Source organism: Macrotis lagotis, chromosome X, assembly GCF_037893015.1.
Source record: "Macrotis lagotis isolate mMagLag1 chromosome X, bilby.v1.9.chrom.fasta, whole genome shotgun sequence".
NCBI classification, from domain to species: domain Eukaryota; kingdom Metazoa; phylum Chordata; class Mammalia; order Peramelemorphia; family Peramelidae; genus Macrotis; species Macrotis lagotis.
The window spans coordinates 165,140,871-165,212,959 of record NC_133666.1 but is presented as its reverse complement, the minus strand read 5'-3'; the positions used below and the strand labels follow the sequence as shown (position 1 = coordinate 165,212,959).

Sequence of the window (72,089 nt, the reverse complement as noted above, 5' to 3'; positions counted from 1 at the left end):
AGGATTAAAGGAAAGAGATATGTAAGAGATAATTTTTTATATATGTTCTTCAGATTCTGAAGGGTTATTTTTTGTTTTGTTTTGTTTTTCTTCCTCTGGATGGGTATGACATTGTTCATAGTTGCTCTAATATGGTTCTCTTAGCTCTCTGCGCTGCTGAGAGAAGCTGCTTCCAGCAAGGTTGCTCCTCTCACAATGTTGTTGTTAACGTGTACATTATTCTGTTGGTTCTGCTCCCTTCTCTCCGCATCAGATCCTGTAAGTCATTCTATACTTCTCTAGAGTCCTATCATTTATAGTTTCTTATAGGAGAATAATATTCCACAGTATTCATGTACCATAACTTGTTTAGCCATTCCCCAATTGATGGGCATCCCCTCAGTTTCCTATTCTTTGCCACAACAAAAATTGCTGCTAGGAATATTTTGGAACAGGTAGGACCCCATTTTCCCCTAATCTCTTCTGGATATAGAACTAGAATTAGAATTGCTGGGTCAAAAGGTATGAACAATTTTATTGCTCTTTGGGCATAGTTCCATATTGCTGTCCAGAATGGTTGGATCCATTCACAACTCCACCAGCAATGCATCAATGTTCCAATCCTCCATTCCTCCCACAACCTCTCCAACACTGATCATTTTCTCATTTTACTGACTAAACTAATTCATTCTGAAATTGGAGTATGTTTAAGACCTTGTCCCATGGCACTAGATGATTATGGTCAAGAGAGGAAAAATGTATTGTACCTTCTTCTACCCTTCTAAATTATGTTTGCAACTTCTCCCTCAAAATATTCTGTTGGTCATCGGTCCTATCCACAATCTTTGCTGTCTTTTCTAGTTTATTGTCAGGGCTATCTTAAATGTCACAGGCATTATCAATGAATCTAGAACCTGAAACACTTTCCACCCTTCCATATGCTACTATTTATGGAAAGTGTTATACCATGGTAGACCTTTCCTTTTAAGGCAATAACACAGAAACATATATCCTATAAACATACAGGATTATTGGCAAAATGTATATCTCCAACTGACCCTACATTTCCTAAAGTACAGAATCTGATTTAATGTGAGAGCCAGCCATAGACCCTGAGAAAGGTTGATCCATGATAGAGAAGATGGACCTCCAGGGCAAGAAACCAGGTTTAAAAATTAGTCTCCTCTCTTCAAGGCAATGTCAGATTGAACCCAGTGTCAGATGCACTTTATCTACTCCCATGATGTTCTACTGGACTCTGCTGTATATTCTTTCATGCATAAAATATGTCACAATACTTTAAGTAGGCAGGAAGATTTCTGTAACTTCATCTATACTGGAAACTGTTGAATGAATAAAGAGATTGCTTGATAAATCCTCTTTTGCTTTATTGTTCTGTGCTACAGATACCTATTGAGTTTCCCTAGAAACTTTGAATCTCCAATGTAACACAACTAATTTGACTATCAAAGCACTCAGTTAGATCTATGATCCCATTAAGGTGGTCCTTCCCTCCAGTAAGGCATCCCTCCTTCCTTTTCCATTATATGTGACTCCTATCTATGTTGTCACATCACCTCAACATAAATCACCCACTGAATATGCTATAGACTTCCCTTATTTCTTCAACATCTTGAGGAAATGATTGAAGGACACAAATCATCTCTTGCCTTTCCTTCACTCTTTCGACATGCCTCTTCCACTTAAAAAAAAAATCATATTTTTCATGGTGTCTTTTACTCCAGGTCTTTTTCATTGCTCCTTATTTGTTTTCTGTTATAACCTGCTCACTGTGACAATGAACTCTTAGTTCGTGATTCTTTTAGTGATATTCAGTCTTAATTTTTCAAAGACTTTATTGTTCTGATGCGTGACTCATGGAATGTAATAAAACCAGTAGAATATTTCAAGGAGAAGTTGGGGTAATTAAAAATGCTCTAAAAATATCCATTGGCAAATCCAACATAGCCTTCTCTCCTTGTTTAATTTTGGATCTTACTGGTTCATTTGCAGGGTGTGTTTAACATTGTATATATATATACATATATACATAAGCACATATGTACATATGCATATATTTCCTTAAATGTTTCAAGTTGTTCAGTGTTTGTTCAAGACATATAAGTATATATATAATCCATATATGTGTCTGCTTATACATAGGAATATATGGATCTACATATATTCACACATATTTGTGAAGTCTTCCAGATGATGCTGTTTGAGATAATGTTGTACTGGTTGTGCAAAATCTTGGCATATTGAAGATCCTCCTAAGTAAAGACTTAAAGACTCAAAAGGTTTATCTTAACCATCCACAAAGAAAATCCAATTAGAAAAAGGATGCTTATTATTCAGATTACACCCTGCAGAAATATGAAATATTGAGCTTGCTATTCCTATGTGACCAGGAGAATCAAGTTTTTTGTTATTAAAAGTATATCAAGTCTTCTAGGTCATGTGACCAAAAGATGGAGGAATAGATAATTTCCATGATCCTTATGACCTTTCTCCAACTCCTCCAAAACAAGAAATATTCAGGAGAGATGAGACAATTTTGGTTGTTTCCATGGTCCAAGATGCCAAAAGCCCTACCAAAGTTATGACTAATAAATTAATGACAGAGAAGACTGATCTCAAATTCCTAAAGTTCTTATTAAGTATTCCCTTCCTCATCAGGTCCCAAGTGCTAGAGGAATAGACCAACCTAATATAAGGAACTTGCTCTTTGAATTCTGCTAAAAAATTCTCTCACTGCTACAAAAGCATCTGTCAGCTAATTCTCATCCCTTCACTTACCAGTCCTCACTCTACTATTCTCAGGTGAAATAAACAAAACTCAATTCTGCCTCTCCCTTCCCTCTCCACCATCCCCATTATGATATAGATAGAGGTATATAGGAAAGCAGAAATGTATTCTGTCTAGGGTAGCAGTATTTTTCCTGTACAACAACACTCATCTAAAAAAGTTAGGAATAGAGGGAACTGGGACAATATATCTATATGTGAAGGGGGTTCCACCAAGCCTGAAGGAAAGGGGATTGAAATCCAGCTAAAAATCAATCCTATCTCTCCAAAATTTAGTTGAAGGAAAGAAATTAAAGCTAGCAAGAAACAAATTTCTTAGTTGGGAAGGAAACTGAGACAGTTTTGAGGTCCTGTCCTTGTGAATTAAAGGAGGATGTAAGATAAAAATACTGAAATTATTAAAAAATTTGAAAAGGAAGAAATTTTCTCCTGTGACTCTTGTCCATGTCCCCACATCAATTCAACACTGTATCCACTGAACATGCATTGGTGCTTTCCTTATTTCCTCTACTTTGTGAAGAAACTATTGATGTTTCAACAGTTAAGAACCTTGAACATAAACAGGTAATAGATAATCTGTGAAGGAGAATAATAATAATAACAGGATCCCTCCTAATCATTTAAATGAATCCAAGCATCTCTAAATAAATATTTCAAAATAAAGGAAAATGAATTAATACCTAATGGTATTGTCTATTGTATTCTATTACTGCCTGTGAAGAATCCAGGGAATGCAGGTGTGGAAAGAAAATAGAGATTTATTTAAAAAAAAGTTTCAACACAAAAGAAAGTGATAGGAAAGTTAAGTAGAGATTAAGGAGAAGGCCACTGGATTGCTAATTGGTCTTGGCAGAGGCACTTTGGAGGCTGTACAGTTGTCTGGGAAGGTAAAAGAGAGCCAGCCCCTTCCCCAAATCTCCTTTAATTCTCCCTCAGGGCCCATGGGAGGAGTGGTGATTTGGGAGTGACCCAAACCCTACATTAGAGATTTTGCCTTTTGAGGAGGGTTCTCTTGTGGGTGGTCTTAGATATGTTTCCTGCACACCCTGTCTGCCCTGACCAAAACAGAATGCAATCCAGATCAGATTGAAGGTGAGGCCTCAGGCCATGTCCTAAATTAGATGATAAAAGAAGAAGGAAGATTCCCTTCACAATGCAAACAAAATACTTACAAAATTTGTCTCCAACTGAACCAAACATTTCCTTTGCCCTTGGTTCCCTGCATCTGTGAGACAGAGAACCCTGTGGATTCCCAAAAGAGCATGGAAAAATAGTGGGATGTTTTGAATGGTTCAAAGAGAAATAAGAATTGGGAAAGCAAAACCAAGAAGACAGTATGTGTGAGTAGGTATGTGGTTATGTATTTTTGAGAAGTTGATGTTTCAGTGGTTAGACATGATTAAGAAGATGGCCATGATAGAAGGTACTATAGTCAAGTGTTCTAGGGTTAGCTAGATGTGTTAGTTTTTGCTCAGTGACTCACAATGCAAGATAACTCAATTCTTGAGTGGTAGTTACAAAGTTGAAGGCAAGAAGTTCTACAAAATGGGTTTTCTAGAAGTCTGGTGGTTCAGATACAGTAAATGGTAAAAATTGGAAATTTTAGGGTGAGTTACATTTAGTGGGGTTGTTATTGATCCATTAATTCATTAACCATGACCTCTAAGCAGAATAAGTACTCTTGGACATGATCTCTGGATATCCAGTCAATTCAATACTAACTGAAATCTTCTGGATTCCAAATTCAGATTTCTATCCACCATACTACTTAGTTTTCTCTCAGAGAAAGGAGGAATATCACTTGTTCTTCTTGACTCCAAGGAGAGTTAATGGCTGAAAATATTAAGGAAGAAGGCAAGACTTGCTCAGAATAAAAGATGACTGAATTCTGGAAGGACCAGTCATCTAGTCCAAAAGATGTGCAACAAATTTTTGCCTCTATTTAAAGATTTTCAATGAAAAGGGACTCCCTCTGTCTAGAAGTAGTCTATTCTACTTTGAAACTCTTATTGTTCCTAAACATAAATCTAAAATTTCCTTTTTGCAATTTTTATCCTTAAAAATGTGTGGTTACAGACCTGGACAATGTCTATGTGACACCTGTTCCCCTTGAAAATCACTTCAACTTTGTGATGAGTTATTATTCCTCTCATTATTCATTTACTGTCATTACATTCCTTTTAGCTTTAGATAAAAAGTTTTCTTAAGAAAATTGAGGTTAAATGAGGGATTTATTTGCAAATCTTAATTTTGTTGCAAGTCAGAAGGTAAGTGACAGAAACTGGGCATGAGAGATGAATACAAAAGAAAACAGAAGTATTCCAGAAGGGAAAAAAAAGAATGAGTGGGGAAAAAATAGGATGAATTTTTCCAAGAAGCTTGTGAAATAAGGTACTTTTTTTATAATTTGAATAAAATTTGAGATTGATGCTAGTATGGCTTTGGTTAAAAGGAGTGTGATACGATAATAGAGAGGTCTGGACAAGGAAATCAAAAGACTTAAATTCTATTCTGGCGATATTAACTAATTTTGCAACACGGACAAGAAATAGTTTCTCTGAACTTAAGTTTCCTTGTTTGTAAAATGGGACTAAGAGTTCCTTGTCTTGCTTTTATATTACTTACTCTGCTCACAATCCTAGCTCTTATTTTTCCTGGAAGAAGACAGTGATTGAGTACTTACTACTTGTGGAAGTATTATAAAGGTAATCATCAGAAGATGGGAATTCCAGTACTACTGCTCACTAGACTTCACCTGACAGGCTTTTTATTATCAATCAACTAGCATTTCTTTTGGGTTTTAGAAAAGATTTACTGAACTGGTTTAACAAGACTAAAACTCATACAATTCCCACCATAATAAAGCATATTCTTCCTTTGCACACACAAAATCCTTGAGGAGAGAAGGCTGACATTTAAAACATGATTGTAGCAAGGGACATATTTTGATACTGTGTATGGTCAAAAGGTTCTTCACTATTCCTATCTCTGGAAGTATATATATATATTTTTTGTTTATTTTCTCTTTGTAGAATCTTCATGAGTTTCCCTTAAGTATAGTCCTTTGTTGGGCATAGAGGGTCGGTGTTATTCAGAAGTCCATAGCAGTTTTCTCTCTGTTGCTAGGAGCCACAATTTCTATAACTGCCATCATCTTTGGAGGACTTCCTTTCCATCTGGAGACTCTTCCTCTGAAGTTGGGCATTATTTCTTTAGGGTACTTTACTAGTGATTCCAGTTGCTAATGGGAACTGATGGATCTGAGAGTCCTTCTGCCCTTCCCCTTTGGCAGCTCATAGCAGTTTTTGCTTCACTCACTATCAGTAAGGAAAAGAAGCAAAAAAGGCCAATAGAGGAATAGAAAAGTTTTTTTGTATTCACATTTAGTTTCATCTCAGTAACTCGTGAATTATTTAGCTTTTCAGTTCCTTAACCAACCAAAAAGTATCAGCCTTTAGCCCCTCATTCCTGGACAGAGACTTGCCAAATCTCCATATAAAGGCTGGAACAAAGAAAAGAATTTTTGCAGATGCTTTATAAAACCCTGCAAGAAGGGAAAATATGAATGTGTTCTAAGTACTGGACCCTCATTGGTTAATTTCCCTTTATACTTTCTTTCACAATTTTTGAGGAATAAATATGATAATATATATGAAATTATTTTATAAGCTGTAAAAGCATAAACAAACATATTTAGTATTTCATTTGGTGGATTTGATGCTCTATAAGGTCTTTACTTTCACTTGTGTGAGTAATCCTTTTGAGGTTCACATTGCAACTCCTCCATGCCTTTCTCCATGTATGATTCTTATCCTTGCCTCTTGGAAATACAAAATAGTAGATGGAGTCTATCGATCTATATTTTCAGAACCAACTGGATAGGGAAGAATGAATTATGATGATACAAAAATAAACAATTGGAAGGGTGACCCATTGAGTTATTCCATCAGTATATATATATATTGTGGACAGGTGCTGAAGTTGGAAAAAGAACTGTACCTAAATTTGAATAAGAGGAAGTGAATAGGCTTGATTGCAATTGGAAACCTGTATGGGAATTTGAATGATTCCAAGTTGCTGCTTGATATGAAAGTCCATATTTTTCACACCAGTATATTCATGGTCATGCTACATGATAGTAAATCATGGTAAACAAAATTTTCCAAAGAATAAAAATTGCAGGTGTAACCTATGTTTGAAGAAGCTTGGGTTCTCTCCCTTAAAATTTTCTGACATTTTAGTGCTTGAGAAAAATAGGAATTCAGGAAGTTGAGATTGAATTGCTTGTTGTTTATTTTTTACATTTCATCATGAGAATTGTGTTAATGAATGAGCAAAAAGCATTTATGAAGCACTATGCAAATTGCAGAGACATAAAAAATAAAATAATTAAAGCAAAATAATCTACAATTGGAAGAGAGGAATTGTGGCAAGAAAAGGCATTTTGATTTTAGAAATCACAGGGATGGTAAATAGAAACATAGAGAATTTATGAACACATTTTTCCCATAAGAAAAGTCATTTTATTCATTTGTTAATGGTTCCCAAAATAAGAAACATTGGAATGAGGATTACCCCCAAACTATGGGAGAAGATTATTTCCCTTCTGTATGAATTTGTTATTGGGAAGGATATTTGATAATCTTTCTCTGTGAATAGCCTCTGGTCTCATCTGTTATCTTGGTAGGACTGAAGTTAAGAGCATTGCTCTTGACAGGAGCAGCTGCAACCAAGGGGAATGGGGTTTATAGACCTTTACCAGAATAGCTGAACTTCAGTTCATGGGGTTTGATTGTAGTTTTTATTTTTGGTTTCATTCAGTAAATGCATTCTAATCTATAATGAGGAACATGTCACAAAAAAAGTTGAGGAAATTTTTTCCCAAAATAACATGAATATTTACTCTGCAAAAGGGAAAATCACATTCCTAATTTAAATATGTAGTAGTAATAATCAGATTAATAACAAATAAGAATGGCACAATATTCATGTTTCATTCTTTGGATACTTGCTGGAATTTGGTTGCATGTCAATAGTATGGATGATCTTAGTAATCATACATTATTTTTCTATTGAATCATTTCTTTATTATGCCTTGTCTATTGCATAATTTTAAAATATTGTTTTCAATTAACAAACATCTACCCTGTCTCATGTCTCATTCCCATCTTCCCCCTTCTCTGAGGGGGGAGGTGAATGGGTAAGAAGTAACAACAAATTCTCTAAAACAAATATGCATAGTCAAGGAAAACACATTTCTACAATGGCCACATCCAAAATATGTGTGTCTAACTAAAGGCCTCTCTGACATGGAGTGGGAAACATGCTAAATCATTAATCCTTTGGAATTGTGACTGAGTAGAGTTTTTAATTTTTTCATAATTATTTGTTTTAAAAATACTTGTTGACATACTAGAAATTCTCTGAATTCTATTTGCTTTGTCCTGCATGCATCATTATTGCGTTAGTTCAAAATGAGATCCAGAGATGCCAGCTTCTCTTTGTCCTTCCTCATGTGTATAAACTTTTACTTCATTATCATCATTTTTGAGTTGTGTCCCTCTCCACCTTCTTCCTTATTTCTTCTTAGTGCATTCTTTAAGCCCTTCATTTTGCTTTTTTTATTTTAAGACCATAAAAAATAACAAAATTCACTTCTAGAACCTCTATCTTAACCTGACAGTTTTTAATATTTCATTCCCCCTCCCTATTAGAATGCAAACTCCTCATTATGATAATTTCCCCCAATTATTTCCTTGTATTTTACCTTTTTTTTTGTTTTTCTTTATTCTTGTGTTTATATTTCAAAGTTTTTACTCAGCTCTCTTATTTTCTTCAGTAATGTCTGAAAGCCCTAGATCTCATTAAAGATTCTTCATCCTTCTATAGGAGTATAAAAGTTTTCCTTGGTTATAAGTATATCTTTTGCATTTTGGAATTATTTCTACTCCATTAAATCCTATGTAACTCTATATTTCCTTGGTACTTGAATTCTTTCTTTCTGGCTCTTTGCAGTATTTTTTCTTTGAGCTGAAAGTTCTGTATTATGACTATGATGCTCTTGCGGGTTTTCATTTTTTTTTAATTTTTCAAGGCAATGGGGTTATGTGGCTTGCCCAAGGCCACACAGCTGAGTAATTATTAAGTGTCTGAGGTCGGATTTGAACCCAGGTGCTCCTGACTCCAAGGCCAGTGCTCTATTCACTGCGCCACCTAGATGCCCCCATTTTTGAAGTCTTTAAGGAGGTATTATCTTTTCTATTTTCATTTGCCCTCTGATTCTAAGAGCTTTACATAATTTTCTTTTGTAATTATGTGATATGTGATATCTAAACTCTTTTTTTCTGTTTTCTTTTTTTAGTAGTGGTTTCCAGGTAGATCTATGATTTTTTCTTGAGCTATATCCTAAGTTAGTATTTTCTGTTTTTCAATCTTTTTGACTTTTTAAAAATATTTTTTGCCTCATGGAGTCATTGACTTCTGCTTAGTATTTTCTAATTTTCAATGAGTCTATTATTTGGGTAAAATTAGCACCTTTTGTGCTAATCTCTTGAATTTTATTTTTTTTATCTCCTTCATAACTCTCTTTCTGTTCTTTCCTCTATTCTTATTTTATTTACTATGCTAGGGGCTGCTTTTCCCCCCATCATATTGGTCTGGGTATTTACTCACTATATAGAGATAGTTTTTTATTCATACTTTGAACTCCCTTAATTATTAGAGAAAGGAATCTATTTGGATATGAAGAACATTATTTTGTCTATTGACCAAATAGCAAATTCATTATGTGACTGATCAGACAAAGTTACTTTACTTTTAGTCAATCTCTAAGCCCTGATGGGAAGAATGGAGGAGGAGAAAGTCATACCAATAGACCTGCTCCAAGGGAGAGACAGGAATGGTTTGGGAGCATTAATCCTTCCTCTTTTTATTTGGAAAGAGGAAAAAATCCTCTTCAGCTGCCCTCTGCCCTCCACAGTAACATTATCCAGTTACATCTATAAAATAAGGGAATTGGACTAAGAAGTTGCTAAAGTCCCTTATAACTCTAAATCTTCTACAAGTATAAATGGAGCAAAAGTAGAAACTATGGTTAGATTTGCTATCTTGTATGAGTATGGGAAATTAAAATTTTAAATTGAAAAAGTCAGATTCAGGTTAAGGTTGTACTAGATAGAATCTGTGGCCAAACTATAATTTATATATCTACTTAGTGCTTTTAATTCAAAATTTGTTATGGTGAAATGGCTTTCATATTGCTTAGGAGATCTGTGACAGGAATGTATAGAGAGTTTTGAATTCTATAAAGTACTTCATATAGGTGACAAATGGATTAAGCATAGGGCTTGAAGTCAGGAGACCTGAGTTCAGATCTATTTATAGATACTAGCTCTCAGTGACCCTGGGCAAGTCATTTTGTTTGTCTCAGTTTCTTTATCTGTAAAATGAAGATAATAGTACCTATTTCCTCAATTTGATGGGAGGATCAAATGAAATAATCGTTGTAAAACTCAACACTAAAAAATGAATTAGTAATTCTTAGCTATTATATACATTAACTTAACAGAGAAGCAGGTACTACAAATATTTGTTTCCCTAATTTTTTTTTTTAGGTTTTTGCAAGGCAAATAGGGTTAAGTGGCTTGCCCAAGTCCATACAGCTAGGTAATTATTAAGTGTCTGAGACCGGATTTGAACTCAGGTACTCCTGACTCCAGGGCTGGTGCTTTATCCACTGCACCACCTAGCCGCCCCTATTTCCCTAATTTTAAAGAAGATCAAGGCCAAGAGCCTCAGAAAGGGATGTAAACTTGGACCCTCCTCATTCCAAATAGAATTCTCTGTTCATTGTCCAGCAGCTAGGTGGTGCAGTGGGTAGAGAGCACTGACCTTGGAGTCAGAAGGACAGGGATTTGAATACAGCTTAGACACTTGACACTTACTAGTTGACCTTGGGCAAGTCACTTAACCTTCATTTCCTCATATCTAGGGCCATCTCCAGTCATCCTAATTCATATCTGGTCAATGGATACAGATGGCTCTGAAGGAGAAAGTGAGACTGGACACTTAGCACAGCACCTCCTCACTCAAATACAATTCATGTGATTGTCATGGCATCACTTCCCTGATGTCATAGTCTTCTTTGAGAAAGAAGGAAAAACATCAATCAGTTTGTTTATTATATAAAAGTATTTCTGATCCTTTACCATATAGCATGAATATGGGAAAGTTAAAAGGAAGACTAGTCTCAAGTACAGAATTTAAAGAACCTCAGTTTCTTGGGTGTTTGTAGAATTTACCAAAAGTTAACATGGAATATCTTTAGTCTGAAGTTATCCTGGACACTTTGGTCATGAGTTACAAGTAAGTCAGTTCTCATTATTGTGTAAAATAAAACATCTGCTTGGAACAAAATGACTTCATATAGAGATGATATGGCAAGGATTAGCTCACCAATAAAGTCCCATATTACTTTGAGCACATCAGCACCTAACACAATACTTCACACATAATAAGCACTTAATTTTGTTAAGTTGTTTTCAGTTGTGCCCCATCTGAGGCTTTTTTGGCAAAGATAATGGAGTGGTTTGCCATTTTCTTTTCCAACTCCTTTTACAGATGAAGAAACTAAGGTAAATAGGATTAAGTGACTTGCCTGTAGTTACACAGCTAAACAGGGTTTGAGGTCAGATTTAAACTCAGGAAGATGAGTCTTATTTCCTGATCCCAGGATCAGCACTCAGATGTGTCACTTAGCTTCCCCAAGCATTTAATAATAAATATTTATTGAATTAATCCAATAACTGCTAGTGAAATTATTTCCTACATCATAGAATGGGAGTTCAACTGTTCAGGGAAGTGTCTTTTGAGGTCCATATATGTATAGACCTGGGGTAACAATGCTGCCTTTATCCCAAAAGCAAGTTAAAGCAATTCCCATGATGCTAAGTCAACTTAAAAAAAATAAACGAATATGATAGAAGTGATAGAAGTGATAGAAGTTGATCTTTCCTCTACTTAAAAAAAAAAAGCTACTACAAGGCAGCTTAGTCCACAGATTTGAGTTCAAATTATCTTTTGGTCCCTAAACTAGAAACAACCTCAGATTCTATCAAGCTGACTTCGTTCAACCTTAGATGAACTTTGAGCTCCATGATTTGTTTCTTTAATAACAAAACCCTTACTAGCTTAAAATTTGCATGTATTCATTTTTATTGGCAGCTAGGTCATAAAATGGACCTGGTGTCAGGAGGACCTGTGTTCAAATCAAGTCTCAGCTACTAGTTATGTGACTTTGGGCAAAACAATTACACCTTTGTCTGCCTCAGTTTCTTCAATTGTAAAATGTGTACGTTAATAGCACCTATCTCACATAAGTGGTTGTGAAGATCGAATGAGGTAATATTTGTAAAATACTTTGTAAAACTTAAAGTGATTTATTAGTGATAACCTTTATTATTATCATTATAATTATTTTTATTTATATTATTATCAATTGGTTTGTTGGTTCTTGTCCTTCATTATTGAGGAAGACCAAAATGACAACACTATAGAGACAAATTATAGTATTTCCAACTGTGACTAATCAGACTAATATGAACTCAGAATACTCTACTACAGGTCAAGTCTAAATAGTCCATGTGAACATTTGGGGTGTTTACTCTAAACTTACATATCTCACATTTTTTTGAACTGCTTCAATTCTGCCTTCCTCATAGAGTACAGCATCCTCTCTGATGAAGGCATACCATGCTGGCAGTCTGTGCCAGTGTTTCCCATGCTGCATAATCAATATTAAAGTTCTTAAGAGAGAACTTCAGGGTGTCCTGGTATCCCTTTTTCTGACTCCCTTGTGAATTCTTGCCCTATGTGAGTTCTCCATAAAATAGTCTTTTTGGAAAACTTATGTTTGGTATTCTAACAATGTTGTGCAATCATAGGTGTACTCTCTCTAGAAACATTTGAATGCTTGACAGTTTAGTTCGAGAAAGGACCTCAGTGTCTGGTATCTTTTCCTGCCAGGTGATCTTCAGAATCTTTCTAAGAGAATTTAAATGGAAGCAATTCAGTTTCCTGACATGTCCTAGTAGACTGTGTTGTTTCACAGGCATATAGCAATGAGGTCCACACAGTGGCTCTGTAGACCTTCGGTTTCAAGGTCTTCTCTTTTTTCTCATATTTTTTTTTGAAACCTCCCAAATACTGAGCTAGTTCAGGCAATTCGTGTGTTGACATCATTATCAATGTGTACCTCTCTGGAAAGGACACTACCTAGGTAAGTGAACTTATTCACAGTATTCAAAACTCCTCCATTTGCTGTAATTGATGTTCTACCTATGGATGGTATGATGCTGACTGATGGAGTAGTGGTAGTTGTAGCAGCAGCAGCAGCAGCAGCAATAGTAGTACTAGTAGTTGTCGTAATGGTAGAAGTAGTAGTAGTAGTAGTAGTAGTAGTAGTAGTAGTAGTAGTAGTAGTAGTAGTAGTAAAAATAGAAATAATTAGATATAGTGGTAATAGTAGCTGATAATAAGGACTGTCCAAAGGATTTCATTATATACTCTTGTTTCTATTTGCCAGTTTGGTCACAGAAGAAAGGATCTCAAAATGTACCCTACCAGAAGGGAGAGGGACACATCATCATTTTTATTTTTTAAGATTTGGGCAAAATAAATCTATGAAGGATGCTTTTTTGTAGGGAAAAATGTTTTTTGTTGTTGTGGTAGGGTATGTTAAGTGATGCAGTAGATAGAGAATTGGACCTAGAGTCAGGAAGACCTCAGTCCACATCCAGTCTAAAATACTTATTGTCTGACCCTGAACAAGTTACTTAATGACTGCTTACCTCAGGTTCCTGAACCTTAAAATGGTGATTATAATTGAGAGTATATTTGAAAAATGCTTAGCACAGTGCTTGAAAGCATAGTAGATACTATATCAAGGATTATTTTCTCCCCTTGTGTCCCCTCACTTCCCTTATTTCCTACCCTTTCTCCCTCTCTTCTGGGGGTTATGTAAGAAATCTAAAACAACAGAGATGTTCATTAGAAAATCTGATTTACTTGTCTAAGACTATACTATAAAAACCTAGTTTAAATTGCTTTTTATGACTATGGCCTCCAAGTTTTAAAATATAGCCTTTTGATTACTTCATGGTTGTAAAGCATGACTCTCTTTTTGCTCCATGGCAGTGAGCAATTTATAGTGTCTGCTAAATGAACAATATTTACCAAGTACCATCAAACAAGATACAGGCATATTTCACTGTCTTTATAGTGCCGAATATTGCTAGAGAACATATATATATCCTCTTAATGATTTCACAACACAACATTAGATTTCTCTAAAGCACAAATCTGCAACAATTTGACAAATGTTCTGTCTCTTTATACTAATATTTAATATTATCTTCTATGGTCATTTTGGATGTGTTCTTTGAAAGGACAAAGGCTACTTTCTCAATATGTCAATGTCATTAATTAGATCTTTTTTGGCTTTCAATTCTAGAAAATATGTAACATCTTGGACCATGCCATTACACATTCATTCATATTAAAGACATGATGATGAAGATGGTGGTGGCAATGGTGGTGGTAATGATGATGGTGATGTAGCAAAAAGTGACCTGAACTTAAAGGACCTAGAAGCTCTATCACAGAACTATGTGACAAATCACTTAACCTCTTTGGACCTCAGTTTCTTCAACTATAAAATTAAAGGTTCAAACAAGTCAAATAACTCATCTCAAAATATATGTTCCTTCGCTCATCCTATGAAATTCTATTACTCCTTATTTTTTCCAACCTAGAGAAATCTCTGCTCTGATTGGTGACCACATCTACAGAACTGCTATTTTAGCAATGGCCCTGGTCATGTTTTGCTTCACTCAAATCTCTATCATTCTCTGACCATCCCTTCCTACTTCTTACCAGTCACTTTCCCACTCTAGAAAAACCCTCAGCCCTAATGCTCTTGTCTCCTGATTGGTAGTTAACAAACAGGATTGCTATTCACCAGGGTCTCAACCATATATCAACTTACTCTCTGACCTTCTTTTCTTCTCTTTCACCAGCTGACTTACCAATGGCAGGTAACTTATACTTTCTCTTTTTCCAGCTCCTCTTTTTGTGCTATCCTCTCCCATTAGAATATAAATTCTTTGAAGGTAGAGACTCGTTTTCAATGTGCTCCTCAGAGTGCAGTGGCTGGTACATTGTAATAATCATACACACCTAATTGACTTCTCTCCCTTCTTCCCTCTCTCCCACCCTACTTACTTATTCAAATACCTATTTATGTACTATATGTATGTATGTGTGTATGCATATATTTATGTATGTATGTTTATATTATATATACATAACTTTATATGTGCATATATATGTAGATTCACATATATAACAGCAGCTGGGGAGAACAATAAGTAGAGTGCCACACTTAGAGACAGTTCAAATCTGGCCTTGGACACTTTTACTAGCTGTATGACTCTGGCCAAATCATTTACCCATATTTGCCTTAGTTTTCTAATCTGTAAAATGAGCTAGAGAAGGAAATGGCAAAGTAATCTAGTATCTTTGCCAAGAAAATTCCCAATTGGGCCATGAATAGTCACGCATGATGGAATAGCAACAGCATATACATATATACTTATATATATACATATATGTTTGTAAATATATACAATATATTGTGTATATATATATATATATACACACGTATCAGCCATTTTATGATGACATTTTATAAATGAATAATGGTTTAAAGTTTATATATAGATAAATCTTATTTTGTCCCAACAACCCCACAATGTTGATAATACAAATAATAATATCCATAAATAGATGAAGAAGCAAATTTGGAATTTAAAGTTACATATATAATAATAATAAATGGCAAAGCCAGGATTCTAATGAAGGTCTTATGATTTCTTGTACAACTAGATAATTTTACTTTATTTTTTAATAAGGCAAAAAAAAAGAATAAAACATCCAATCCAAATGATTCTGTTAACATGAAAGTACATCTTTCTATGCTAGGAATTGCTTTGCATTGATTAGTCTCCTGGGATATAATCATTTTACTTAATTTCCTTTACTGTTGGCTTCATTCTTGTTTTCCTGAATTTTTAGCTTGATTTATATATGTTGACCCTAGCATCTTACCTACATTTTTCAGATAAAACTTTAGATAACAAATGTTCTTTATGATGTGGAAACATGCAACAGAATGTATCTCCTTCAGAATAAGATAAAAATTCATATTTTTTTCAAATTAGAGATAGCCTTCATGTAACATATATACAGTAGAGAATGGATTCTTAATCTTCTCTTATTTTTTCATCCATACCAAAATAGAAAATGAATGGCATTCTACCTTTGAATATAAAATAATTATCTCTCTTCACATATAAGCACATATTACAAATTTATTTTGTTTCACATTAGGAGAAATTTGAATTTGCTTGTCAAAATCATGCCTTCTCTACACAAACTGGTGAAATGATCCCCCCCACCCCGATTGAAGGAAAGGTGTTTTGATCAAAAAAATGTAAAGACTATAGTTCCAAACTGCTATTTTTCATTGCTGTTATCTCCCCGTCTTCCTGCTCCTACCACTGCTGCCCTGGATGTGCATTAGGAAAAAAAATATGAATATAACCTCATCTTTTTTCAGGATTTTTCTATTCACCAGTGTTCACATTCATTCCCTCCTTTCCTTTTCTATTCTAATCACTAATTCTGCCATCTTCTTCCAAGAAGATCCTTTCTTTCAGTGGATTGCTAAATTTATCTCTGATAAGGAGTCCTAGCTAATTCTAGCTATAGGACCTTATGCAAATTTTCTTGTCTACAAAACAGAAATCATAGCAATTATATAATTTTTTTCTCATATAGTTGCAGTGAAGAAAATTCATAAGAATTAATATAAATATTGGATGTGGTGGTGGACATTTGTAATCTCAGTTTCTGGGGAAGCCAAATTTGTGACTGTTGAGAAAAGGAAATCGATGAGGCAGTGGGCTCTGCCAATCAAATGGATACACTAAATTCCAAATTGATATAGTGAGATCCTGGGAAAGATTGCAGTGAGATCTATCCTGTGAGTAACCATTGTACTTCCAGACTGAGTGAATGTCTGTGGATGCATATATATGTGTGTGTATATCTATCTATATCTGTATGTATTCACATGCCATGTATGTGCATATATACATATATTTATACATGTATTCAATACTATATGTGCATATATACATATTTATATATAAATACATACTATATACATTTATGTATATACCCACACCCATATGTATGCTATTATAATAATATATGCCAATATAATAAAATATTTGTATTTTCATAGGAAACTTACAGAGACTGAGACTTCTGATTCAAAAAGGTGAATGGTAGATTTTCAGACTCTGAAGAAATATATTAGAAATATGGAAGAAATCTTTGTCCTTTCAAATTTCTTTATGTCAATCAGTTAACAGTTATCAAGCCTCTAACATGTGTCAAGTCTCTACTTTGTTACATACTAATGATACATAGAAAATAAAAAAAAGCAAAAAACATCCTCTGTCTTCTAGGAGTTTACAATCTAATGAAGGAGACAAGCTATGTAAAGAATAAATGGAAGGGGCAGCTGGGTGGTGCAGTGTATAGAACACCAGCCCTAGAGTCAGAGGGACCTGAGATCAAATTTGAACTCAAACACTTAATAATCACCTAGCTGTGTGACCTTGGCAAGTCCCCTAACTTCACTGCCTTGCAAAAACAAAAACAAAACACAAAAAAAGAATAAATAGAAAATAATCACTAGAGGCAAGGCTCTAGAATTAAAAGAGTGAGCTATAATATTTGGAGAAAGAAAGCTATGATTTAGGGGACAGATTTTTGGTATTACAAGTATTATTTTTAATGAGATTCCAAAGTATAACAGTGACATGACGCATTACTTCTCAAGCTAGTAGTCAAAATTTGAACTCAACAAATGAAGACCTCATTTACCTGTCTCCTTCCTTCCTTCCTTCCTTCCTTCCTTCCTTCCTTCCTTCCTTCCTTCCTTCCTTCCTTCCTTCCTTCCTTCCTTCCCTCTCTCACTCTTTCCTTTCTCTTCTCTTCTCTCTCTGTCTCTCTCTCACACACACACACGTACACACACAAACACACACACACACACACACACACACACACACACACACACACACACACACACATCCTTGGAATCAGGACTATTTCTCTTCCTTAGTTCAAATCTGGCCTCAGACTTACTAGCTGTGTGACCCTTGGCAGATCACCTAATCTTGTTTCCCCTCAGTTCCTCATCTGTGAAATGATATGGAGAAGGAAATGGCAAACCTTTCCAGTATTTTTACCAAGAAAACTCCCAAATGGTGTCATGAAGTATTGTATGCTATTGAGAAGATTGAACAATAGCATCAATTAGAAATAAGAAAATTTAGAACAGGTAACAAGATGGAATAGCTGAGACAGAAAAATTTGAGTTCAGATATGACCTCAGATTCTCAGTAATTATATGACCCTGGACCTGGCCTTGCCTTGCTTTGCTTTGCCTTCTCTTCCCATAGAAGGGGAGATATTATCTAGGTCTAGGACTTGAAGAAAGTTAGGGAACCAGGAGGCAGAAGTAAGGAGGGATAGCCTTCTAGTCTTGGGAGATTGCCAGTGAAAATGTCTAGATTGAAAGGTCAGTAATAGCATGGAGACCAGTATTTCTGGTTTGAGGAATAGGAGGCGGGGTGAAAAGTATAGGAAACTAGAAATTGGTGGGGTGGGATAGGGTACAGTTAAATTGTGAAGAACTTTAAGTAACAGAATATATATTTTATCTTGGAGATGATAAGGAGTCAAGGAACTTTTGAATCTTGGAAATGAGGTATCTGTGATATGGTTAGATCTGTACCTCTGGTGGCTGAATAGAGGGTAGATTGAAGTGGGGAGAGACATGCCAAACAGACCATCCTGTAGGCTATTGCAATTGTCTAGGTATGAGATGAGGGACTACACCAGGGTGATGGTGATGCCAGAGGAGAGAAGACGACTGTGGACTCTATAAGGTTGCTGCTATTTCTGTAATCTTGTTCTGATCTTGTACCTTGAGTAAGAGTTGGGAAAAGGAGAATTTTAAAATATACTTTGGGAGCAGGGAAGGAAGTCATTATGAGCAAAGCCTAGACTCAGTTTCAAGATTTAAAAAAATGCAACAGGCACTTGTGGTCCATAAAATCCAATTAAAAACCACTTTAATAATTAAGCATTAAAAACACATAATCCAAGTATAAAAGGGATCTAAAAATACAAATCCTTTTTACAGTCATTGGATCAGGAACTCAAGGAAAGCAGGTCAGAGTATTAGAGCTCAGGTAAAGATCCTGTCAGTCCCACCCTTGCTTCCCACCCAGGTCTAATCCTTTTATGGTTCAAACTGCCCAATTTGCCCAGAGCTCTGGGCTGAAGAGCTGAGCTAAGGGACAAGGTAAAAGACTAGGTTCCTGCTACAGAATTAGAAAAATTGTTCTTATCACAAATTAGCAAAAGTCCACAGTCCACTTTTGAATAGTTGAAGTGTTAGATGACATTGTTCCACTTACAATACATTGAACACTTAGTCCTTTGGGGACTTGCCCTAAGAAGAACAGATCATGTGCTAAATAGGCTTCAGAAAAGATCCAGGTACATCCATTCTAAAAATCTTAGTTCTAACTTCTCTGACCTAGTTATCTAGGGATTAAAAAAAGAGAGAGAGTTTTAGTCTTAGTATAGAAAGTTACAGATTCTCCTTCATCCTCTTTCTGCTCCCCCTCCTCCCTATTCACACTGAAACTCACTTGCAGTACCAGTGGGATATTTTGATCCACAACTGGCCAGGAAATTGCCAATGACATTGAGCTGGTAGATCAGAATGAAGGTTCTCAATTGGAACACCCACAGATTTCAGTTAAAATGACAATTTGAAAAATCAAAAAGGAACCCAGTTTTCTCACGTATTTGCCAGAAAAAAATCTAAAATGATACCAGATAGAATAATTCTCAAGGAGATCAAAGAAAAATAACGATAAACTCCTCCAGCTAATTCAAGACTTCATAAAAAGATAATCCAGGACCTGGAGAGAGAAGTCAGGATGGGGAGGTGAAAGCCACTTCTGACAAAAGTGCTGAGGTTTGTAAAGGTTCTGGGTAGGAATTCACTAGGACTAGGCCTGAGTCAGGGGCTGATAGGCTTGAGAATTGGATTTGAGTGAGGGTTTTACTGTGTTGTCACCAATTTCTCTTCCTCTTCCAGAGCCATCTGGGTCCAGTGATTAGATATGAATCAGGACAATTGGAAATGGCCCCGGATGTGAGGCAATCAGGGTTAAGTGACTTGTCCAAGGTCATGCAGTTAGTAAGTTTCAAATGTCTAAGGCCAGTTTTGAATTCAAATTCTCCTGACTCCAGGGCTGGAATTTTATGCACTATACCACCTAACTGTCCTGGTACTCTGGTACTTGGGTCCTGAAGTCATCAAGAAATCATTATTGATTTATCAAAATGAGTCCAAGATAGGAAGATATTCTTCTTCAGAGCATTTCAAAAAACAATAAGATATAAGATCAATTCAGTGCCTGGGGTCACACAACTGTGGTTGGGGGGGGGGGCTTGTAGTAGTCTTAGGATAAGAAGAATCTCCAATATAATATCAACTGAAATAATAAAAATAATGATGATGATGATGATGATGATAACTAGTATTTTTAGTCTTTTACCAAAGCTTTTTATTTTCTCATTCTTACAAAAACCATGTAAAGGAGGACAGGTTGAGTAAGTTGTCTGAGATTATGCAATAAAGTAAGTTTCTGAGACTTGATTTGAATTCAGGTTTTCCTTATTTCAAGTCTAAGAATAATTTTTGGTATGCTATCAAAACTGCCAAAATAACAAATCAACAGAAAACAATTAAATATAAAAATAGGAATTCAAGAAATTAATCAAGAGATTTTTTAAAAGATTAAATAAAACTAGAAACTATTTTATATTAACAAAATGGATAATTTACTAATTTATTGTTTTTAAAAAGGAGAATTCATGAGTTGAGAAGGTAAAAGAAATTACTGGAAATAATTTTTCTCTATTATGTGGAAACAAAAATTGAAACAAATAATATTAATGAATATTTTAAAAATGTAAAACACTCAGAGATTGGTAGATACCACTGAGTTTAATACTTTCATTTCATACTCTAAGAAAGTGAGGTTCAGAGAGGATGAATAAATTCCCCAAAGTCATATAGTAAGTATCTAGGGTAGAATTTGAAATCAAGTCTTTTTGAATCTAAGAGTAGAAGAACTCTATTCCTTATATAACCTAGTTGCCTTAAGAGATCATAGCAAACTACTATTATAAGGCAAATATGATCCTGACACTAAATCAAAGAGAAATTGAGCAGAGAAGAAAGCACTATGACACTATCTCTATTGAATCCTGATACCAACATACTGAAAAAGATTAATGGTCTATAGCAACATAGTAAGAAGATTAAACACTGTGGTTAGGTTATATTTATTCCAGAAAATTTCTTAGGAATATGATGCTATAACAATTAATAGAAAAAATATTAAAAAATATGGTTATCCCTTAGAGATGAGTAAACTTTTGAAAAAACCCAACATGATACTCATTTTTATAAAAAATTAAGAAGCATTGGGATAAATGGACCATTGCTTAATATGGTAAATAGTATCTGTGTATAATGAAGAGCTAGCATCATTTTTGGAATAAGATGTAAATCAAGGATGTTCACTGTCACCACTTTTACTCGATATAGGTCCACAAATCCTAGCTATAGCAATAATGGAAGAAATGTAATTTGAAGGAAAAAGCACAGGCATTTTGGAAAAAAATTATCACTTTTTTTGCAGATGTCATAAAGGCTTACTTAGAGAACTGAAAAGATTCTAAGAAAAACTTAATTGAAACAATAACTTCAGCAAAATAGGAGCCTATAAAATGTTCCTCCCACCCAAAATCAACAGCTTTTTATTGTAACATAATCCAGAAGGAAAATATAGAAAAAAATTCAATTCAAAAATAACTATAAGATGCATAAAATATTTGGGAGTTCCCCCACCAAGGCACCCAAGAGAATTTTATGAAAACAAGTACCAACTGGCCTTTAGAGAACCTAAGAAATACTTTGAAAGACATTAATTGCTTAAGGTTAGGCCATACCAATCAAACAAGAGGCTTACTTTACTAACTACATAAAAATAACAAATTTACAAAGTAAAGAAAGACCAATAGAATGGAATAAAGGAAGGTTGGGAAGACAAGAGGAAAATACTGATCTGAAGAAATGTAACTGGAAAAGCATGAAAGATCCCAACAAATGAAAATTATACAAAATAATCTGATGGGAAAACTGGAAATTTCTGTCTGGCAGAGATTAGATTGAGACTAACATTTTATGATATACCACAGTAAAGTCCAAATGGAAGTAAGATCTACAAATTTAAAGGTCATATGATAAATAATTCAATGGAGAATGAAAGATATTTTTCATAACCAAAAAGGAGGCAGAATATTTAGTTGTCATGATTATCACATTTGGCAAAATGGAGTACTATATTTATACAAAATTGAAGATTTTGAAGTTGAAATATACAAAATTGAAAATAAAATCAATTCCATTAGGTTTATAGGGGATAATTTGAAGTGGGAGAAAATTTATAGCAAATTTCTCCAATATCCAAGATGTATAGGGGAATAGTGATGTATGTAAGTGCAATACGTATTATAGACATTTCATGTATATATATGTACAAATGTACATATAATTAGCATATGTGCATATAGATATGTGCATATATTTCATCACCCAGTAACTTCATTGCCAGAAAAATGAATAATCAGTTCTCAGAAGAAATGCAAAATATTGGGGCGGCTAGGTGGCGTAGTGGATAAAAGCACTGGCCTTGGAGTCAGGAGTACCTGGGTTCAAATCCGGTCTCAGACACTTAATAATTACCTAGCCGTGTGGCCTTAGGCAAGCCACTTAACCCCATTTGCCTTGCAAAAAACCAAAAAAAAAAAGAAATGCAAAATATTAAGAACCATATGGGGAAAAATAATCCATATTAGTAATATAAGATGAATCTATTTTTAAAATAAATCAGCTTCAATATAAAATTCATTAGATTGGCAAAATTAACAAAAAGGCAAAATGATAGTAATTGAAGAAGAAATTCTGTGAGGGGCTTTGAATTGGTCTAATCATTTTAGAAAGCATGCATTTAAATTATATTCTCTAAGTCACTAAATTTTGCATAACCTTCTTTTATTTTGTAATAGCAATACTAGGCATTATAATCCATAGAGATAAACTATAGAAGGAAAAATTCCACATATATGTTTGTATGAATATATATGTATGTGTATGTATTTACAGATGCACATATATGTGTGTGTGTGTGTGTATATATATATATATATATATATATATATATATATATATATATATATGTTTATACATGCTTTTGTTGCAGCAAACTATTAAAGATAAGGTACTTTCAATTGGGGAATAGCCTGAGAAAATTTTTGTGAACTGATATATTTTGAAGTGAGATGCAGCTTCAGAAAAGTTAACCAACATAAGTAGAAGAGTTTAAGAAGTAGCAAGAATATATAGGAGAACTGTACAAGAAAGATCATAATATCACACAATGAAATGATAGCCTTAGGAAGCAAGAGGTCTTGGGCAGATGATAGAATTCAAGTTGAACTATTTAAAATTTTAAGAGATGATGTTGAAGTGTTATACTCCATATGCCAGCAAATGTAGAAAATTCAACAGGGGTTACTGATTTGGAAAAGATTAGTTTACATCCTAATCCTAAGCAATGCCAAAGAATGTTCAAATAACTGAATAATTGTATTCACTCCATAGTCTAGCGAGATTACGCTTGAGATTCTGTAAACTAAGCTTTAGCAATATATGAATTAAGAATTACCAGAAGAAAAGGTTTACTTTCAAAGAAGTAGAGGAATTAGAGACCAAATTGCTAGGTACTATGAAGAAAGCAAGGGAGTTTCAAGAAAAAGCCTCTACTTCTACTTTTATTGATTATATTAAAGCCTATGGCTATGTGAATAAGGAAAAAAATGAGACAAGTTCTCAAAGAGATGGGAGTACCAGATAATCTTACTTGCCTCTGGGATAGCTATATGTAGGCCAAGAAGCAACATAAAATCTGAATATGGAACAGCTGATTGGATTAATATAACAAGACTGTATATTATCACTTATTTAACTTATTTGCAGATTACACCAATGCCAAATAAATCAAAAGCTGGAATTAAAGCTGCCAAGGGAAATATCAACAATCTCAGATTTGTGGATGATACCAATTTGATGGCAGAAAATAAAGAAGAAATAAGAAGCCTTTTGATGAGAGTGAAAGAAGCGAGTGTAAAGGCTGATTTGGAGTTTAACATACCCCCCCCCCAAACAAACAAAACCCCCTAAAATCTTGACAACTGATCCCAATACTTCCTGTCAAATAGCAAGAGAAGAAATATAAGTAGTATCAGATTTTATCTTCTTGGGCTCTAATATCACTACAGAAGACAACTGCATGGGACAATTAGGAGTCAGGAGGAACTGAGTTCAAAAAACAGCCTCAGACAATACTTACTTATTTGTGTGACCTTGGTCAAGTCACTTAACCCCATTGCCTTGCAAAAATGGTAATAAAAAATAGAAGGCAATTGTAACCTTAAAGTTAAAAGACACTTTGGAAGGAAAACTAGAACAAATCTGGACAGCATACCCCAAAACAGAGACATCACCTTTTTGACAAAGGATCTGTAGTGATGTATAAATGTGAGAGTTGGACTTTAAGGAAAGCTGTATTGATACTTTCAAATTGTGGTGCTGGAGAAGACTTACGAGAGTCCTATGAACAGCAAAGAGGGCAAGGTTTAAAAAATTAATTCAAATTCATATTCACTGGAAAGTCAAATACTGAATCTAAGGATTAAATATTTTGGCCATAAAATGAGAAGAGAGGAAAAAGATTCTAATGTGAAAGATTGGAAACAAAAAGAAAAGGGAATGGTGAAGGAAAATATGGATAGATAGTGTCATGGAAACAACTAACTTTGACAGACTAAGAGAGATAGTAGAGGAAAGAAAACCTTGATGTGCAGTGGTAGAATTCAACTGGCTCACACTGGTTCAGTAGAACTGATACCTAATTTTATTAATTTTATATTTATTAATTTTTTGTTTACATTTATTTTTATTTATTATAATATATAATAATAATTCATTAATTTTATATTTAACTGGTTGTTAAAATGGCACTTGTTCTTAGGGTATCTCCAAGGTGGGAGCCTGGGTAGTCACCCAATATGGAAATCACAGATTTATATTTCTTATTCTTTTTTAACTTTCATCTGCACAACAGCATTTTCTAAACCCCTGTAGTAATGTTCATTCCATCCAAGGGTGAAAAAAATTGATGAAACTATGCTTGTAAATATTTTTTATTCATTCCTTATATCTTTGATGAAATACATTTTAGTTCCCTTGTTTTTGTTAATTCAGTAAACAAATTTACAATGTAAAGAGAAAAAGTGCCAACAACTAGGGGGTGACAAGCTGGCATTTGTTTTGATTTATTTACATCCAAAATTCTCCTTAGATATTATGAATGTGTTGATATTCCCTGAATGGTGAAACCAATAGAAAATTGAAACACAATGAACCAATAGAAATATAGATTTCAAGGATTATTTTACCACCCATTTCAGAAGCCAAAGAAGCTGAAGAAAAAAAGAAATAGTTTGAATGAATTTTGGTTTTGCATATATTCCAACATTGTGTGCCATGGTCACAGAACTACTTTTGCTCCATAAGGATATATTTGTTTACTGTGAGTAAGATAGCATAATCTAGTTTTATATACCTCTTTTATAGTTATTTGAGTATTGAATGCATGAAATATTAAACTTTCTGTATACTTAAATATTTCATTTTTGTATACTTAAAATGGTCATTAGGGCAGAGAACTGGTTGTTAATTTATTTGAATCTCATCTCTGCTTGATGTTATGATCTGTGGAGTCACAATGAGTTGAATATGACTGAACAACAACAAAGTAATTTAGAGGGAAACAACTTTGGAAAACTTTTCTTATCAAGACAACCAACCAGTCATGACTTCAGAAGACTTGCTTCCTGATGGGGAGGGGATGAATTATTGAGGCAGAATAAGACATTTTTCAGACCCAACCAATATATGCATTTATTTTGATTAGGTAGATTAATAACATAATTATATCATAGTTAATTGTTAAAGAGGATCTTTATTTGGGGAAATTAGGGATAGTAACATAAATGAAAAAGAAATAAAGGTTAGTGAAACAGTTAAAACTACACAGAAGAGAGCAGAAGGAAATTCAGAAAGGGACACAGACAAACCAGGCTTTGCTATTATTTCCAAATACTTTGTGTTATTTTCATTAGTTTGGCCTTTTCTTGCTTTTTTAATTCCATTTATTCATTTAAGTTAATTTACTTTAGTTTTTTGAATCCCACTAAGTAACTGATAAATCTTTTTACCCAGCTCTACTATGATCTGAGGGAGGGAAAGATTCGAGTCTTGGAATGTTTTTCTATCAGCCTAGCAGCTGTGACAGGGCATAAAATTAAAAAAAAAAACTTAACAATGCATTGACACACCATGGAAATCTTAAAATAGGCAGTGACTTTTGGGGGTTATGTGCCCTGGTTCAGATGAAATCGTAAACTACTGCTTAGCATTCCCAGTACTCCTAAATGCAGGGTCTCACACTTCATTCCATATTAAGAAAACTGAGGTTTTGGAATTATTTTAGGCCCTGAGCGGTAGAGTGAAGATGAAAGACACTGTGGCTAGCATTCATTGAAAAATATGAAAGGTCATCCATCTCCCTTAAGGATCATTTGGTGAACTTTTAATGAGTGATGGATGAACTGCAAAAGGTTTGTTTTAGAATAGCTATGCCCTACAAAGCCTGAATGAATGCTTCTCTGAAACTCATCCAAACATTTTTCCATTCTCCCTCTATTTTTTTCCCCTCTCACTGATGGCCTGCAGGCTGAAGCATTTCCTTGTTTTTGTCCTGATGGATACTTGTCTCTGTCACTTACTTTTCTTCTCTTGGTAACTTTATTTGGAGCCAGTGTCAGCTTTCACAGTCCCTGAAGTAAACCAGACTCAAGTGGGTCTTGTTCTGGAGCAGTGCTAGGGATTTTTCTCCTAACCTATCTTACTCCTAATATGTTCTAACCTAACTCAAATATTCTCCGTGTTGCCACCAGGGAAGGACCTGTGTCTGAGAAGAGCTGATGATCCTACTGTTAATCTAAATAGGTCTCAGGGATTTAACCCTTTATTTTGTATACTTTGGGGGTCTGTAGAAATGTACCCTTTATGACTGTGTCCGTGGACCTTATCTTGTAGCCATCATGAATGAAAGAAGAGAATAGAAACAATATAATTTTGTTGAATACTATGTCTTTGGGCCTCCTGCAGGGTGGTACAGTGCATTGAACTAGACTTGAAGCCAGGAAGACAATCTGGCTCCAGGCACTTACAAGTTATGTGTACCTGGGCAAGTCACTTGTTTGCCTCACTTCCTCATGTGTAAAATGAGCTGGAGAAGGAAATGGCAAACCATTTCATTATCTTTGCCAAGAAAATCTCAAATAGGGCCATGATGGAATAAAATTTGTTGGAAGAAGATAGTTTAATCCCTGTTTCCACATACATTCAAAGATATCATTAGGAATAAATTAACTCTGAAAATTTTAATAAATGTGTCCAGGTGGATTTTTTTCTTGGAAATATTTTTGTTTTTTTCCTATTGATTCTTCTCTTTGCCTAGTAGATAGAACACAGGAAGATCTGAGTTCAAATGCAGCCTCAGATATTGTTGAGCTGTGTGACTTTGGATAAATCCTTTAACTTCTGTCTGCTCCAGCTTCTTCTATGGCAAGTGGGGATGAGATACTATCATCTAACTTGCAGGATTGTTGTGAGGAGCAAATGATATATTTGGAAAGTGTTTAGTTCAGTGCCTAGCTCATTGTAGGCTCTTAATAAATTCTTGTTTTATCCTTCCCTTCCTCCCTTCTGCCTTCCTTTCCTTCCTTCCTTCTGTCATCCTTTCCTTCCTACTATTCTTTCTCCTTCCTTCATTTTTGCTTTTCCTTTCTGCCTTCTTTCCTTCTGAAGTCTGAGTCCAGGATGAGGTAATGTTCATTCTTCTGCTTTCTCTAGCCTGCCTTCATTTTAATCTACTAGATTTCCTTTACTTCAGAAAGCTACCTCCTTTGGTGTGCCTTAGAAAGATAAAAACAAAATAGTTTTTCCTCATTCATAAATGACATTCATTTATTGATTCACTCAAGAAACAATTATTAAGAGACTGCCATGGACATGGCACTGTGGTAGGGATTATGGAGGATGCAAAAAGGCTTCTGTCCATGTAGTTTAAAATGACAGTTCAGTGAAGATAAAAATGAAATCACCAAGGCGATTGTATCTATTGTCTGTGTGTCAACAGTGTGGCAAGGAGACATCTCCCTAGTGAAATGGAATCATGAAAATGAGCAAGGCAAATCTTTGTCGTCATCTAAGAACTTACAATTTAGAAGTAGTCAATATTGCATAGAGGGAAGACCATTGGAGTTGTAATCAAAAGTCTGAGTTCCATTTGAAGTTCTGCTATTTGCTCACCATGTTATAGTAAAGAAGACACTATGTCTTTGGGCCTCATTTTCTCTATCTTTAAAGTGGAAATAATTATTATTTTTCTATCTACTTCACAGGGTTGTGAGAAAAATCTTTCCTAAATTATATTTAAAAAGTTATGATTACTAGGGGAATAGTGTACCATTACTTTTCTCTTCTAAACAGCTTTTTTATTTGCAGATATATTATCAAAATTAAGTCTATTTTCATAAAAATATTCTCCTCATAAGCAGAGATTGATTAATGTTTCAGGTTTACATAAGGGGTAGAGTTGGTAAGAGCTGCAGAGGAGAGATGCTTGTTTTTTCTTGGCTTCTAACTTTGACATAGAAAACATCTAGTTCTAGGTTTTCTTCAGGAAGAGAGGTCTTTGAAGAAAGACTCTGGGAAGAAGCTTACATGTACAGGAGTCAACACATCTTGATAATGTCCTTTTTCCTAGCTTGCCACACTAGAAACTTTGAGTTTCCTCTTGGGGTGAGACTGGGGACTCTCTTGGTTGAGCTGATATCCAGCTCCCAGTTTACACTGTATATTGTCTGGCAAATTCTAATCTGTGTAACCTTTCTAATTTCTGCTTGCTGTAAACTTGAATAGATTTATTTGTTATTTACTATTTGTTTAATTGATATTAGATGAGAAAGGAGTTATGCCTTCAGTTACAGTTTAATGCACTCCTCCCAGATTAGTCAGAAGAGTGTCTTTTAAACTTAAAAATAATTTCCCCTTGACCAACAATGTTGGGGTTGTGTTTTAATAATTTCCCTTGGAAAGAGGTGGGTGAAGGAGACTTTAGAGACATCTAGTCGTCCCTCCCTATGACCTGGACAGACTCATGGAGTAGACACATATAAAGGAAATGGGCACAACATGTGCACCTTAAAAATGGAAGCAGTCCCTTCAGGGTAATTGAGAACCTTGGAGTAAAGGTGAACTATAACACACCTGGCTTTCACACAGTGGAGCTTACACAGAGAAGAAGAGATAAATAAGGAGGAATTCTGATTGTTGTAGAAGAGGAGATTGTTCAGCCAAAGAATCTCAGAGAATTTTGTACTGATAATGACCAGGAATGTGAAGAAGCTCAAAACTCAATAGGGAAAAGCTGAAAAAGAAAGAATATGGTAAATGAGGGGAAAGGCAAGGTAATGAGCAGAATTCAAATATATCAGTCTATTAAGTTAAAAGGAAGAAATAGAGAAGGCAATGTTTTGTCAAAACAAATGCTATTGAGGAAAGAACCTGGTTCACATCAAGCTATGAAGGAAGTTTGGCTTAAGAGTCTGGTATTCTCCTAGACAAAATGCAGGCCTTTGGGATCTGAACTCTCTTCCTGTTTCTCTAGAGTAATCGCTGAGTCTGTTTCTTGAAGGTGCTTTATTCAGGCATGGGGCTAATTATTGCTAATGCAACTCACCTGCTCATGAGGAAGGCAATTTAGGCTTGACAAACTTCAAATCTAAGTAAAGGGACTGATATCTTAACATTGGGGTTTGCCACTTCCAAAGGGTTCATAGAATTAGTGGAAGAAAGGATACTAAAGACTTTTTATTCCCTTGATTTCATAGAATGATGAAATTTAAATCCTAAGACTTGAAATGAGTTTTACCAACTATTACATGTCAGTGAATGAAAGCATTGGGATTCAAACTCAGGATCTTGGACTCAAAATGCACTTTTCTTTCCACTGTAATACAGGGAAATTCAGGAATGGCTTTCTAAGATGATATATATCCATGATGGTCACTGGACCTAGATGACTTAGAGGAGAAAGTGAGACCATTCTCTCACTTAAATCCAATAAACTAGCATGTCATAGCATCACCTCTCTTCCAGCATGTTCTTTGCCAATGAAGGACAAACAAAAAGAACAAAACAACAATCCATGTTGCAAGTTCCCTCTGGATTCAATTTCTTTTTATGTGAAATGGGAATCTTCTAGAATTTTTTTCTTCCTACTTTATGAGAACATTCTAAGGGGTCATCCACCAAATATTTATTAAGTACCTAGGTACAGATCATTGTAGCTACTATGTATTTGCCCCCCAGTTCATTTTCCTTCCTTTCTTAAAGCTTCAACACCTGATTTTATATTTGACTTCCTTCCCCAATTCCTTCCCTCTCCCCTTTCAATCTCTTCTTATCTATTGTTTTTTTTTCTGTTATCTTCAAACAGACCCAAATCTACTCCAAACTTAACTAATGGAAGGGGATGTGATTCCTTAGTCCCCATTCCACTTAGCTAATATAATAAGAAAATGTAGTCATTTGTGATGAGATTTTAATGTATTATCAATGTGTAACATTCCTTTCTAAGGTTTGAAAACCTCTCTGATTGAGTCAGGAAGAAAACAATTCAATTGGTTGAGCAAACAAACTAACCATGCCTATGGGGACTTTAAATAGCTAAACCCTGTATGAGTTTTGGCAGCTCATAAGTGGCAGAGATTGCAAACCAGGAGTTGCCTATGGAAGGGAAGAGGAAATTTCTCTTTTCAGTACTACAACATCAAAAACACACTTTGAAGAAGTATTATGAGATCAGCATGAGACACCATTAATGAAGTACTGTGAGAAGTGATACAAGAAGAAAGATAATGATGGCAAAAGACTCAACTGATAGTTTCATTTGCTTGGTTGAAGATGGGGAAATAAAGGTTAATCTATAGAGCTAATAAAGCAAAAGAATTAGTACTCTCTCTTCTTCTGACCCTTGCCTTTTCAATGTGGGTTTCTAGCCTTATCTTATCTAGTTATTTCTTATTGCAGGAGGAATGACCTATTCTCTAGTTGCAGTCTTCAACTGAAAATATACAGATGGATTTCTCTGCTTATGTGTAGAAGTGGAACAATGGAAAAAAAGAAGCAGGACCACAACCCCCTACTAGGAAAAAAAGGAGACCAGATCTACAATGGCTTCATTTTTTTCTGCTTTGGGTTTTTTTTTAATATTTAAAAAAATATAAATAACCAGAGCCAATTGAGATTCTCTCGAATAAAGCTCAGGGACCCCAATTGATGATTGAGACAGAAACTGTTCTCTTTTTTTTTTATCTCTATGCATACCCTTTCTGCCATTGTTTCTGTTAGTCTTCCTACTCCCTATTCCTAAACAATGAAGCAAGTAAGCCTAATCAGTAATAATAATAACTATTTTTTTCCAAATTACAGTAAGCCAGAAATAGTACAAATTAAAACCTAAAGTGCAAATGAACTTTAAAAAAACAGAAAACTTTTGATTTCACTTATGTTTTCTTATAAACTGAGAGGAGGCATTCACTTTACCATCTGTTACCTATTCTCCTGAATGAGATGCTCTCCTTGGTGCCTTATACTGTCCCATCTGGCCAATTGAAAGTGGAGATGGCCTCATTCCATAGTGCTTCAACAACAGTCACCTATGCAGTATCTGTTCTACTTTCTCTCAGTCTTTTTATTCATCCCCCACTGAAAGCAAAACTGAATGTCCATGCTGCTGAGAGGCACTCAGCTCAACCCAACTTATGCATGCTCATTTCTCTCTCTTCCTTGAGAGTTTTCCTTTCCCCTTTCTTCGAGACAAGAGAAGAGGTTATTTTTTATCAGAGCAATAGCAGCCTCACTGTTTTTAGAGGCTCAAGTAGATAAATACTAAAGACCTCACTTATGCTTGCAGAAATTGTTTTCTCATTAATCAACTACATATTTTAAACAATTTTGCCCTTAAAAATATATATGGAAATATATACAATTATTAAACATAATTTTGCAACACAAGTGGTAGGAAATTCACCCTTAGCATATAGCTTTCTTTTTAAGAAATCAAATTAGAGGACAGAGAGATGGGTAAGATCTAACTTTCCTTTAGATACTTTTAATCAAGTCAACTTGGCAATTGAAAATTGTGATTAGAGAGAACTCTTTTAATTGTAAATAGAACAATGGCTTGCCACCTTAATCCCATCAAGAACCCCATCTAGCTATCACCATTATCCTCTGTCTCTTCCTGGAATATATCCTCCATCCCTTCTTATCTTTCCCTTTCTTCATCCTATATTGGTGGTGGTGGTGGTGGTGGAGTTAAATCCTTCTTTGGACAACCTAGAATTGGCATTTTAGATGAGGCTATTTAAGAACAACAGTAGGCCTCCATTTTTGGGGGGGGGGTCTACTTCCATCTTGTTCTTTCTTAAGGCCAAAACCTTTGGTAACATTTGACAAACTTTGGGAAGGTTAACACGTATTTATTTCCAACAGGTCAGAACTTGATGTGGATACTTTTTTCACTTTTGGAGAGTTCTTTTATATTATGCAAGAAGAAAAAAAAGGTTTTTAATAAAATAATAAAATAGCAAGGCAGATAAAATGGGATTGAATTAGGGAATAAACATTATCTTTACTTGTTTTAATCTATGAAACTTTCACATAAATATTATATGGTTTCCTTTTCAATTTTTTTTATTTCCCTTGAATAGTAGGAAGACTGTTCAAATTCACAGAACTGGTGATGTAATTTATAGTATGATGTCATTGACCTCAGTTTTTTTCTGGGGGCAGGTAGAATCATGATGCCAGGTTCTCAGGGCTGGCTCACAGACCCTCATCTATCTCTTTCCATCTGTGTCTCCTTCCATTTGTGTCTCTGTCTTTCTCCCCTACTGTCTCTCTGTTTGTCTTCCTGTCCTACCATCTGTCTGTTTCTATCTGTCTCTCTCTCTCTCTCTCTCTCTCTCTCTCTCTCTCTCTCTCTCTCTCTCTCTCTCTCTCTCTCCCCCTCCCTCCTGCTCCATTGCCATCTTCTCCTATCTTGTCAAATCAGCTCTGCTTCTTTCCCCATTTTTCTGCTCCAATGAATAGGCATTGCCTGCCTATCTAGTTCCTTCTCTATATAATTTCTCTTCTCCAAATTGGCATTCAACCCACCTTTTCTTTTCATGATTCTCTTCATCTTTTTTCTTGAAGTTGCTTTTTTCTTCCTAGTCTAAAACTTACCTGTGAGAGTCTTATGTTGAGATATAGTTTCAGGTTCAAGCACAAAGGACTCTGGAACTCTCCTGACCTAGAGCTTTCTCTAGTGAACAGAAAATCAACTTTTGTCACAATTTAGAGTTGCATTGAGTTGCATATGAAACTAATGGGCAGTTTACATTAAAGGATGATACAATTTCCATTCATATTCCCTTTATAAAAATTTTCATTTTTATTTTTCCTTACACAGAAAAAATAAAATCTGCAGGGAGTTTTGGATTTTGCATTATCTAAAACAACCATTCCTTGTAATCAACTATTGACATTTCCTTTATGGAAATAGGTATCTCTCTTGATTTATTTGCTAACATCTCTATCTTTTAGGTTCCCGGTGGCAAGTTTCTGTTGATATTTGATATTTAGTTAAATTCAGAAGCTTTTTTTTTAACTTCTTACTATGTAAAAGGAAACGTTCTAGTTATCAGGGTTGCAAGGGAGAAGTCAAATAATGCCTACCTTCAGGAAATATGAGACAAAATATACATATAAAGATTGTATTCTGCCTATGTAATATGTACATTGACATGGGTTATCTAAATGTCTTGGAATCTTGACTACCCTTCTCCAAAGGAGACTGTGATTCTTCTTTTGAAGGGACTGGGAGAAAGGAACCTTACACTAGCTACTCTAATATCCTTTAAAAAAACTTTTATTTTGTTTTTTCAATTGCATGCAAGGGTAGTTTTCAACATTCATCTATTTGCAAGGTTATGAATTCCACATTTCTCTACCATCCTCTCTTCCCTCCCCACTCCCCATGGAGCAAACAATCTGATAAAAGTTATACATGTACAGTTGAGCTTAACATATTTCCATATTAGTCCTGTTACGAAAGAGGAATTAGAACTAAAGAAAAAAAGACATGAGTGAAAAAGAGGAAACACAAAAGAAGTTTTAAAAAGTGAACATAATATTCTTTGCTCTGCATTCAGACTTCATAGTTTTTTTTTCCCTCTGAATATGATTGGCATTTTCCATAACAGGTCTCTAAGGATTGTCCTTGATCACTGAACTGCTGAGAGGAGCTTCTTCCATCATCTCATGCTGTTGCTGTTAATGTAAACAATGTTCTCTTGATTTTGCTCACTTCATTTCGGTATCAGTTCATACAAGTCTTTCCATGTCTCTCTAAAGTCTGGCTGCTCATTATTTCTTATAGAATAATTCTCCATAATATTCGATATACCATAACTTGTTCACTCATCCCCCATTTGATGGGCCTCCCCTCAATTTCCAGTTCTTTGTCACTACAAAAAGAGCTGCTATGAATATTGTTGAACATGTGGGACTTTTCCTGTTTTTTACTTTAATATCCTATGAGAGAAGTAGCTTCTAAAATATAATTACGTGTTTCTACTCCCTTTAATATTGCTAGATTAATTAGGTATGATTGTTGGGTTCAAAAGTTGTTGACTTCCCTGTTCACTATACCATAATGGGGAGAGGATAGCTATGTTGAAACTGTGTATTAGTATGGTCCCCATGATTATACCACCAGTAATATATTATGTAAATATATTAGTATTTAGTGAAGGAAACAATAAATAGGAAATAAAGTGTAAGGAGGGATGGAAATGTCACTTGCCAAAAAATGTATCCAAAATTAATTAAGGTCACATTCAGAGACTTGTGCTAAAATAAGAGAAGCTAACTAGGTCCCAGTAAATGGCCCCTAGTCTGTAGTTACAGATAAGTACCAGATTTGTGCAGCAAAACCAGAAAAAAAAATTTTGTTAATAAGAAAACCCTAAGGAGGAACTGATAACTTTAAGATGATACCAATATACTAATGAAGCAATTCTAAGGTGGTTCAGATAAGTCTTAGTCTTCTGCCTACCCATTAGAACTCTCTCAGAATGACATCCCTAAATCCTGTCTCTTGAGTATTCATCCAACTGCTATGGTTCTTTGCTGCCAATGTGTCCCCAATTCTGATCCACTGTGGATTAGTGACATTAATACTTCTCTCCCTCCCCCTTTCTCAGGTGTCTGCCTCCTTCTCCCATCCCATTCCCTGTGTTTCTGAGTTCTCTATGCCTTATTAAAGTGTGATTATTATTCTCTGCTTGCTGTCTGCATGATCTTTCCTGGTGAATATTGAAAAGAACTAAGGCAGCTAAGTGGTATGGAGAATAAAAGTGCTGGGCACAGAATCAATACCTCTCATCTTTCTGAGTTCAAATCCAGTCTCAGATTCTTATTAACTGTGTGACCCCAGGAAAATTGTTTAACCCTATTAACCTTAGTTTTGTTATCTGTAAAATCAACTGGAGAAGGAACAGACTACTCCATTATCTTTTTCAAGAAAACCCCAAATGGGGTCTTGAAGAGTTGCACAAGACTGACAGGACAAATTCAAAAGAACTAGGCGTGGTCTCTCTGAACCAACTGGGACTCTTTTGTAGTTTCTCACCCCCACAAACATGCTCCTATTAGGCATAAACCAGATACCAGGGTTAGGATTAGATTGCAAGTGACTACATCCATAGTAGGAGAGCATAACTCTAAGAACTCAGTAGTAGAAAGCAAGGAGATAACTGAACCCTGTGACCTTCAAGATTATGCCCTCCCCTCTCTGTTGGAATTAATAGACTAGAGGCTTTTAGCATTATCACTAGTTGACTTCTCTCCCCAGCATGCTAATTATACAAAAGACCATTGCAAATATGAATAGCAAATAAACACATTTTTTCTACTGGATGGAATGCAGCCCAAGCTTAGGAATATGTTCAAAGTCTCTTATTTCTCATAGAGAAGAGAGAGGGACTGTCAAATAAAAGGAAGAGCAAGGTCAGTTTGGTTGACCATAGAATATTGGAAGGGGAATAATATGTAATATGATTGGAAAGGTAAATTGAAGACAGATTGTGAAAGGCTTTAAATGGCAAACAGAAGAATGTGTTTTTGATCTTAGAGACAATAGGGAGCTATTGGACTTGATTGCATAAGGGAGTGACAAGCAAATAACAAACAGAAGTTAGAGAAGTTATACAGAGTAGAATAAATCAGAAAATATATAAAACCATATTAACTCTTTAAATGATAGCAAGAAGAGATCTTACTCAACAGAAAGAGACCTTGATCTCACTTTAGGGCTAATTCCCTAAAGACTCTAGGCAAGGGGGCAAGATAAAAACCAGAGACTCATTGAAATGCAAGTTTCCCCAAAATAAGAGGAGATACTTTTTTTTCTTTCTCTAGAGATGGTCCCAAGAGAGTCTTGAGAATTACATATATCTCTTCTTGAAGAAGTATGAAGAAAATAGATCTTCCAAAGTTCTTACATATACTTCACTCCTCTTAAAGACCTACCAGGGCATATCTACAGGGATTCTAATTGCAAAATGTTTTAAATAAACTATAACTTCTATTATATACTTTTGGAAGATTAATTTTTTGTAGGGGTGATATTCCATTCTTTATACCCCCTCCTTTTTTATATAAGAACACATTTATTGACTCAATCATTCAAAACTGAATTTGATCTGAGTCTGCATACCTGTTTGAATCAACTAAAGTCACTGTGTGAGAAGCTTGGTCATGGCCCTAAGAAACTTAAACAAAAATGGAGTTAGAAGGATATAGAGGTCTTAAAGACCTGGAAGTAGAGAGGAAGGAACTGTGTCAATTAGAGCTGAATCAGGAAAAACTGGCAGGAAGTACAAGGTCAACTCACAAAAGGGGAAAGAACTGGATTGAGTAGTGGCAAAGAAAGGAAAGATAAAAGACCATGTTTTCTATAGACATTTAGGAACAGAAAACCTGGATCGATATCACCAGTGTATTCACCTAATTAAGGACTTAGGGAAGTCAATATAAAGTCTCTTCGTTCCCCAAATTCCCCTCCTGGTGCCTATCTATCCACAGAAATTTTAATATAACTTACCATTTTGTTACAGGAATTCATGTTCCCTAGTAGCTTGAATTTTGCTTCAACCTATAGGAAAGGTCAAGGCTTAGTTATAAGTATAAATGTAAATTGAAGCAGAGTCCAACTTCTGTATCTTGGGAATTTTTCTAACTAGGGCTTTAGATCAGTTTCTATTACAGTTTTGACTTTAGCTCTAAAATAATTCTCTAAACTAGAGAAAGGAACAATATAGACCGATGAGATCATTATATTGCTGGTAGCTTAAAATAAGCTGATTCTTGTAATAGGTGTTATATTTAAATTTTCAAAACAAAGCATTTTGTGGAACTCATGAGCAGTAATTTCAAAGCTTTGTACTTTGTCAGCAAATTCCAAATCTTTCAAGACAATGCACAGCTTGGTATCATCTTCCTGATGATCATCTTCTCTGAAAACGGAATAGTTGCAGAAAATTTCTTCTGCCAAACATATCTAGAGGAATTCAAATTCCCAATCTTCTGAGATAGTTCTCAAACACACACACACACACACACACTCTCTCTCTCTCTCTCTCTCTCTCTCTCTCTCTCTCTCTCTCTCCAAGGGAAAAAAAGGTTAAAAATCACATATATGCAAAAAATATTCATAGCAAGCTCTTTTTGGAGTGGCAAAGAATTGGAAATTGAGGGGATGCCCATCAAATGGGGAATAACTGTATAAATTGTGGTATATGTATGTGATGGAACACTATTGTTCTATAAGGAATGGTGAGGGATGGGATTTCAGAAAAGCCTAGGAAGATTTGCATGAATTGATATGGGGTGAAATGAGTAGAACCAGAAGAACATTATTCACACTAAAAACAACATGGTATGATGATCAACCATGATGGACTTGTTCATTTCAGCACTACAGTAATCAAAGACAATTTTAAAAGGCTTGTGATAGAAAAATATTATTCATATACAGAGAAGGAACTGTGGAGTTTAAATGAAGATCAAAGTTTGTAATCTTCAATTTTTGTCTTATATCTTATATATCTTATGTCTTATATCATTTTTTTCTAATGTTTTATTTTATGTCATATCATTTTTTTCTAATGTTTTCTTTCTTCTATTTGGATCTGATTCTTCTCTCACAACATGATCATTATGGATCTATATTTAGCATGGTTATTAATGCAGAGCCTATATCACGTTGCTTTCATTCAGGAGGAAGGATGGAAGGGAGGAAGAAAAAAATGTAAAACACAAAACTTTAAAAAAAAGGATTGGTTAAAAACTAATATTGCAGGTAACTAAACGACAAATAAAATATTTTTTAAAAAGCACTATATCTCATTACTGTTTAGTCATTTATGTTCAAGAAAAGTAATACAAAGCAGAAGAGGTAGCCAGGGACTTGAAGTCCAGTTCTGACTCCAGGCCTTATAAGAACCTTGGGAGAAAAGTGCTTTATTTTGTGGTTGAAGAAACTGAATCCAGTGGAGATTAAGTGATTTCCCCAGCAAGTAAAATGTCTGAGGCTAGGCTGGATTTGAACTCTAATATTCCTGACTCCAGGACCAGAGCTCTATTCCCTCTATCTCCAACTGCTTTCATGAAGATCCCAGCAACATGATGGATGAGGAAGGAGAAGAAAGAGGAAGGAAGAGAAGAAGGGAGTGATAAAGTGTGAGTGAGAATGAGAGAAAGAATAAGAGCATGTCAGAGGGTGAAGTCACTTCTTTTGAGGTCTACTGAGCAGGTTATACTTCCTGACTCATTAAACAATCTTTTTTATATATCTCCTTTACTTCAAAAAAGATGGAATCTGAGGGACCAATGAGGGTCCAGTCCCACTGATACTACATGTTGTGTCCCTTTAAGGCAAGAATTTTCATATTTTTCTTTGTATCTCCAATGTATATACTACATTACCCGGAAAATAATAAGGTATAACAAATGTAGCTTTACTGATTGATCGATGTCACTGTGTGATCTGAAGAAAGTTTTCACATTCACCTGTTAGATGAATTTATGATATTTTTTTCCAAGGCTGATCTTTAGATGATGACAGAATCTCTAGACCCTTGACTATTCTGGGTGGGTCTTACTCTGGACACTCCAAATTTTCAATATCATTTCTAAAAATTAGTACAACACAAATATGTTCAATTGTGTTTCGTGTCCATATGTGTGGACCCACTTTTGAATATCCTGAATCTTTTGATTCAGCTTAAATTTCCTTTCTTTGGAAGTCATATCACACTGTTGATTCACATTGACTTTGTAGTCCACTCAAATCTCCAATTCTTTTTTTTAGGTGAATTGCTATCTAGCCATGCCTTCCTCATCTTGTCCTTATGAAATTTATTTTTGAACCAAATTTTAAGACTTTAGGATTTACTTCTATTACAATTCATCTTCTTAGAGTCAGTATCATATCTGAGCCTAATTCATTTTTTTGATTCTGACTCTGACACACATTCATTAACTTTCTCCTAACTTTCTATTATTTTTCTACCTATATGATTAGCATGTTATGCCGAAGTCATTGCTACAAATTTTAAGCAACACAGGGCTAAGGACATATGCTTTAAAACCCACTATTAGAAACTTTATTTCAAGCTAAAATATTATTAAGCATATAAATCTCTAACTTGTCTACAATAAGAGAATGAGACACTTTGCTAAATGCTTAGCTAAAAAAATGAAATCAACACATATTCATCATTCAATTGCTCTATATGGCTAGTAATCTTATTGAAAAATATTTAGAGTAGCATAATCTATTCTTGTGAGCAGATACTTTTTCTTTGTGATAACAACTTCATTTTTTTTAGATGTCTATCAAGTCTACCTTAAAAAAAGGTTCTATATTAACCAGCAATTGAAGCCAAAATTACTTCATAAACCCCACTTTCTTCCTCTTTGTGGAAATCTGGACATCTGACCAACTCCACTCCTGTGGTACCTCTTTCATTAGTTCTATTCCTCATTCTTTACAATCTTTCAAAGTTCATTGAAAGTGGTTCATTACTCATGTCAGCTTGTTATTTTAATGCCCTGAGTTGCAGTTCATCTGGGATTGGTGACTTGAACTCATCAAGGCTATGCTTCATTTCTATCGTCCTACTTATTTTGTTTTTCAGCTCACTCTAAGTCATTTTTGTTCTGTTCTTTCTAGTTCAGTGATTATTTTCCTGCTGGTAGCTAAAAACTAATACGGTAAAAACAGTTGTTTTATTAGTAGATGCTAATGGTTTAATAATCAAAGCTTATGTACTTCATCAGGACCTGTAATTTAGTCATGGGATTGGGAGGAGTATCCCTGTTCTCTCCCCATTGTTTTTATATTTCTTTTCTTCTGTAGGGCAACTATACTAAGTTATTTGCTCCATTTCTACCTCAAATGCACACAATCTTCTGAGATCACTTAGAGGAGAGAGGAAGGAGAAGCTTACTGAATGGATTTTGTAATTCTCACTTATGTTAATTTTGTGTGAAATTCTTTGACAGATTTGTAGCTCCCTCTGATTCTAGTTCTAACCATTGTTAGTTATTCCTATTACTATACTTCATGAGCCCCTACCAGGGTACTTTCAATGAACAATCACACAGTAGACTGAATTCATTCTTGGTATATGCAGTCATTAAGATGGCATAGTTAGAAAAAAAATGTTATGAAATATTCCCCTATAAATTCAAGGTGTATTCTCCCTCCAAACATACAACATGCCTGAGAAATATAGACTATACTTAAATTCAACGAGAGTGAGGCACATATATAGGATATACATGAAGCAAAGATAACATAATTCCTTGTACTACAGAACTCATAAGTCATTTCTTTCTATATACAGTTTTCATGTAGCTCCCCTTGGGGGCATCTCTGCTAAATATAACATTTAGTTTGGTTTCTGTCTCTGTAGCTTTCTTGAGGCTGTAGTTGGCTTCTTTCTCTTCACTGATGGGGTCATGCTCTTTGAAGCTACTTCTTTCTTGATTAATTCTTTGTATCTAATCTGAGATCTCTTATATTAACATTTCCTTTTGTTTCAATGCTTTGATGACATAACCAGTTCGGGTGGGCAGAAGAAAAGTTCTTTTTCCTCTATTCCTCTACCATATTGAACAGGTAGAGAGTTCTTGAACAAGTACCTTTATCTATTGAACTCAAAATCAAACTCCTCAACTGATAAACAGCTTGTTTCTTCACTCAGAGAATTATAGCATATTTCCCACATGTTGTCAGTTGACTACTCAGTGACCAAGACCCTATAATCCTTTCATTGTTATGGAATTGTGAGAAAAATTTCATATCTCCCTGGCCTTCAATGATTATATCATATGAGATGGGGAGAAGAACTTTCTCCTTTGTGGATATCACCATAGAGATCTGAGTTCTGTGATACTTTGGTTGTCTATGTCAACTAATGCATAACATGGAGAGAAATATTGCCAAACTATACCCAAAGGGTAATAAAACTTTGCATACTTTTGATCTAGCAATACAACTACTAGGTCTGTATCCCAAAGAGGTCACAAAAAAAGGGGAAAAAGAACCAAAAGTACAAGGATATTCATAGAGGCTCTTTTTGTGGTGGCAAAGAATTGGAAATTGCAGCTATGCCCATCAATTGGGGAATGGCTAAACTAGTTGAGGTATATGAATATAATGGAACATTTGCTCTATAAGAAATGATGAGCAGGCAGATTTCATAAAAACCTGGAATGAGTGGCAGTGGGTGGTACAGTGGATAGAGCACCAGCCCTGGAGTTAGGAGGACTTAAGTTCAAATTTGTCCTTAATAATTACCTTAGCTGTATGACCTTGGGCAAGTCATTTAACCCCATTGCCTTAAATAAAAATAAAATTAAAAAAAAGAAGAACCTGGAATGACTTACATGAACTGATGCTGAGTGAAGTGAGTAGAGCCAGCAAAATATGGTACACTTTAACAGCATCATTGAGTAATGATCAACTGTGATAGATTTAGCTCTTCTTAACATTACAGCAAAGACAGTTCTAGAAGGTCTGTGATGGAAAATGCCATCCATATCCAGAAAAAGAAGTATGGAATATGAATGCAGCATACTATTTTCACCTTTTAAAGTTTTTTGTTTTTTTCCTTCTTATAGTTTTCCCCTTTTTGTTCCGATTCATCTTTTACAGTGTAATTAATATGGAAATATGTGTAACACAATTGTACATGTATAACCTACATGAGATTACTTGCCATCCTAAGGTGCAAGAGGGGGAAAATGGGAGGGAGAAAATTAAAAAAAAAAGAATATTGAGAGGGCAGCTAGATGGTGCAGTAGATAAAGCACCAGCCTGGAGTCAGGAGGATCTGGGTTCAAATCTGACCTCAGACACTTAATAATTACCTAAATATGTGACCTTGGGCAAGTCACTTAACCCCATTGCCTTGAAAAAGCCAAAAAATATTGAAAATTATCTTTATATATAATTAGAAAAATAAATAATAAAATGTTCCTCATTGTCATGGAGAATATCCTGAGCAAAATCCAAACAGAAGAGGGATTATCTATAGAAGTTAAGAATCGCAGATATTCCTGTTAGCAATTAACATAGTATTGGGCTTTTTATGAAGCTTCAGAATGCTACCAAGGATCCTCAGTATAATTAACAGTCACTCACAAGATGGTTAAAATCCATATAGGAAATACAAAGGAATATATAAATGAACCTATTCTTCTTAATAGGACATGGTTAGATGAGCAATATATTCAGTTAATCTATTAGTATATTTATACATATATACACACATAAATGTATATATACATATGTTTATATATATATATATGTTTATATGCATATATATATGTAAAAGATGGTCCCAGAATTAAATATAGGAGTAAAATAATGGAAAGGATTGTATTTGAGAAACTGAATAATGCTTCCAACAATCCCCATCTATTCTATGCCATATAAACCTCAAATACATTTTAAAAATAAATTTTCTTCAGATGAGGCATAACATTTTTAAAAAGTATGCTTACTTCAGGTAGCTGACACTGTGATAAAAGATATGTCAAGGATGACTTTTCTTTTGGATGGTGAGGTTTTATAGATAGTTCTGTTTATAGATAATACAGTGCTGATTGCATCAAATCTCAGAAAACCACAAAGTCTTTTAGAACCTATCTAGAATAGCAAAAGAGTTTAACAAAAGAGAACTTTCCACACAGGAAAGATCAAATGCCTGCATAATATCTGTTGCTCAGATTTTTAGCATATATAAGGATGAGCAGCCCAGAGATCATCCAACAGTCATCTTGGATGGCTAGGCCCAGAGTTAAGCATGAAGAAAAGAGATAGCTGGGTTGCTTTTAGGAAATTATAAAAATCTTAATTAACCCAAGCCTTTCATAAAAGCATCTTGTCCTGGGGCAACTAGGTGGCAAAGTGGATAGAGCACTGGCCCTAGGGTCAGGAGTACCTGAATTCAAATCTGACCTCAGACACTTAATAATTACCTAGCTGTGTGGCCTTGGGCAAGCCACTTAACCACACTGCCTTGCAAAAACCTAAAAAAAAAAGTATCTTGTCCAAACTGAAATTTTATTCATGCAATAGCGACAAATTGTGGAACAACTTTGACTGGAAAACTAAAGCGGAATATAATTTGGAGAGCAATGGAAAGGTCCATGGTAGATGTGAGAAGTTTGCAGCATAAAACAAAGGAAGAATTACCAAAAAACCCCCCAAAAACAAAGATAAAGGAGGCCATCAAAGAATTAGATGACTAAAAAGAGGACTGGTCATCAAGTAATGGGGAGGAATTCCAATTAGACAACCAGTCAAGAACTGAGGCTAAGAAGGTTACTAGCCTTCTAGTCCTGTAACAAACTTTTGGGAGAACATAGACAAAGATGGACAGGCATGAATGGGCTGTGATCATTGCTGAAGTGAACTGCTGGTAATTATCTTTTTTTTACAACACTTATATTTCTTAATATATTTCTTCCCTTTCATTCTGCTGGTTCTGCTCACTTCAAGCAGCATCAATTCATGTAAGTCATTCCAGGTTTTTCTGAAATCTGCCCACTTGTCATTTCTTATAGAGCAAATATTCCATTATATTCATTTTAAAAGGAGATGAAAAAAATTTCAGTAAAACTAAATAATGGGAAATATTTGACTTTATAGGCTATATTCATAATCCCCTACCAATGCAAAGAGAGGACACATATCTTCTCAAATCTCTTCTTAAGTGCTGTTGTATTGCTTCAATTGTTTTGTTGTTCTTTCTATTTGCATGGTCATTATTGTGTATATTGTTTTTCTTACTCTATTTCACATCAGTTCATTCAAGCAGTATCATCTCTGGATTCAAGATGTCTTTGGATAAGTTTGAGAATGAAGGATGAACAACAACAATAGTTTCTTGTAGGAAAATAATATTCTATTACATTCATGTACCACAACTAATTTAGCTATGTTGCATTCACTAGGAATCTACTTTGTTTCCAATTCTTTGTAAATACAAAAAAAATTTTCATTTCCCCACCTTGTATCATTTGGTCAATCTTTTTATTATTGACTTTCTTGAGTGTATTTCTGGCAAACACTGCTCTCTTTTTGTTCTCTTCCTACCTGTATGCTTGTTCCTTTTCAGTCTCTTTTGCTGGATCATTATCTACATCCTACCTTGTTTCTGAAGGTTTTTACCAAGACTATGACCTGGGCTCTCCTCTCTTTTCCCTCTGAGCTATCACTTGGTAGCTTCATCAGCTCCTGTGGGTTTGAATTACCATCTCTATGCCAGTGACTCAAAGGTCTATGTATACAAACCTACTTTTTCTCTCCTGAATTGTAGTTCTGAATTATAAACATAGATATCTAAGAGTCATCTCAAACTGAATATATCAAAGACAGAATTCAATTTTCCCCTAAATCCATCCCTTTTCCACACTCTCTATGGTTATTAAAGGTTCAGAACTTCAATATAATTTTTGTAGCCTCATTCTCCTTTATTCCATATTTTCAATCAGTTTATAATTCTTGTATTTACTTTTACAAAATCTCCTGCATCTACCTCCTTTCTCTATTCACACAGCCACCACCCTAATTCATGTCTTTATCATTTCTGGCCTGAACTACTATAATATCCTTCTAATTGGTCTTCCTGACTCAAATATCTCCTGTTTCCAATCCATTCTCCATAGAGATTACTAAATGAGATTCCTAAGATGCAGCAGGCCTGACCATGGCAATGTCAAAATCCCAGCTGTTTCCTATTACCACAAGGAGTAAATATCAACTCTTCTAATTAGTATTTAAAATTTTTCCCAACCTGGACTTAATCTACCTTTCTGACCTTATATATTACTCCCTTTCCCACACACTACAATCCAGACAAACTGATCTCTTCCTCTTCCTTGAACTTGATACTACATCTTCTATATCTGGCTGGTTATCCTCATGGTTGAAATATACTCCAATATTACTTCATCTCTTAGAATATTCTGCAAGAAGCCTCTCCTGACCTGTCTTTCCCTTTCCTTAGTCACTAGTATCTTCCTATTCTTCTTTTCCTGCCCCACCTCCCCAAACCCTTTATATTTATTTTGTATATATGTATACATGTATATAGGTATATATGTACACATATACACATGCATATATGTATATACATGTATATATGTATGTACACATATTTCTATGTATATATGTGTATGCATCGATGTATACATGCATATATGTATATATGTATATAGCTTGGGCTTCTCTGGGCCTACTCAGTCCTTTTAAGGGACCTTTAGGTCCCTTTTGAGTATGCCTAGTTTTCTAACATGGTACTCACTATGTTTTCTACTATATGGGTTTCAGTGACTGACTGACCTCCTGTGGCTTTAAAATGGTGAAACTGGGTTAATAAGCACTTTTCAGCTTCACTCATCATTGCCACCTCTACTAAAAAAAAAAGGACCAATTGCCCAGTGTAGACACTATGAACTAAACTGATGAGAAGGGAAGGACTCCTCTTTCTTAGCTCTCTCTCTTTTCCACTATCCCCTCAGAGAAATGGATCTGGTAGTGTTTTCTTTCCTTTGTCCTCAGGTGCTGTCCTCCTCATCTTTAGGTGCTGGAGATGATCCTCATAATACTTTAAGTTTTAACTCTGGTGACCTTTGAGCCAGGATTGGAGGTCAGATGGTCCAGTCAGTAAGCCTGTCATGGAAGTCCAACTAAGCATGATTCTTGAGCTCAAAGAGGGTTTTGGACTTGGATCTGGGACTGTGCCCTATAGAACCTGAGCTAAGATTTGAGCCTAATACTCTTCCCTTCTCCATACTGAGATGGTGGTGGGAGAGGGGGAAGGAGCAGGATAATGGCTCCTACCTATTAGAGGAGTAAATTTGAATATTTGTGATTAAATCTTCTGAAGTAAGTATTTCTATGTAAAAGTTAATCTGACCATCAGAGGTTAAATGTAACTGGGGTGCAGAAGACTACTCTTCTTTTCACTTGAGGGAATGCCATTGGTGGGACTAGAGTCATTTGTCAAGAATCTAGATATTCTCAGTCCCTTTACAAGCATCTGAGAACTCCTAGGATGGAGAGGTATAATTGGTAAAAATCTAACATACCTGGTCTTCCAGGCAATAAAGGCCATGGGGAATAGTATTACATACATATTATTTTCCCATATAGAAGATATGTTCCTTGAGGGCAAGACACTATTTCATTCCTCTCTTTGTGTCTTTCACAGTTAACATTGTCTTGAATATAGTAGGTCCCTAATAATTTCATATTGATTGATTGGGTGACTAGGAGGTTCTCAAGTTTTGTCCAGGCAGCTAACTTTTCCCATGGATTTTTGTCAGTGAACCTTTTACCAAGGGCAACAGACACCAAAGCAGAAATGATTAGCTTTTAAATATAACCTGAACCAGATATACAGGAGTCTAAAGAGTAAATGGAGGTCCTGGCCCTAGGATTTTTTTTAAAGGCCGCAAAAAGGCTTGCACATCAGAGTTTGAATTTCTCTAGAAAAGCTCAGTGCAGCCCCAAATTAAACCAACCTGACCTCTTTCACACTCTGGTTATTTACAGTTCACAGGACTTTGGGGAATTCTGATTTGCTCACTGCTGAGAACAGGTCTTACTGCAGTAAAGGTAGCTTACTAAGGGCTATTTGCAGCATGCTACCTTTGCCTTTGAGTGTGAGAGTGTTCTGTGAAATGGAAGCCAGAGGGTATGGCCTGTTATAAACATGTCTTTGTTATTCTTAAAGAAAAGTCTCTGGTAGGAAAATGCAAAGAAGGAGGCTTGCTACTAGAAAGCAAATAACTTGGTTTTCTCTATAATTAAATGCAGTCCTCAGAATAATGTCTAAGTAATAAGAACCAAACAAGTAAATACCTTCCCTCACTAGCTGATCTCCTGTGCAGAGTTCACAATCAGAACAGTCAAAAAGACTGGTGCTAATTACAGTGCCCAGCTTCTCTGTTCTGCTCCACACAGGAAGAGTAATTAGGCTAAATGTCTTTTAGCACTTGAGATCTGGTTTGTGTCAAACGTAGTCAACTGATGCCCTACATTTATTGAACAGGATCCTTTACTAACCCTTTATTCCTTGCACTTATTTTTAAACATTTCCCTGATTTGGTCAGAGGACTGACCAGAATGACCCAAAGACTTCATAGAGGTGTTTTTTTACAGAAATTTAGTATGAATCTCTCTCCCTTATTTTCTAAGACTAGTAAACATTTGTGGAAATGAAACAAGTGGTTGGAAGCAGAATCACAGGAAATTAGGAAATAGGTAGAGATCCATCCTATTTTGGAAGAATGAATAAAAATGTCTATGAAGAATCAAAATTGAAGGTAACTCAGAGGCAATGGAAAGGTATATGTGGACATAATAAGTAAAGAGAAATCCATTTCTGCTAATGATACATGAACATGAAATGGTATAAGGAAACTCATGCCTAAGAAATATACTATTGAAAAAAAAAGAGAGACTATTCATTTGGTCATAACACATAGGAAGAGCAAGTTTTACAAGAAATGAAAAAATATTTAGAGAAAGTCTTGTATATTCAATGGATTATCTCTAGAAAATATTTGGAAGAATATGTATAAGGACCACCCTAGATAAGAAGACTAGAAAAGGAATATCCACAGATTATATTACAGAAATGGTGGTTGCATATCTCATTCTTTCTAGTATTCACTATTGTTTGTTAAGTACTTTTCCCTGAAAATGCAATCATTCCATTCAGAGGTATTGTGCCATAGTGAAAAGACTTCTGGATTTTGGAATCTGAGAAGTTAGATTTTAATCTTGGTTCAGTATCTTGCCTCTAGAATTTAGGCAAGTGATAGAAGTACTCTGAACCTCAGTTTTCTTACAAGAAGCTGAAAATATAAAGATCTCTAAAGTCCTTTCAGTCTCTGAATCCTATCATGTTATTTTATGAGATTTACTAGACTTTATGGGGGGGGTAGGGAAATGGGAAACAATCATATATGCCTTTGAAATGATTCAGTTCCACTAGGGAAAGAGCACAAATAATGATTATAAACCCATAGAAGAAGGGAAAGGTTAGATGTTATAGGTACAATAAGAAGTCACTATTCTTTTGCAGTATGCGGAGAAAGAATAATTTCTATCTACAGGGGAAAGAACCTAGTATCAGAGTCAAGTGTTTGTTTCTACATCTTAATACTCTGGCTATTGCAGTGGATTACATCAGGGTTAATAGACCAGTTCAAAGAAGTATCAACAACCCATTCACACTTATATGTTCTAAATGAAAGTTATTTTACAAATATGATCTAAGGCATGTGTATATATAGAATTTAAGTATCTTTAATTTTGTTAATGAAAACCTAGAAGTTGTTTGCCAGTGCTAGGCAATAAGGAAGGAAAGTGGTATCAGAAGAGGAAGAAGCCAGGAAATATGAAAGATGTCATTGGAGGGGGAAGCAATATAAGGGTGAAATGAAAAAGATTGAATTAAGAAGATTTGGCATGACTAATGAAATTTGAAAGAAAAGTAGAAAATTTCTTTCTGAGGACTACAAGTACTCTGAGAGTTTAGTTGAAATAGAGGAATAAATATCATGGAACCTCAGGGATTAAAAAAAATCCCAGTAAAAAAATCACATGGTTTAATCTCAATTGAAAATTGGACACCCTGACAAGATAAATCTGATAAACTGTCATTGAAGTTTTATTTAAATAGCTTCAGTGATGGGGACCCAGACAAGAGGTCCAGAAATTAGAAATGGTTCTGGTCTTTGAGTCTGATCTATTGGCTGTGAAAAGATAGAACCCAAGAGCCCTCTTAAGAATGAAATCGATATTTTTCAAGAATCAAGATTAAATATCTAGTAGACCTGTGAGTGAAGGAAGTTGAAAATGAAAAAGCCTTACCTTTGTATTAATTTGTGCCAAGTGGAATCTAAACCAAATACTTAGAATTTGCCTATCTTTATGTGACTTGTACCTACAAATTACTTACTCCCACTCGAGTAAAGTAGGTTTTACACTCCAAATAGCTGATTAAGAGCATTATAATTAGATGATTCACCACTCTGGAAGGGTAAGGAAAAGGACAAAGGGGTCAGGGTACTGTGCCAAGATCTGAGAAGGGAAATCCCTCAGTCTCTTGAGTTGTTGTATAGCAATTGCCTAGCAATGAGTGCTGTCTTTTACGGTTCATAAGAAACAGAGTAAAGGAGAAAGAAATGTGAGGAGTTTTTATGAGGGATTAAAAAAAGGCATATGATACCTGACTTTTAAAGAGAAAGATATAGTAGAAATATTTTCCCTTTATGATGAAATCAATTGTCAGCACTGGAAAGGATCTCATTCTTCCCTTCCATGTTGGTTCATGTGCATACTGGTTCAATTTACAGACAGGAAAACTCTCAGGTAATATCAGATTATTCTTTCCTTTTCAAACCTTAACCAATGACTTGAGGAGGAAGGTATACTGGATTTGGAATCCTGTTATTTGGATGCATTCCCTCATCTGCAAAAGGAGAGAAATGAGATTAGATGGACTACAAGATCCCTTCAAGCCCTGAATCTATGAACATGTCAGCCTATGAACATGCTTTGACATAGTCCACAAGCTTTAGTATTCTTCACTCACTTTACTCTGTATGGAAGGCAAGGTCAACATCAGTCAGGGTTTTGTGAAAAGGATTTAATTCCAATGTAGTAGTTGTAGTAGTAGTAGTGGTAGTAGTAGTAGTAGTAGTAGTAGTAGTAGTAGTAGTAATAATAATAATAATAATAATAATAATAATAATAATGATTTATATAGGACCTTAAGTTTTACAAAGAGCTTTACATATGTTATTTTACATACTTTATCCCATTTGATCTTCACAACCACCCTGTGAGGTGGATGCTATTATTATCCTATTTTACAGATGAAGAAACTGGGTATTGGGTTAAATGACTTGCCTAGACAGGATGTGAACTCAGTTCTTCTTGACTTTTAACCCTGGGACTCTATCTAGGATGTCCTGGAGCTGCTCTTTCTGGAGATAGATTGGAGGTCTGAGCTTAATCTATGAGAATTCAGCAATCATTTTTTAAAACCTATTTTTGAGATGGATTTTCTCCCTACTCATAAGAGAGAATTCCATATCACATTCTTTGCATGCAGTTTGAGCTCATCCCTCCCTGAAGCACTAATTCTTGATGTAAATGAATAACCATAGTTAGAATGGGAAAAGCAACATGACAAATCTCAAACTAATTTTCCCCACATGCACATAGTTTTCAAATATTTAATGGATTTAATACTCAGCAGCTCTAAACAGGAATCTACTTTATTTGAAAACCACATCGAATCTGACCAAATATAATTAAAATTGTATACTGCTACCCTGTGAGTAATGCAAACTGAATGCAATTCATTGGCCTACCCAACTGTCTCAAGTTAAATGATTTCATCTTAACTTAAACAAAAAATCCCGCTGTTTTTTCATTATTTGAATTTACTTCCCTCATGCCTCCCCTTTCCATCTCTACTCTTTAAAATCTGAAGTTCTATGTTTTTCATGATCTGAGGAAGTATGGAAAGAACCTGATGTTGGAGTCAGGGTAAGGATCAGGATCACAGAATCTAGTTCTAATTTCTTTCTCTTCTTTCCTTCCCTCCTTCCCTCCTTCCTTCCTTCCTTCCTTCCTTCCTCCCTCCCTCCCTCCTTCTCTCCCTCCCTCTCTCCTTCTCTCTTTCTCTTCCTCTCTTCCTCCTTTCCATTCTCCCTTTCTCCTCGCCCTTCCTTCCCTCTCTCTTCCTTCCTTCCCTCTCTCTTCCTCCCTCCCTCCCTCTCTCCTTTTTTTCTTTCTTTCAAGTGTCTGAAGTCAGATTTGATACCAGATCTTTCCTACTCTACGGTTGGTACTCTATCTATTGTACCATCTAGTTGCCCCCAAGTCCTAATTTTTTTTTCCCCCAAAGGAAAGAGGTTTACTAAATACAAGCATAGATCTAAATCTAGAAGGGATTTTTAGTGACTTTATCATTCAATTTCACTTTCTAGATGACTAAACTGAAGAGGTCCTGACAGGTTAAGGGACATGCCCAGGATCACATAGATAGCATGCATCAGAGTCAGGGTTTGAAGCAGGGTCCTTTGACTCCTCTATTAGTGTTCTTTCCATCATTCCCCATTTTATTTAGCATATTCATTACTAAATTCAGCTATTCATTATTATCCAATTTTATTGTAAACATTAAAATGAAAGGTATTTATGGGATTAAAGAAATGCTTTCAATGGAGGTCACAACCACAGTGCAATCTCAACCAATGTTGATAGCTGGAAAACAGGCAAAGGTATTTGATGGTAATCATTCAGACAATAAAACTGAATTATCTTTTTCACTGATTATTACTCCTACCACCCAAGTAATTAATAATATAATTATTATTACTATAAGAACCAGTGGCAGAGATAATCTAAGACTGGTGATCCAATTTAAGCTTCAAGTATTAACAAAGGACACTATAGGATTTTGAAGATGGTAACCTGAAGCAGGGCCATGAAAGTGTAACTGTAGAATTCTCCACTGGTAGGGTCTTGGGATATTGTCTTTCACTAAGCTATTATGTAAGATTTGTGTGCTTCCTATGGGAGCAACTTACCTAGGGTTGGCCCAAGAGGGTGTATTCTCTGTGTGTGAAATCAGAGATTCTCTAGGAAAGGGGATATCAGGAAGGAACAAAAAGGGAAGGGACTGTTTATTTTTGCTACTGTGGCCCCAGAACCTAGCACAGAGCCTGGCAAAAAATGGATGCTTAATAAATACTGTTTATTATTATTCCTGAATTGGTCAGATTATTTGGAGAAAGATAAAGAAGTTCATGATCAAGGTCTCTTTTTCTAAAGTCTTTACTTATAATTCATTTGGAAGGAAAGTAAGCCATAGGCTCCAGAACTTGATGTCAGCTGTGTTGCTACTTACAGTGAATAATTTTCCCCTTGTCTTTCCACCTCTTCACATTTCTCCTCTCCTTCCTTCCAAACTTCTATCTAAATCCACCTTGGAAAGCAACCTTCCAACATGAAATTATCATGAATTTCCTTTGTACTTTTATTGTCTGTGCTTGTCTGTAAATGTGCTGTTTCCAGTTTCCCATGATAGAATGCAGGTTTCTTGAGAGTGAAGATTATTTCATTTTTTGTCTATCTCCAGAGGTAGTGCATTGTTGGAACTTTAAAAAATTCTTGGTGATTGATTGATTTACCAAACAGTGTTCAATTGCAGTTATACCTCCATCTCACTTTCTATAGCATTCTTCACTTTTCCTATATTCTCACAGAAAAGTCTGCAAAGAGAAATTGGAGAAAAGAGTGAAGGATCATAATGCAGTTGTAGATTTCTCCATAGGGCAAATGTTCTAAAAAGCTTTTCAGAGTTTTTGAAAGATTCACTTGCTTAGTTGTTAAGCTCTGCTGGATAGTATTTTGCACATTTCAAAATAAGCTATTTCAGTGGAGCTGAAATGTACTAATTTTGAATGCTTAACCATCTGGAGCATTAGATGCTTAATTACAGCTGAAAACTCATGAATGAACAGTATGAGATAGTTTCCACTTTTCAGTGGATCCCAATTGTGTTTGTCTTTCTTTTCTGAAGAAGAAATCTAAAAAAGAATATGCCAATGCTCATTTTATTCTATTTCTTGGCTTTTGTTATTTTATTTTCTTATAGGCTTATTTTAACACTCAAATTTTGATAAGAATTCTGTACTTTTTTTCTATCAGAAAATCTCAACCACAATTATGAGATGTATGAAACAACAATCATCAAGAAAAGTATCCTCTTTTATTATGACCATTGCATTAAAGGTCAGTTTTTATTTCCATTGGAGATTTCCTTCCTTCTCATTCTAACCTACATCTCCCTTCTCTTTTAATAATTTGGCTCATAAAAATAAGACTTAATGTTTCCATGACTTAGTTGTTAAGTCCTAGAAAATTGTAATAATTAGGTTTGCTTCCAAGTCTAAGACTCTAACCATTATTCCATGTTGCCTTTCTTCACTGGCTAAGCTAAGAAAATGAATAACTATTTATCTGACCCTATAGAACAGATGGAAGTAAATTAAATTAAATGCCATCTGGAGAGATATTTACTCTTTCAGGGCCAATGAAGTTACTTATTCCAGAGAACCTATTCTGAGATCCCTGGTGATCCAAGCAGAATTATAGCCCAATGAAAGCTAACTGGTTGAATATTAGTCAGTCAACCAGCATTTTGGGGGCCCTTATGTGGGAATAAATTCTATGTGATGTGCATAAATAGTCTAATACATGTGTTTAGTGTCCTACTTCTTTTTCTAAATGAGTCAGTCTACTTTTGGGGGGGCGGTATATAAAAATAAATGAAGAAGATGATTGATCAAAATTTCCATATATTTTACCAGGTTCTCACATTACTTTCTCTAGATAGTGCTAATTGACCCCTGAATGAGTGATTTATGATAAACTAATCACTCCACCCATGGGAGAAAACCCAACAACACATAAAACTGATTAATCTAAAAGATTTGTTGAAAGATGTTTTTATAGGCAGTAGAGGTCTTGGGTATTGATATGAGGACTTTTAGCTCTGTATCTTGACTTGACTCTCTACTAGTTATCTTAGATGTACAAGTGTTGGACAGAGATGGAGGAAGAGAAGGAGTGGATGGTAACTCCTGGGATATCAGGGAAGATTGAAGAATCAGGAAGCTTGAAGATTTCTACTAGTAATTCGATCAGCACAGAAACCTATTTCCAATCAGCTTGAAGTCTCCCTTAGTGTTACTCTTAAAAAATTATTTTTTAATCTAGAAAAGGTCCCACTTTTTTTTTAGGGTTTTTTTTGCAAGGCAAATGGGGTTAAGTGGCTTGCCCAAGGTACTCTTGCCTCAGGTACTCCTGAATCCAGGGCCAGTGCTCTATCCACTGTGCTATCTAGCTGCCCCAAAAAGGTCTCACTTGTAATTGCACATCTGAGACATTTCACTTTTTCTAGTTTCCATGGTTTATAAAATAATGAACAGCTGAATAGAATAGTAAGAAGTACTTTAGGTTAGCAAGTCAATCTGTCAGTGAACATTTACTCTATACTGGCCACTATGCTAAGTATTGAGGACAAAATGAAAAGTTAAAAATAATCTGATCTAATGGAGGGCACAACATGCAAACTAATTATGTACAAACAAAATATTTTTCAGGAGAAATCAGAGAAAGAAGTTAATAGTTTTAAAAAGCCTTGGAAAGACTTCTTGCAGAAGGGAGGATTTTAGCTGAGACTTTCAAGGTCAGGAAAACCTTCCCTTGTGCTGTAAACATTATTCTAACACTGGCGACAAGAAGAGATCTCATCAGTTTAGAGATCTGGTAAAATTACTCAGGAAGATGGAAAATTGACAATAAAATGATTCTGAGGAGTTTTTATTGGCTTTTTTGTCTCTAGTTTGACTGAGACCAAGGGGAACCCTCTTTGACCATGCTTCTTTGAGGGAGAGCAATCTAGCCACTGCTTTTTTTTTTTTAGTTTTCGCAAGGCAATGGGGTTAAGTGCCTTGCCCAGGGTCACACAGCTAGGTAATTATTAAGTGTCTGAGGTCGGATTTGAACTTAGGCACTCCTGACTCCAGGGTCGGCGCTCTATCCACTGTGCCACCTAGCCGCCCCTAGCCACTGCTTTTAAGATGGTAGAATTCTCCCTTTGGATTCTACTTATGAATGCTGGGGATATGGGGTGGATGGGGAGATATAGTGGAGAAAACTCAGTTTATTGGTATAGTTATTGATCCATATATACATTCCTTTGCGAGCAATATCAGCTCATTTATCTTCCTGGGATTAAGGTCACTTTTACAAAAAATCTAAATAGCAACCATGTCCTTATGTACTTTATTAAGAGGGTTATAACAGAATTACTGAGACCAGAAAGTAGGTAAAAGGTTGGAATGGTTGGAATGGCTGAAATTATATCCCTTTCATATTGTCTGTTCTGCTTTTAAGTGCTTAGAGTCTCATAGGGGAGTTGAGAAAAACACAAGCTCCTTGAGGGCAGGAACTTTTTTTTTCTTCCTCTTTTCTTAGTATCCCTAGTTCATCACAACTTCCAGCTGATAGGAAGCCCTCAATAGGTATTTGTTGATTGATGATACAAAGTGAAGCTCTTTTCAAGATATTCAGAGCACTTTACACTTATTTTTATAAATAATTACATGTATGAGAAAGGTCACAAGGATTATTTTTCCTCTTTAACAGATTGGAAAACAGAAAAATTGGGATTAAATGGTTTTGGCCAAGGCCAGTGGTTTCCCAAGCTGTGCCAGACCTGGAGAAAGAGCTTAGCACTTTATCCATTAACTGAACTGATTTAAGACAAAGCACAGAGGTATCTAATAGGCTCCGAGGATTTTAGAACCCTTTTTTTTTGGGGGGGGGGGTTTAGAGGCCCCTAAAAGAAGCAATTTTGCTCAGGGCATCAAAACAGAGAAAATTGAAATGAAATGAACAAAGTAGTCTATCAACTCTTCAATATGACCATAGTTGGCTTTCTGTTTTCTAAAGAGGTTAATTTACATATTGCTATAAGACTGTAATATTCAGAGCTGCTTTTTTCTTAAATTATTGTTTGGGGAAAAAATTTAAAAAATGTTTCTGGGAGCATTTTCTCTTGGTGATAGTATGAGAATAGGAGAGTGGAAATGGTACAATCTAGAACTGCTTGCTCTTCTTAGTTTTAGAGAGAAAAACCACCAATAGGCAAACTTTTTCAAAGTCCTTTTTGATGTTTCTATGGGTAGTGTTCATGTCTTACTAGATCTACAGTGGATGGAGGACCAGTTTTGGAGTCAGGAGGACCTAAATCAAATCCAGCCTCAGATTCTTGACCTAGACTAGCTGTGTGACCTTGGGCAAGTCATTTAACCCTGATTGCCTCAATCCAGGGTCAACTCCAATCATCCTGATTCATATTTGGCCACTGAACCCAGATAGCTCTGGAGGAAAAAGTGAGGCTGGTGACTTAGCACAGCAACCCCTCACTCAAATCCAATTCACTTGTTTGTCATGGCATCACCTCCCTGATATCATAGACTTCTTCAAGAACAAAGGAAAAATATCATCAATCAATTGTGACAAAAAAGTTTCATAGTATTGATAATGGAGCTGAAACCTGGTATCCTAATTTTCTGCCTTTTGTTAAATACCAATGACAAAATAATTCTAATCTAAGAGTTCAACCCTATACTACTTATTTTCTAAATTAGTCTGTGTCCACAGTTTTCTTATCATAAAGAGCACAGGATCTGTAACATCATAAGCACTTGATAAATGCCTACTCATTCATTCTATCTATATAGCATCTATTGTATATATGTGTACATGTATCTATGTTTACATCATTATACATATTTTATCATGTATGTATGTATGTATGTATCTATTTACCTATCTATCCTTCCCTCAGATTTCAATGCTTCCAGGGTTGTCTTTCCTGACTAGAATTTATAGCTAGATGTTAAGGTTTCAAGTTTTTTAAATCATGCCTGATAGGAGACTGGCTTTTTGTTGCCAGAGTACTCAAATTCAGAGTGGCATTTTTGGTTTAACTTCTCTGCCTCTTTAAACTTTAGACTTATGGCTGAATTCATTCATTCAATAAATATCAGGTACTAGAGATACAAAGAAAATCAAAGCAGTCCTGGATCCAAGGAATTTTTCTACTCCTTTTTTCTTCTCAAAAATCAGTTCTCTTCAATCCTAATTAGAAGAATGGAATATACCTTCTTTCTTCGAGATGAATCAAAATCCTTGATTGAGGGGGTGAGGGAACTAGAATTTTGTTTATTACCAATTTGAATGATGACTCTATTTCCTTTAAAATTCTACTTTTTAACTGAATTGTCCATCAACACTACTCAGATTTATTAGATGACTAAATTTCTGGGTTGGTTTGATGTGTCATGGCAGAAAGAAAACTAGAATTAAGAGTCAGAGTATTTGGGTTTGAGCATAAATTATTCTATTTATAGTCTCTGTGAATCTATATAAAAATCATTTAACCTTTTTTATGGTTGTTGTTGTTATTTTGGAGGATCAGGTGCCTCATTTATAGAATGAGGGAATTGGACCAAATGATTTTTAAAGTCTCTTCAGTTCACTTGCCCTGAGGAACTAAGTATGTCTTACTGAGGGTCACTTAATTAGCATTGGGGCCTCCTTATCACTCTCCTACATTAATTTACTATATCCCTTCTGACTGGGAACCTCCCCAAACCCAGTGGGGCTGACTCATTATTAATATCCAGCCATCATTAATACCCTGACTAAACATTTGAAGAAGGAACATCTGACTTGTTTTGGTCCCTAATTTCCCACTAGATCAAATACTTGGTGCTATTTTCCACTAAGGATGACTTACCTGAGTTCTGTGATCCTTTATTCTGGCAGAGTTTACCTGAAATGTGCTGAATAATTTTTTTTTTTAACCTATATCCCTCTACCATGGTTCTTTTGAGGTTGGCCATAGAACCATTTCTCATGAATTTTCCTGGACATGCTTGTTCTTTAGTTCTGTCAGAAAGTCCTAGGTTTATAAATTCTTATCTTTGGTCTAACTTCCCTTCCATCTACCTTCCAATATTTTTCTTAGGAATTAGCGAGAGGGTTGTAGAAAACAAAGGCTGAGAACTTGAAATCAAGAGAAAACATTGCCTGTTTCTCTTCTTGATAACTGAACTGGTACTAAGGGCTTACTCTGAACTGCATATTTATTGGTTCCCCTTTTCTCCACCTCATTTACAGAGACAGTATGAACAGAACACTCTTCAAGTTCTCTATTCTATGATGAAATTTAGAGATAATTCTTTGAACACGTAAGAGTCCTTTTTGTGAAACAAGCTACTAGAGGTCAGGGTCTAAGGAGTGTGTTTGTGTGAGTGTGTGTGTGTGTGTGTGTGTGTGTGTGTGTGTGTGTCTGTGTCTGTGTCTGTGTCTGTGTGTCTGTGTGTCTCTGTGTGTCTGTGTGTGTTGTACAATGCTTAGCTTGCTTTTAAAAAACACACCAATGGACAGAAGGCTGACTTTGCAGTCTGGAAGATCTGGATTTTGTTCTTTCTGATATACTAGTTGTACAGTAAAGGTTTATCAGGTAATACCTCAATACTCCCAGGAAACTCCCTAAGAAATAACATGGATGACGTTTTCCATTACAAGGAAATAATAAAGTCAGACACATACACAAACATGCACACTCCACAACCACCACCAAAACCAAACTATGATATATAGGAATAGTTTTCTGTGTTAAAATATTGGACAGATTACTGGCCAAATTAGTAATATATTATTCAGTTGGCAAATCTAGATAGTATGGACACAGATTATGATTTTATACTATTTATCATCATAGCCTTTGAATACAAATTACCCAATGGTATTTGGATCCTTAACTTTGGTTTAGTTGCTTATTTTATTAATACCTTAAATAATTATATTTTAATGTAATTTTTATAATCATATATTTTTATTTTATTCATTTAAATGTAGAATTCTTAGATTTCACTAGTCTTGACAAAAGATTTCATGATACAATGAATGTTAAGAAGCAGGTAATAATTCTTGATAGAACTTTTATCTAAACTATCTAGTTTATCACCCATTATAATTTCAAGCCTCATATTTATTTCTCAAATGATTACTATAGACAAGTAAGAATTTATATTTATCACAATCATACCCTTTCATTTAACTTGGGTGTTGGTTTCTTTATGAAACCTATCTGGCACAAATTCATCTGGGATAATTGAGGGAAAAATAGATCTGTTTCCTATCTTCCTGTAGGTAAATAGGTCATTAACACAGCATGACTTAGTTGGGATTGGATAAGATGTTTTCTTGGTGGTGCCAAGGAAAATAATGATACATGCCCTTTCAGGAGCAGATCTTGAAAAACTTCACAAACATTAATTAATGCTCATCTCAGCCCATCATTCCCATTTCTTTATGAAGAAACTAAGGTATCCAAGTTGATTAAATCACTTGCCTGAGGCCTCAAGGGAGGGCTGTAGTAGAGCTTTTGTTTGTTAGGCTCATTTTAGTGTCCTGATTTCAAGGTCAAGATCCTTCCTGCTGACAGAACAACTGCTGCCATAAGATGCAGACTGGCTTCTAAAACCATGTTGGGTCATTTTAGGTTTTGTTGTTCTCAAGCTTTTCAGTGAAACAGCTAAAAGGATAGGGGGATGGAAGGGAAAATTTGATATATAAACTCTCTCTCTCTCTCTCTCTCTCTCTCTCTCTCTCTCTCTCTCTCTCTCTCTCTCTCTCCTTCTCTCCTTCCCTATCCCCTTTACTTCTTTCTCTCTTTCTCCCTCTCCCTCCCTCTTGTGTTCTTTCTCTATATTCCTCCTAATATCTTTTCCTATTTAGCTAGGATAGCCAAAACTCCCAGACCTAGTTGGTTGTACAAAGTTGAATAAATGACCCAGGATTTGCATAATTTCTTTGCTGTCATATACCAATCAGAAGGATGGTGTGTACTTTGGGGAATGGATCCTCTTATGTATTCCAGAGAGAATAAGCCTCCATCCAATTCACTACTGTCACCTTCTCCTGACCTATTTAGCTCTCTGTCCCCTTTTCCAGAGGTGAAGTTGATTGCCAAGCTGGCAGACAGTGCATCTATTATAGTAAATGTCTTTGCTTTGCTGACACCCACAAAGTTCTTCATCCTAAGGGGCCATAAAACAAGAGTATGACCAGTTTATTTGCTTAAAGAGGAATAAACAAGGAGAGTGGGCCCTTGATGGTGACAGTATTATTGGCTTCTCTGATTACCAGAGAATACTCTGACCATTTTCTTCCCAGGTTGGATACTCGCCATTTTGTGAATGTGGTCCTTTTAAATCCTAGGCAAGATAAAATTTAGATATCAGGTTACCTGATTTCCTTTTGCTTTTTGTGAAGATACAGAAAAGTTGACTCTTTAGCTACATTTTCTTGCAGGGAATAATTTAGAAAAATATCTCACTTTGTCTTCATTGGACTCTCTCCCTTTGCCTCACATTCATATCTTTATTTTTCTGGGGTCTTGTCTCTAAAACAAGACCTATTACCTGCTCGGTCTTTGGGAGAGATAAACAGAGGATCCTAGGGACAGAAAGACCTTGAAAAGTCATCCTGCTTCCTAAGATGAGGATAATAATACCTGTTCTACTGATGTCACAGACTAGTTGTGAGGAAAGTATTTTGTGAATCTTAAAAGTCCCATGAAGAAGGTGAACTATTATCTGCTTGTTGGAGTTATTATCTATTTGTCCTTAAATAAGGCTGCATTAAGCCATCCTGCCAGGTGGTAATGATTTTTCTTTTTCTACCGTATGGCTCACAGAACTCCACTTTGTTTCAACTCTGCTTAGGTAACTGAAGCACTATTAATTTGTGGCTTCAAAGTCCACATTCATAGTATTTCACTGACTAGCTGTTCATTCTAATTGTTTTAAACACTTTTGTTGTTAAAAACAGTCTCTGAAGACTGCCTCAAGAGGTTACTCAATTATTTACAATGGTGATGCAGAAAAGCAATATATCCTGAGGAAGACATAACATTAATTAACATGTCTTCTGGCTTATCATTTTCCTTCTTTCCATTTCATCCTGTTGTCAGAGCTGTTTTAGTTCATTAATAACCAAGGAAGAGTTTTGCTGCACTTGGAAACTACAGGCTTGTGGTCTGGGGGGAACAAGGAAATGTGTGTTATCTCATTATCTGAAAGAAGTTTAAGTCTTCATTTCTACCTTCCTTTGCAGACTGGGGTGTTTATAAGCCCAGTCTTCTCTCCCCACCCCTCCACAAATTTTATTAAGAGCTTTATCTTGCAATACAGCAGTAGGCTAAACTCCAGAAGTGAATTCTTGTTGGAGTGTGTGTGTGTGTGTGTGTGTGTGTGTGTGTGTGTGTGTGTGTGTTTTTAATAAATAAGTTTAAGTGGAGTTCTTGTAGACATTTTAACTTGTATTTTTCAGATGACTATGGGGAATCATATTATTAATGGTGCTCTATTCCCCCCAGTCACAAATCACTTATTTCACTCCAATCTGCAAATGTATTGCCCAGATTAATCATTCCCAAACCACAGATTCAATCAGTGGTGCTGGGATAAACTCATTGCCCTCTTGCTCTGAGCAAACCATCCCCCCTGTTCTGCTTTGATAGATGGATCCTGGAGATGTTTATAAAATTTAAAATTAATATTTTCCCTGGTAATTTAATGTATTAAGAAAATGCCAATTGGCTCTCTTAACTATTTTCCCTCTGACAATTCAGATGACAGTCTGCAAGCACAACCCCCTGAAGGCAAAGGCTGGCAGCCTTCATCTTCTGGCTCAGTGGATAGTATAGATTAACTTGAGATGTTCAACAGAGGAACTCAGTGGTGCCCAGAGATATGCACTGTCCCTGCCATGTTCGTGCAAGTAAATGTCTGTTCTTAGTAGAAAGGCACTAATTTGTATTATATTGACTTTCTGTGATGAATCTGTTGATGCTTGCCAGCAGGTACCTTTGTAGATTGGGACAGCAGGAGCCAAGAACAGTGGCTGTCTTCTTATTTTGGCTCATTCATTTTGTGCCATATTCCTAGCATTTCCCTGATTTGGTCAGAGGGGAAGATTCACATGAAGGCTGTCCTTATAGATGAAGCTAGGATCTACAAAGTTCAGATACAGAAAAGATGAAAAAAGCCCCAGAGGGAGGTTGTCATATTCATACAGCTGTGGAATCTGCACCACAAATTCCTAGTGGACAGTATAAGAGCAAGTTGGGATGTGTACCCTTTATCCTTGAATTAGTATTTACTAAACCTGCTCATAAAAATAATGCTTGCTTTGTCATTATAAGCTATGAATCTTATTTGCCTGACTAGATCTATCAATCAATCAGTCAATAAGTATTAAGTTCCTACTATCCATCCAGTGTTGGAGTTACTACTATGTTTCAGTCTTTGGGGATATAAATACAAATAGTGGATCAGTCCCATTCCTTCCTCAAAGAACTTATATTTTATTGGGACAGGCAGAATATATAAATGAGAAGATAGGGTTCATTGGAAAAGATATTGATGATGGGAAAGATTGAAGGCAAGAGGAAAAGGGGATGGAAGCAACCAACATGAACTTGGACAGATTGAGAGATAGTGGAGGACAGAAGGGCTGTCATGTTATGCTTCATGGGGTTATGAAGAATTGGACATAACTGAATGATTGAACAACAACAAAAAAATTTTTGTTGGGGTGAGAGGTACTAGAAGGTAGCAGAGGTGATTATGAAGAAGATGGCTTTTTACATCTTTCAGTTAACTATGAGATTGTAAAATATAGTTCATTATTGAATTTTGCTTGCAAACTTCTAATTAATCTATACTTATGCTTGCTTTCATCAAGGATATTCTCAATTTGTGTATAGATGACCAAACAAAAGATTTTGTATCACTTTGAGAATAGACCTCTAAACTGTTTATTATAGATGTTCTTTGTCACTTTTTTTAGGAAGAATTAATAAGATCTAATCATTTTTTTCTATGCCTTCAGTATCTTCTTTTCCTCTAGATACCTTCTAGCTATCACAATTATATTGCCTCCAATCTGTCTCCTCTATATATACCTGGCTCAGTTCTGCTGCTTTCGGCATCTCATTTCTCTATTACTATTTGTAACTCTTTTGTAAGTATCTTAAGGACTATTATATTAGGGTCACCTATGGTGTTTCTTCTATCATCTATTGATGGAGAAACTAATTTGTCAAAATGGTTCATGTAAATTTTTTCAAATCTTTGGCTGTTTATAGTCCTACTTTAATTTTCATCACTGAATGTCCTTAGAAAGACAATTTAATTGGAAATCTTTCCACTCTTTTAACAATTTATTTCATCTTCTATTGCTTCTTTGTTTTATGAAATAATCCTGGTCATAATTATTTACAATTCTTCCTTACTAAATTTTGTAATCAAGTTTATATTCTAAGGTTTACATTTGGTTTTCCTTCTTTTTCCATTTGACAAATAAGTCAAATGTTTACTGACTAAAATATGATTGAATCTCTTTGCTCTCCTTTCTTTTCAGCAAATGATTTCCATCAGCACAATGCCTATATGAAACTATAATGGTGAGTATCCATATGATTTCTGTTGTCTAAGTCTTTTTTTTTTTGATTTTCAGTTATTTAAATAACAAGTAATGGGTAAGGACTTAGTCCTTAGAGCATAAATAATATGCCCTACCCGGTTCCAATCCTTATGCAAGTTCTGGAGAATCAGCTTCCAGGGATGTATAATGAATAGTCCCTTCCCTAACTTTAGAGTATTCAAAAGTATCTTCTGACTTTCTTGTTTCTTTCATAGTGAGAAAATCTTTTAATTAGCTCCTGACCTAAAACTGAGAGCATTAAAAAAAAATCAAGAGGATGACCTCTTGCTCTTTCTGAAATTTTTTTTTATTTTATTCTTTCTTTAAAAAAAATTTATTTTATTTTCTCCTGGTTACATGTAAAAACAAATGTTAATATTCATTTTTAAAACTTTGAGTTCTGAATTCCCTTCTTTCTTCCCACCCCACCTTGCTCGTTGACAAAACAAATAATTTGATGTAGGTTAAAAATATGTAGTCATGCAAAACATTTCCATAATAGGTTATGAAAAAACCATAGACTTACACCCCCCCAAAAGAACCCTCAAGAAAAATAGTGTTAAAAAAGCATGTTTCAATCTGTATTCAGATACCATCAGTTTTCTCCCTGGGGGATGGATAGCATTCTTTATCATAAGTCCTTCAGAGTTGTCTTGGATCATAGCACCGGTGAGAAAAGCTAAGTCATTCACAGCTGATTATCCTACTAAAATACTGTAACTTTGTATACTATACTTCACATTGTATCTGTTAATGTAAATCTTTTTAGGTTTCTTATCCTGCTTGTCAGTTCTTATTGCAGAATAGCCCATTTGTTCAGCCATTCCCCAACTGATGGACATCCCTTCAATTTCCAATTCCTTGCCACCTTAAAAAAGCTGCTACAAATATTCTTATTCACATACGTCCTTTTACTTTCCATTTTTCATCTCTTTTGGAATAGAGGCATATTAGCGGTATTGCTAGGTCAAAGATGCATGGTTTTATAGTCGTTTCAGCATCATTTCAAATTTCTCTAAAGAATGTTGAATCATTTCACACTACCTTCAATGGAGCATTAATGTCTCATTTTCCCTACATCTTCTCCAACATTTGTCATTTTCCCCTTTTTTCCCTATTAGCCAATCCAAAAAGTGTAAGGGAGTACTTCAGAATTATTCTAATTTGCATTTCTCCATCAATAGTGAATTAGCCCATTAAAAAAATTATGCCTCTAGATAGCATTGATAACTTTAGCTGAAAACTGTTCATATCTTTTTATCATTTATCAATTGGAGAATGGCTCTTAACTTTTTTTTTTTTAGGTTTTTGCAAGGCAATTGGGGTTAAGTGGCTTGCCCAAGGCCACACAGCTAGGTAATTATTAAGTGTCTGAGACTGGATTTGAACCCAGGTACTCCTGACTCCAGGGCCGCTGCTTTATCCACTACGCCACCTAGCCATCCCGAATGGCTCTTAATTTTTATAAATTTGTAAATGTATAAATTTTTGATGTGTTTGAGATGTGAGACCTTTATCAGAGACACTTATTTCAATATTTTTACCCCCACAGTTACTATTGCTAATTGCATTTTTCTCCATCCTTTGCCCACAACCCCATTTATTCTACTCTCTCTTCTTTCATTCTATCCCTCCTCAAAAGTCTTTTGTTTCTGACTATCCCCTCCTACAATCTTCCTTTCTATCCCTCTCCCCTTTTCTCCTCCTCTGCTTCCTGTCCTGCTTTTCTGTAGGGTAAGATAGGTTTCTGTACTCCATTGTGTATGTTATTTCCTCTCTGAGCCAATTCCAATGAGAGTAAGGCTGGCTCGCTCACTCCAGCTCACCTCCACCCTATAATATTGCACTCCACAAACTTTTTCTTGACTTTTTTTTATGAAACAGCTAACCCTAATATGTCTTTTTCCACCTTTTCCCCAGTATATTCTTCTCTCATCCCTTAACTCCATCCTGATAACTTTTGAATAAGGAGTATTGCTATGCCTGGTAAAGAGGGGAAGAGACAGATCCTGCTATTTCTCATGGTGCTCATGAGCATAGTGGACATCCCTATTTCTTAAAACTTTTCTTGTGTTTATTCTTTAATTATTATAGATGAATGAATATAGTGAGATGGTAGCTCCTAAGTGAGTGGTGAGTCATCAGAATCATTCAAAGTTCCATCAACTGTACCTATCTGCCATGGGATTGACCTCAAAGCTGAAAAAAATCTGAATAACAGCCACTCATCATATATTCCTTTAAGTTTTACAATTCATTTTACAGAACCCTTATTCTATCTTCACAGCAATCCTGGGAGATATTATTTCTATTTTTACAGATAAATAAATTGAAGCAAGCAGTTATATAGATGTATGCATATTGCTATATTTCTCTTAGAATGATATATACTTTTGTGTATAATCTATATACATATGAGAATCTGTATGGAATAATTGCAAAAGAGTTGGCCTAAAAGTCAAGAAATTTTGGAATGAAATTACTGCCTGCATAATCCTAGTCAAGTCACTTTCTCTTTTTTAAAATAAAGATTTTATTTTGAATTTTACAATTTTACCCCAATTTCTCTTTCCTTCTCCTCCCACCCCCTGCAGAAGGCAATCTATTAGTCTTTACACTGTTTCCACAATATATATTGATCAAAGTTGAATGAAGCCACTTTCTCTTTAAGTGCCCTATTGAACTAAGATTATAAATTATGGAAGTTACCAATATGCAACAACTGAAGGAATTTCCTCAACTGGATTGTTCCTGTCTACCTCACTTTCCTCAAAGTTAAAATGGGATAATAAAAGCAATTCCCTTACATGACTGTTGTGAAGATTAAATGAGATGATAATTATAAAGTTGTTTGGAAACTTTAAAGCACTATCTAAATGTTAGCTATTATTATTATTAAATAACATATTTGTACAAACATATACACATGTGTATAATTCATAAATAGTTTTAGCTTTCCTTAGAGTCACCTTTTCTGAGAGAGTAGCTAGCTGGCAAGAAATACTCCAGTGTTTTAGGAGACAAATGTGTTTCTTGGGTAAAAAGGGATACAGGGAGCCTAATTCATTGTAATCTAAGGGTAATTTGGGAATGGGTATAGTGAAACAAGTTATTTCCTTCTCAGAATAATGTTTTTAATTGCATAAAGTAAATATTGAAATAGTTATCAAAATATTAAAAAAAATCAAAGATCCCAGGTTAAGAACCACTATTCTTTTTTTAAAAAGGTTTTTTTGCAAGGCAAATGGGGTTAAGTGACTTGCCCAAGGCCACACAGCTAGGTAATTATTAAGTGTCTGAGATCACATTTGAACTCAGGTACTCCTGACTCCAGGGCCAGTGCTCTGTCCACTGTGCCACCTAGCTGCCCCAAGAACCACCATTCTTAATAAAGAAAAATCAATTTCTTTATTATCCAAAATATGGATAATAATAAAATGTGAAGCAGTCAACTAGGAAGGCCCTACCTTAAAATGAAAAAAGAAATTCAGTTTCTTTCTGGTTTCTAAATATATAATCTTATGGAGGTTTCTTCATGCCTAGTTATCCTGGAAGTCCTAATAATTATATCATCCCTGAGTCACTGGCAAAGTAAAATGCTTGGAAAAGTCACAATATAACCCATCAAAGGTCTTTATGAGGCAAGGGCCACTGCAGTCCTGAGATTAATGACACAACAAACTACAAATGGTCCTTTGGAAATCATTTGAATTCACTATATGAAAGGTTCCATTTCATAGTTCAAACCCAGTTCAATCTATCATGATAAAAAATAAGGCATAAGAAATGCTTAAATTGTTGTTCATTTGCTTTATTCATGTCTGACTTTGTGACCTCATTTGGGTTTTCTTGGTAGGAATACCAGAATGGTTTGCCTTTTTATTCTCCAGCTCACAATACAGATTCAGCAATTGTATCAAGCTGGATTAAATGACTAACTCAGGGTCATAAAGCTAGTAAATGTCTGAGGCTCTATTTAAATTTAAGAAAATGAATGTTTCTGACTGAAGGCATAACACTCTATTCATTGTATCACCTAACTATTCCAATACCTGAAATATCCCTTGATCCATTTTTTTAAACTTACTGAATATCATAAGTCCTCATGATCTACAAAATTCACTGGGAAAATTTTAGCACTTACTGAATTTTCCCTTTGTAGCTAAAGCTATAAACCATTTACTTTTTTTTAGTTTTTTTTTTTTGCAAGGCAGATGGGGTTAAGTGGCTTGCCGAAGGCCACACAGCTAGGTAATTATTAAGTGTCTGAGACCAGATTTGAACCCAGGTACTCCTGACTCCAAGGCTGGTGCTTTATCCACTACGCCACCTAGATGCCCTTTAAACCATTTACTTTTGACCTGTTACTTTGAAGTACATTTACATTAAATTATTGTTAAAAAAAATAACCCAGTTTGCTCTTATACAGGTATTTGGTTTCCTTTGTGAAGTATAGGCAATATTTTCCATTAGTGGGTAGAGGCATTTTGGTTATTTCAAAGTCAAAGGGGGATTAATGTTAAAATACACAGTTGTAGTCCAACATCTTTTGGCTAGAAGGTTTATTCTTTTCCTGGTAAGCTGACAAAACCTTGGCTCCAAAATCATCTTTATTTTGAGAAATTATTTCATTTGACTCTTGTAGGCAATTTCTTGATCTTGCTGAGCTTACATATGTAAGTATATATAAGTATACTTTCCATCTTAGCCTTCCCAACCCAGCTTGAAAGGCCAGGTGGTTTGGGGGAAGTTATTATAGAATCATATAGAAGGAAACTTAGAGAAGATCTAGCTAATCTCCCTTATTTTGCAGATAAGGAAATCGGTAAAGGAGGGTGAAGAGACTAATCTAACAGAACACAAATAATAAGCTGGGATATGAACCCAATATTTCCTCCTCCCAAAGCTATTGTTTTTTCTCTGATCCTACACCAACTCCCTAATGGAAACATTCTCTGTCTGCCCATAAAGAGGGGAACTGAAGAAACAATGACCAATTTCAGCTGAAAGCATTGATTTTCTACATCTTCAAATTAAGAAGAATATGAGTGGGACCAAGACATCAGGTGGGATTCATAGAAATTGATTACAATATTGATTGTGCATCTCTTAGTTTCTCAAGTCTCTTAACTCTGTGATTACGTGGGACTGATACAATCTCAAGTACAGAGGACTTGGTTTTTATCTGTTTGGAAAACTGTATTCATTCAGAAGATAGTGTTTAAACTTAAATAAATCCTATTATGCCCATTATCATGACAATTCCATGCTTCTGGGATGAGTCCTATTGCCAATTCTGTCCCTTCTTAAATTGTTGTTCCTCCCCATCCCACAACCCAGGTTATAATGAGTTGCAGGTGGACTTTACTAATTCCACAGATTTGGGATCATTTGATCATGCTGAGTTAATACCTAAAGTAGGTCATGGATAATAGGCCATTCTTGTACCCCTTCCACTCTTAAAAATTGGAAACATTCCAAATTTCATGGGAGGGAGACTGGTGGACCTTGAAAGGATTGCTTAATCCAGATTGAGTACTATTATAGAGGAAGGAGACTCTTTTATGAACCTCTTGGTCATTATTCTCTGTTCTTTGGGGTACCATGAAAGGGTGGAACTTGGGGATCTCTACCCTCACTAACATTGTACTTAATGTGTTCATTTGATTGGGTCTTGACTGAGCATAGTCAAAGGGCTTTCCTGGAAATAGATGTCTCACTCCAAGTGAAATCAGTGAATACTAACCAGACACATGGGGAACATACACTTTGGTGGAAGAAATAATTTGCCAATCTGAATTCAGTCACGTCTTAGCACTCTGCTGTTTCTTTTCATAGAATCTTTCTGGCAAATCAAATGTTCTAGCCATTTGAATTTTATTTATGTTTTGGAAAGTACAATGCTGTTAGTCCCCAAAGCTCAAAAAAACAAAAATTCAAAGTTTTTAAATAACAAGAGTAGTTATAATTTTAACACATAACTTTTAGACTCTCTACTGTCTCAGTAGGTAGGCAGAAGTCACATGAACCATATCTCAGGGTTCTTCCTCTTGGCAAAATACCACTTACTGAGTCTGAAGGAAAAGGTATGAAAACCTTATTTGAAATGTCCAAGAAAACAGCTAAAAAATTCATGGTTCATTTTCATGATTTATGTGTAAATCATTCAATCAGCAAGCATTTTTTAAGTATCTAAGTGCTCACCAAGCACTAGAACAGGGGTGGGAAACTTTTACTGCCAGGGGACATTTGGGATTTATAACATCATTCGCAGATCACACAAAATTTCAACTTAAAATTTACCTGCTTTATTTGTTCAAAGATTTAATTAATTTAGCCCCCCCCAAAAGTTTCAAGGTTTACTGAATTTCAAGTCCTGACTGCAGTTGCCTTGGCAGTGCTATACTAAATGATTTTGTGGGCCTTATTGGACTTAGACATTACCCACCCCTGCTGTAGAGACACATTGAGAAAAGTAAAACAGTCTTCCCCATAAGGAGGAAGACTTTAATTAGATGTAATTAAACATTTTGATTGAATTAGATAATTGGATCGAATAAGGTAAGGAAATCATTCTAATGAAGAGAGATTATGTATATCTATCCATAAGTATAAATATAATTTAAGTGAAATGAATACACCAGTTTGCAGTCCCATGAAGAGTAATACCTGAAGTTTGGAAGAGGGGAGGGCTTGGAGAAAAAGATGATAGGTTTTTGTTTTGGATTCATTAGGTTTGAGAAGCATTAAAGATATCCTGTTAGAAGGGTCTAATAGGCAACTGCAGATAATGGAAGGCTATAGCCCAAGAGAGTGAATATGACTGGATAAAATTGTGAGCATCATCTACATATAAATTAAAACTAAACCCAGTGGAAGTTGGAGAGGTCAGCGAGTGAAATAGTAGAGTGAAAAGAGAAGGGGGATTAGAATAGAGCATCAGAGAACACCAAAGTAGATAGTAAATATCAGAAATGAAGAACCAGCCAAAGAGATTAGAAGGTCATTAGGCAAAGTGAAGAACTAGGAGAACAAGTGCCACACAAACTCAGAGAAGAGAAAGATGTTCAGGAGGGAAAAGTGATCGACAGTATTAAATGCTGCAGAGAAATCAAGAAAATGAGAATAAAGAAAAGAATATTAGATGGAACAGTTAAAAGATCAATGATAAATTTGGATAGAGTAATTTCAATTGGAATACTATTCCAGCTGAGATCTACTGGGGTGGGAGGTGGGGTCCATTGCTCATCTAAAAACTGACTGAAATTTTCCAGGTCATATGGCATGAAGAGGTTATCTCCCAAGAATTCAAGGATGCCTCCATCATCCATCTTTACAAAGGTAAAGGGAATAGATTGCCCTATGACAATCACAGGGGTATTTCTCTTTTAGTCATTTCTTAAGATTCTTGCCAGAGTCCTTCTCAATAGGCTGATCCTTCACCTGGAAGTTGATTACGTTCCTGAGTCAGTGCGACTTCAGAAAGGGTAGAGGAACAGCTGCTATGGTATTTGCTGCCTGACAACTCCAGGAAAAATGCCAGGAACAGAAAAGAGGTCTGTATACAACATTTGTAGATCTGACCAAGGCTTTTGATACCATCAGTCATGAGGGTTTATGGAAAATTGTGTCAAAATTTGGTTGCCCAGAGAAGTTCATCGGTGTTGCATGTCAATTTCATGACAGCATGCATGACCAAGTTCTGGATAGTGGACTATGCTCTCAAGATTTCCCAGTCACCAATGGAACAAAACAAGTATGTGTCCTTGTTCCCATACTTTTTAACATGATGTTTTCAGTCATGTTATCAAATGCCTTCATTGAGGATGAATATGGCCTCAAGGTCAAATACTGCCCTGATGGCAAATTCTTCAACTTGAAAGGGATACAAGTCAAGACCAAAGTAGGAGTGTTGGTGCCTTATCTTCTATTTGTAGATGATTGTGCTCTCAGTACTGTGTCTGA

At 35.4% G+C, this 72,089-nt stretch overlaps 1 long non-coding RNA gene across 1 annotated transcript; it reads right to left on the bottom strand.

Moving 5' to 3' along the window:
- Positions 1-28,226: 28,226 nt before the first annotated feature.
- Positions 28,227-58,729, bottom strand: LOC141502240 (uncharacterized). The gene is made up of 5 exons (XR_012472473.1): positions 58,363-58,729; positions 52,894-53,257; positions 50,200-50,442; positions 29,534-29,693; positions 28,227-28,420 (listed from the first exon to the last, which is right to left on the bottom strand). It is a non-coding gene; the product is annotated as an uncharacterized LOC141502240 (long non-coding RNA).
- Between the last annotated feature and the right edge of the window lie 13,360 nt (positions 58,730-72,089).